The following is a 72089-nucleotide window of genomic DNA, read 5'->3' on the forward strand; positions in this document are numbered from 1 at the left end:
CTTGAGCTAACGTCACTCGGCGCCTGGGCAGGCGAGACAGGGAGGCGCCTGGGCTGGCGGGAGAGTTGGGGGCTGGGTGCAAAGCCATTTCTTCTGGTTCCGGACCCAGAGAACGTAGCCTGCTTCCGCATTCCCCTAGGGCTTGGGGGGAAGGGCGTCAAGCCCCCCGTCAAGTCTAAAGGCCGGATCCCAACAGTACACATATGCATATATGTACTTTTGTATGAAAATAGCATAATATCATCCAATAAAAGCAGGAAGAAGTAGAGAGAGGGGTTAAGAAAGAGTAATATCCAGATTGAATGAACTTGATTAAAAAATACTATATGCATATTGTATAAATAAATAAATAAGCTGGGCACTGAGGCTGAGGCTGAGATCTGAGGATCTCAGTTCAAAGCCAGCCCAGGCAGGATAGTCTATGAGATTCTCATCTCCAATTAACCACCAGAAAACCTGAAGTGGCTCTGTGCCTCAAAGTGATAGGGCACTAGCCTTGAGCAAAAGAGCTCAGTGACAGCACCCACTCCTTGAGTTCAAGCCCCATAACCAACAAAAGAAAACAAATAAATGGGTATTGTTGGTTCATGCCTGTAACCGTATCTACTCAGAAGGCTGAGATACACGTAATAACATACAGTTTATGATGGATAACACACAAAAATAAGGGTTATGAAGAACATTTAAGAAAGAGGATGGTAGCCTGAGTCCCCTTTGCATTCCATCATTAGAACCTCCATTCCCCTGTAGCACCTTGAGCCAAACTCCATTATGTTTGTTTGCCTTTTGTCATCAGCCATGTGATTTTGTAAAAAGGTCATGTTTTCCTTTTGGTCCTAGACATCTTAGCACAATGCTGACTACAGCTCAATAATCTTCCTTACAGCTAGGAAATGTTCAATGTGTCAGGCCTTATACCAGATATTCCTATGGTCCTCACTTGGAGTTATACTTCAACAACTTTAAGAGGATTAATGTCTTACTTTTATGGAGAGATTGCTTACCAGACAAGGGGACTCATGTAATCTGGGCAAAGCCAGGATTTGAACACAGATCTTATTGACCCATGAAGTTCTGCTTTTATAGCCATTGTACTATTCTGCTCCACCATTAGAAAGAATTTGATTTTAGTGAATATTAAATAAGCATCACTGATTTGTAATTATTTAACAGAGAAACTAGGAAGGAGGAAACAGGAAATGTAATAACAAAGGTGATTTATTGGACTAGAGTAAAAAGACATTATTAAAGTCAATCATAAGTTTAAAAAATGACTGACAGAAAATTTAGCCACACAAGAAGAAAATTAAGATTTGAAAAAAAAAAAAAACCTGACTACACACAATCCTTTCACACAGGTGCTTTATATCTAGGCACACATTATATTTTTATATATATTTAGCTATATATGAATTTTAAATATAAACAACTGTTAGTATATGAAAAAAACACAAATATAAATATACACACATATATTTAGATATGTTTACATAGATATATATGAATTTCCCATATTAAACAACTGCTAGTGTATGAAAAGCACAAATCTCTATATACATATATGTATGTATACATGTGTATATGTGTATGTATATATTATAATATATATACATATATATATAATAAGGGTGTTTTAAAGGTGGCTGAGTCCTATGGGTTATTTTGTCTTCTTGTGATAACAAATTGGTAGCTAGCATCTACCAAGACAGAGAAGGAAAGCGTCATGATATGCTATTAATATATTTTCTTTTCTGACAGAGAATCACCCAGCCCAGACCTGAAAGTCAACACCTCAGGGGCCTTTCTGCCTCTAACCAAGCCAGCTCTATGACCTTGGGCACATCCGGAAGCCCAGGCTGGCCATCTGTGAAGGTGGGATAAATTGAAAGGTGCAGGGGACTTTGTCCGTAGCCACATGCTTCCTTTCTCATGTGCATCTCCACTGGCCCTATCACGGGAACCAAGACCGCAGCAGTCCCCAGGAAAGCCACCCAGCTCTCATGGCCACAGCTCATCTGCATGAAAGATAGGCAATATAATTGAGTTTCTCCAGAATAGGACATTGGCTGGTTGGTTGGCTGGTTGGATGACCAGCTGGCTGGTGTATTTGCTTAAATGCAAAATACCGTGCATGGTGTGAGCAAGCAAAAGGGAAGCATTTCTAAAACAAAGATCACACACTGCATGAACTTTTCCCATTTGCTAACTATATGGAACATATAATATTATACACAATGTCCCCTCTGTTATACTCAAAATGTGCAGTTTGTTGGATTTCATACTTGGTGCTTGAGTAAATTGGAAAAACAGAAAATATGCAAAAGTAAATTCTGGCCAGGCACTGGTGGCTTGCATCTATAATCCTAGCTACTGAGGAGGTTGAGATCTAAGAATCAAGGTTCAAAGCCGGCCCGAACAGGAAAGTCAGTGAGACTCTTATCTCCAATTAACCAGAAGACCCCAAGTGGGAATGTGGTAGAGTGCCAGCTTTAGCAAAAATGCTGGAGGCAGAACACAAGGCACTGATTCAGACCCCAGTACATGCACCCCTCCCTTCCCCCACCCCTCAAAGTAGCTTCTAGATCTCCTGGAAAGACATGAGAGATTTATTCTAGCCCAGGGAAATGACTGGAATATAGAGGTCTGCTGAGGGAGCAGCTGGAAGAGGGGAGGAAATATGAGATCTGTGCTCAGTGCAACACTGCAGCTGCAGTTTGAGGGGTCTCCTTGCCCCTTTCTAACCTGCAGCCTCTGCCTCTTTGACTACTGGACTCCTTCTCAACATTACAGGAAGAGGCTAAAGAGAAACTGAAAACCACATCAAGCAGTGCTGCTACTTGTTCACAGGAAACATGTAAGGGGCGGGGGTCGGGGGGCAGGGGAAGGAAGTTGAAGTTCAGCAAAATGCTAGAGATAAAGGTATGGCTCAAGTGGTAGAGTGCTGTCCTTGAGCAAAAACTCTAAGCCAAAGCACAAGACCATGAGTCTAAGACTCAAGACCAGCAGAGAGAGACAGAGAGAGAGAGAGAGAGAGAGAGAGAGAGAGAGAGAGAGAGAGAGAGAGAGAGAGAGGTGGACAGACAGAGCCAGACAGACAATAGATAGAAAGAACATCCTCCCAATGTTCTCTTGCTAAATAACTAAACTCATCTCCAGATATGAGGACTTGTAGGCATTCAGATACTCAAGCCTATTATTTTTTCTCTCCAGTAAGTGTACTGTGCCAAACAGTGAGCCACTGCCACTCCAAAGTGGCTTCTATACCGATCTGCTCAGAAACACATCTGTGTCTCCCTGTGCACGGGAAGCCAGTAAGTTCCTATGCCGACACTAGAAATGGGAAATGAGCTCACCTGAGAACACCATTTCACAGTCATCATCTTTCAAAGCAAGGTCGGGGTTGCTCCTTTAGCTTCTTCATCTGTAAACTCAAAGGACTTTTTAAATATATACTTTATTTTTACTGAATATTTACCTAGCACAGACTAAGAACAAAGTGTTCTGTTTGTTGGTGACAGAAATGTTAGGAAATGTATGTGAAGGCGCTCTGAGAAGTGTAAAAAGGTACTATTGCTACAGTTAAATATTTTGACAGTTACTGTTTCCAGAACATTTTGTGCATTCTAAAGACATAAAGAATAGTCTGTAGGTGGCAGTGGGGGAAGTATCATCATAGCAGAGATGTAGTGAAAACCATGTGGAATTTTACTGCCGATGACCACAGGAGACACTGACTAAGTTGTCTCAGTTCAGGCACGGAGAGCAGGACAAGACAGGAAAGAGAATCAGGCGAAAGGCTACCTAGCCTCCCAATGGAATCGCATTGTCTTTCCACCAAAGAGCCCAAGGTCATTCAACATGGCCCTGCAACTTTGTGGCGAACTGTGAAAACTTACTTATCAAATAGTCTGAGGAAGGAAGCGCAGATGAAGATGAAGTGGCTAGCCTGAAGGACTGGGGGCTGAACTAAGCCTAGAATTCCGCCACACCTCACCCTACCACACAGGCATTCTCTGTCCAGCTTGCTATGCCCTGAGATAACTGATTATCATTTTACTCTGCTTCATTTTTAAGCTAGCCATCCTCGACAGAGAAGACTATGATATTCTTTGGTTTTTTAACTTTTATTTTTATTGTAAAGGTGATGTACAGAGGTTCGCAGTTATAAACGTCAGGTAATGAGTACATTTTATTTTTGAACAATGTCACCTCTTTCCTCATTTCTTCCCAGGTTTTTTTCCTCCCACCGCCCCCCCACTTCTCCACAAGTTATATAGTTTATTTCCAACGTAGTGTCTAGTGAGTATCACTGCTGCCTTAGTTTACCTTTGTCCCACCATTTCTGTGCTTCCCCTTACCCTCCCCCAAATCAGATAAACATAAAAGACAAGAGGTACAGAAATCAAAAACAGTGACAAAAGGAGGGAAACACACATACAGAGAGAGAGAGTGAGAGAGGGAGAAATTTTTAAAAACCTCATTTCTGGGGCTGGGAATATGGCCTAGTGGCAAGAGTGCTTGCCTCATATACATGAGGCCCTGAGTTCGATTCCCCAGCACCACGTATACAGAAAATGGCCAGAAGCGGCACTGTGGCTCAAGTGGCAGAGTGCTAGCCTTGAGCTGGAAGAAGCCAGGGACAGTGCTCAGGCCCTGAGTTCACGGCCCAGGACTGGCCAAAAAAAAAAAAAAATCTCATTTCTTGGAGTTTATTTTGAGACTCTTGTTTCCAATTGACCACCAAAAAGCGGTAAGTAGAGTTGTGGCTTAAGGGGTAGAGAGCTAGCCTAGACTGAAAAAAACAAGTGAGTTTTCCAGGCCCTGAGTTTAAGCCCCAGTATAGGAACAAATCATCATCGTCATCATCATTATCGTCATTATTGTCATCAGCATCAACAATTGCTAAGTCAGAATTATTTCCTGGCCCAGTTGAGCAATTATCTTCAAAAAGCAAGAGATAGCAAGTTGTAATAACCATTTCTACAAGCACACAAACTATCCAGATAACTTTAAAACATTTTAAATCACTGAGACCTCTTTAAAAAAAATCACTCAGATGAAAAGCAGAAGGTTTATAGGCATTTTTTGGCAGTAAGAAGAAAACTTGATCCTCTACTATAAATGTCACTGCTGTAATTTTTTTTTAAGTCAGAAAACAAATTTGGAGGTTCAAAGGCTGAAATTTGGACTTTGTAGCCTACCATCAATCACTTGTGACATACATTGAAGAAATGGTGGTAATGAAAATGGACACTGGAGAAAGAGAAGAGTTGTGTAGAGAGAGCATGAGGGGAAAGAGCAAGAACCCACCAGTCTCCGCCACAGACAACTCCACCTGCAGCCTTGGGAGTAGGAAGAGAGCAGGCACTTCTAGCTTTCTTTCTATACCAAGGGCTCACTGTCAACGCACAGAGCCCTTTGGATTGAGGAAGTTCCAACAGCCCATCCTCAGATCTTCCACTTCTCCGGTGGACTTTAAGCACCCTTCCTGCTTCCTCAACCGTGAGATTGAAGATAACAATACCACCGAATGCCTATAGGTACAGTGAGTCTTCGTAGTTAATATGAGTAAAGCACTAGAACAGGTGGGTATTGACATATAAAAAAAAATATTCAATTCATGGTAGTTACTAGGATTGTCTATTGTCATCTGAATGTTTCTGCTCCAAACTACAACCAGTCACATTTTGTAAATCTGATCTTAATTAACATGCGCAATAAAGACATGAACACAACTATATTGTCCTTACCAATGAAACTGAACATAGACAATAAATCGATAGGTTTTCTCTCTTAACCTATATTCTTATGAGTTGAATTGGAGTCGTGATTCCCCTTGCAAAGGTGAGATGCCCATCCCACACCATTGCTTTCCGTGTGTATGGATGGTCTCAACTTGCTCTTATCCAGGGAACTGCTAAAGATGCCTTTATACTGAGGCTCTGCGCTTGGGGAGGAACTTCGATAAAACTCTCCACTGCCAACTCCAGCGGGGATCATTGCCTTTCTTATACCTGTGTATGCATTTGCTCTCTGCCTTCTGCTATCACACTCCTCCCTTGTGCTGCTGCTACAGAGAATCCCACAACCACTGCAGGAAAAAGTGGATTGTTTCTAAGCATCTTAGTTCCCCACCCAAAAGAAAAGAATCTGGGGAGGGAGGAAGGGAGGGAAGAAGCTTATCCCAGCTTCCTCCAGGACTATAAAACTCTGTGGGATTAGGGAGGGGAAGAATCCCTCCACACAATGCTCTGAGCAGAACCCCCAAGAGAAATGTCTTCCTGGCATACCCCAGGGAAAGAAGGGCCAAGCTCCTAGACCATCTAAACTCCTAGACCAGGCTCAGCAAGGAAGTCTAGTGAAGCTTCCTCCCCTCGTGGCATCAGGAGATGGCCTCTCCTTGTCCTCTTGTTAACACTGCATACTACTAAATGCCTGGGATCATGCAATGGCAATTGGCCAAGATTGTGACACCAACAAGGCAGGTACAGCTCTTGCCTCCCTGGCAAGCCTAGTTTACAAGGCAGAACAGACAAGTAAGCAGGCAATTCCAAGTCCCAACGACCACAGTGAGCTGGGGCAGACTTGACTCAAGGAAGGCTTCCACAAGGAAATGATCACGAAGCTCAGATTAAAAAGGAGTAGAGTTAGCCAGCCCACCAGTCTATATCCTCCTCTTTTAGTATAATGTATAGTCTTGCCTCTCTCGTGTTATTTGGACAGATGAGAGGTGGCTGAAGGCAGAACCATGCAGAGAACATTTCAGAAAGGAAGGAGACCTCCCTGTGCCTCCACTGTTCAATGGTGCTTCTCATCTCCCTTGCCCCCCCAAGCAAAGAACCTAAATCTCACAGGCTGAGACCATACCTCAGGCCTAAAACTCATTTCTCGCTCAAGACAGCTCTCTGCGTGGACAGAGAAGCAGGGGAATTTGACAAAAGGCAAACCAGCCTCGTGTGCAACCCAGGCTGAAGAGGCTCACTTCCCTCTGCAGCCACATGTGGTTAACAGTGTCTCTTGAAGCCCGGTGGCCCGCTTGTGGTCCCCCTCACCCAAATCCCACATTCCCCACAGAAGGATCCAGATGTTGCTCTTCTCTTTTTTGACTGGTATGAGAAAGTGGAGGGGGACAGATAGGGCTCACCCTCTTAGAACAGTACGTTAGCTGCTTCACTGCCCCTTGTCTCAGAGTTGGGAGCTGAGTCTTGAAACACTTAATAGTACTTAAGTTTACCCTTGCAAATGAAAAAGTCAAAGGCTTTAGGACCATGAAGTGAGTTGTCAAAGATCACATGGCTGGCAAGAGACAATCATCAGAACTCGAAGTCGGTCCTCTCTCTCTCTTTGGTCTACTGTAGGAAAATCCCATGTCCACTGAGCTAGACTGTCAGTACTTTACTGGTCCCTGGTAGAGGGAAAAAGTTTCAAAGATTGTGGCTTCTAAATCAAAAGACAGGCCAAATGCCAGCAGTGCATGCCTATAATTCTAACTACTCTCGCTGAGGTCTGAGGATGTAGGTTCAAGGCCAGGATAGGCAAGGCAGTCAGTGATACCCTTCTGCCCAGTTAGCCCCCAAAAAGCCAGAAGTAGAGCTGTGGCTCTGGTGGTAGAGCACTACCTTTGAGTAATAAAGCTCAAGGATAGTACCCAGGCTCCGAGTTTAAACCCTCGTACTGGCAACAAATAAATAAATAATAAACAAATAAGATACATGTATGTGTCTACACATTCAATCATTATTTTCAAATCCTTAGGAGATTGAGGGACACACACACACACACACACACACACACACACCCCTAACAGAATGGTGGTGGGAAAAAAGAAAATTGGAACATTTGTTTGAAACTTAGTAAGAGTTATACCTACTCCCTGTACTTGGCACATAATGGACAGTCAGTCAATTTTATTCAAAATGAATACATCTGTTAAACATATGCCACACACAGAAGTAGAACTAGTCTAGAGACATTCTGGCTGAGGTTTATCAGGTAATGATAACAACACAAGTTTAGAGAAAAAGGGAAACTGTTAAGTAGATAGGGATTAAAAATGATGGATGTAACAATTGGCAAATGACATGTCCCATCATGGAGCTTCTTGTTCTAATAGTGCCTCAGGTGCTTGTTCAAATGCTTCTCCCCATAATGCCCTGGGTGCCTGTTCAACCAATGAATGAGCCATGGAGTAATCAGTGCCAAGCCCAGGAGAGGAGATATGGAAGGGGCTCGTATTACAATAATGGTTCTCCCAGAGGACTCCATTGAACTCCTTTTTGGCCCCTCTCTGAATGAAGAGCTACTTTCTCTCATGGCTTTCTTTTCAAATAAATGTACTGAGTTTACATTAAATACTTGCTTACATTTTACTTCTTTAATGGGCAGGGGAAAAACTCACAAGCAAACTCATGAACCAACATGTACTTCTTTCTCCTTGTATAGGTCAGCTCTCAAGCAGGCCATTTAGATTTCGCTCTGTTCTTTCCTCTAGTGTAATTACAAATTAAACAGGAATGCCTACTTAAAATACATGACACAGTTGGGCACAGAAGGCTCATGCCTGTAATCCTAGCTATGTGGGAGGCTGATATCTGAATATCCTAATTCAAAGCCAGCCCCTGCAGAAAAGCCCTTGAGAGCCTCATTTCCAATTAGCCACCAAAAAGCCAAAACTGAAGCTGTGGCTCAAGTGGTAGAGCATTAGCCTTAGCAAAAACAAAAACAAAAAACTCAGGGACATTGCCAGGCCCTGAGTTCAATCCCCAGGACCAGCACCAGAAATATATAGCCCCCCCCCCAATCAAATATCATTACTAATTACAAGTGTTTTATACAAGAAATAGTCAGTTTGGATGTATGATCAATGAAGAACTTATTTTTTAAATATCTTTCTGCAGCAGTGGTACCCATTAGACACTATGTTGAAAATGAACTATACAACTTGTGGGAGGGGGTGAAAAGGAAAAACTAGTAGAGGGCAGAGGAAGGGGTAACATTATCAGAAAAGAAATGTACTCATTACCTGACTTATGAAACTATAATCCCATTGTGTATCAACTTTATAATAATAATTTAAAAATTGAAAAAAAATCTTTTCTTTCTTAGTTTTTTTTCTTGATACTGGTGGTTCACACCTGTAATCTTAGCTACTCAGGAGGCTGAGAACTGAGAATCTCTGTGATAAATCAGTGAGACTCCAATCTCCAATTATCCAGCAAAAAGCCAAAAGTAGAGGTGTGACTCAAGTGGTAGCGTAACAGCCAGGAACAAATCAAAGCCAACCAAGAATGAGAAGCCCCGAGTTCAAGCTCTAGTACTGACACACACACAGACACACACACACACACACACACACACACACACACACACAAATCTCCTTTTTTGAGGTGTGTTATCCAACAAATGTATTATTTATTCTCTATTGCTCATATTGGATCTTTAGCTCTATTATCTGTGTGTGTGCATGTGCGTGTGTGTGTGTGTGTGTGTGTGTGACGCATACCGACGAAGCTGATGGAGCCATTGCAGAGATACATGAAAAGCAGAGAGCCTATTTTTGAATTCTGGGATTCGCTTAGTGCTGTATCCTTACACAGCTATTGAGATGAAGCACACAGCAAAATTTGCGCTGCTTCTCAGTGGGGGAAAGCTCCAGAAGCAGCGTGAAAAGTCACGCCAGCTGCTGCTGAGGAGGCTGCCTGGGCCTGGCAGCGCGCGACTGGGCTAATGTCTCCTGACACGATGCTATTAATAAAAACCTCTCGTCCCAACCTTTCACATGCGAAGCTCATTTTGGAAATGTGCTTTTCATTCTTGTCCTCAGACTATTCTGTATCTTCCAAGGTGTGTTTAATTCTGAGTGGAGACAAGAAATGACCCCCACTTTACACACACACACACACACACACACACACACACACCTCACAGAGCCTATCTCCAAGCCCTGGAACTCTGAGCCATTTTGTCTGGTTAAGAATGCAGGCGTTAGTTAGAGTTACCTGAGGAAAAGCCTGGTATGTTCCAGATCATGCCACATGATAATGCTTTACAGGCTAGAAAAAAGATACAAAGAAACAGGAAACTAAAAGAAAAAAAAAACCTCATCAGACTAGATTTTCATGTGTGCAGTTTACTTTTCTTTTATTGGCAGCTAAAACTCATCATGTACTTTGGAACATTTTGAAATCTGTCCCTGTAATGTTTTCAATTAGCTTTCTTGCATGTGATGCACCAAGGGGGAAAACAACACTTAGCTTTAGAAGGAAGGTAGTCCCAGAGACAAGTATGATGAATGGGATGGTCTTGTAGATTACACTGGTTAGAGACACTTCCTTCCATCCCCCACTCTCCAAGGGCTGGGACTATTCGCGCCCATACAAACAGCTGCACATTCCTCAATACCATTATTAGCCAATGCAAGGCCTCGTTCAGCATGTTAAAATTCCTATAATACCCACATTTGGCAATTTCCTATTGTGCAACTTGTTTCAAAAGTTAAAGCTTCAAGTTCCATGTGATTACTTGATAGAGTTTACAAGCGGAATTGATTTTCTAAAGCACCATTAAAGGTTGCTCTGTGAGAAACCAAACAATGAGTGCCCCAACAAGCAAAACAGCTTTTCTGTGGCCCATTGAAAGCATAAAGGGCAGTCTTGTCATCTGCCAGTCAGGCCCCCAGACTCCCCCCAGGGGCAGGTGGATGTTTTTATTCCTGGTTTATGGGGAAGCAACAGCCAACAGAGAAGTGAGGAGACTGGCCCAGAGCTTGGCTGAATGAATACTGGAGTCAGAATTAAGCAGGTCAGGTTCCTGGCCTCTCAGGCTCTGGCACATGTTTGGCCTGCCAGGCAAGACCAAAATCCCCCTGCCCCTCCCCATTGCCAAAGGTGAGGCAGACTATAATAATGTTATTGCTGTAAATTTGATTTTTACCCTTTTTAAATATACTTTTTATAATCAAGTCAAAGAAAGCCTTAGGAGTCTGGGTGTGGTGGCAGATACCTGTAATATCCATAAGCCTGGCACGTGGGAAGAAGTAGGTGGACCAGGAGTGCCAGTTTGAGCTACATAAGGAGAATCTGTTTGATGGTACGGGTTTGTAATCCTAGGTACTCCAGGGAGGCTGAGGTCAGTTGGTGGCTGTAGATTAGCCTGAGGAAAATGAGAAGCTTCCTCTGGAAAAACAAGCAAAAAGCAGAAAGACTGGGGTATGTATGGCTTAAGTGGCAGAGAGTACTAGCCTGATAAATGTTAGGCAAAAGAAAGGAAGTGGGAGAAGAGGGAGGGAAGGAAGGAAGGAAGGAAGGAAGGAAGGAAGGAAGGAAGGAAGGAAGGAAGGAAGGAAGGAAGGAAGGAAGGAAGGAAGGAGGGAGGGAGGGAGGGAGGGAGGGAGGGAGGGAGGGAGGGAGGGAGGGAGGGAGGGAGGGAGGGAGGGGGAGAGAGAGAGACAGAGAGAGAGACAGAGAGAGAGAGAGAGAGAAGAAATCCTTAATAAACTTCCAGACTTTTCTATGCATTCTACTCCACTTCCTATTTTAAAGTATTTCCTTTGCTGTTGATATTTTGGGTATTTACTTTTTTATTTTGACTAATCTGCATTTTTATCTCTAAGCAAGAATGTTCCTTTTGTTTGATCCTTTCAAACTTTTGCAAAGGTTTACAAAAAGTTGGCCCAATGTTTTTAGCCTTTTGACATTACTCTGTAAATTGTCTCCAATGACCTTCACACCAAGTTTGCTCTAAACATCATAATGGAAAAGCAATGATTGCACAGTGCTGGCTCCTGTCTGGTTGTACCATATTCCTCTCAAAAGCTGGAGAGATCCCCACAGACTTGAAGGCTGATATCTTTAATCTATGTGTTTAGTGAAGCCAGGAAGAATATTAAACTGTTCATACTAAGCTATGAACAACCAATGACAGCTAAGATCCAAAGCTTTAAACTCTGGAGAAGACGATGTATGAGGAAAGTTCAGGTGTGTAACCAGCGGAGAGAGAAGGAAATGGTGTGAGGGATGAGATGGGGGTGTTCCCTAGGACCCTGAAATCTGCCTTGTCAGTGGTTCCTAAACTTTAGATGGTAGGACATCACCTGGAGGGCTTGTTAAAATATGTGAGGTACATATTTAACAAGCTCCCAATTGATGCTACTGGATACTTAACCTTGCTTCAGCATTATGTGGTCTATAGACATGAAAAGAGAGTTCCCAACAAAGAATAGCCATTATGTCCAGAATCTAAGTGTGTGGGGTGTGTGTGTGTGTGTGTGTGTGTGTGTGTGTGTGTGTGTGTGTGTGTGGTGTTCAGTATTGGAGCTTTGAACTCAAAGCCTCAGGCTCTTCCTTACCTTTGTTGCTCAAGGATAGTCCTCTACCACTTGGGCCATACCTCCATTCCTGGCTTTTTGCTTAGTTAATTGGAGATAAGAGTCTCTTAAATTGGTCTGCTCAGGCTGGCTTTGAACCTTGATCCTCAGATCTCAGTCTCCTGAGTAGCTAGGGTGATGGGCATTAAGTCACCAGCACCCAGATTACCAAATTAAACTTTTAAAGAAAGCTTTAGCCCTTCAACCTGACATGGTTGACTCTGGGTAGGTAAGATGGAGATTTTGGCAAAGTTGTCTGGTTTTGTGATTCTCTCTGGACTTCACCAACTGAAGGCAGTTTATAAAAGACATTGTTCTAGTGTTTAGATTGGAGGATTGTTAGCCAGCCGTCTAATTGACCTCAGCTGTCACAATGGTACACAAAGAGATGTCACTTGGTACCCGGGGACCAGCCATTGTGAGGTTTACCAATCAATATCCACACCTTGAACTGCACTTGAAAGCAAATTAAAAGCCAGTGCAAACCACACAGCACACAAGCCAAACGTCTAAGCAATGATTTGCAAAAAAATTCTTTAATTAGAGTCAATAGGAGATGACTCTTGTTTTTTGGTTTTCTTCCATCCTACCTAGCATGCTAGTGGTTTTCTTTTCCTTCCAGACATTCCAGCTGTTTGTTTGGGGGAGGGGAGAGGGACTGGTACAATACTGATCAATGGGAATCTACTTTGGTCGCATAACCCACTATTTCTCCCATGGCTTGGACCACTCACTACCCTTCCCCCAGGGGGAATCTTCCCAAACTTCTCCAGCTCAGAATCTTAATCTAAATGTGAAATTCCACTTCCTCACCCCACCCAGTCCAGAGGCATGTGAATTCCTAGAAACAGACTGGGCAGGGGACTTAAACAATAGGTTCCTGGACCTGCCAGTCCTGTACCATAAACTCAGGAAATTCTCTGAACCCTCTAGCTACTTGGGACTCTGCTCCAGGTCACCATGGCAACCCTCTTCAATTTTCCATTCAAGTTGATCTGGACTGCTGAGGTCATTTTCTGCTCTTTATTCTAATAGTCTCCTGACTCAGTTTCCTAACACTGATTACAAACCTGAACTTTTAGAAGCCTATATAAACAAGAACTTATTGCCACATGGAAAAAATATATGAAAATTGTGGCCCCACCTAAAAAGAGAAAATAGTCTCTACATTCCAACTTGCTTTCAGCATCAATGTTCACTTAAATTAATATTGTGTGTACATGTGTGTGTGTATGTGTAAGAGAAAACAGGAAAAAGGAAGACAGAAGGTAGGCACCAGTGGCTCATACCTATAATGCTAACTACTCAGGAAGCTGAGATCTAAGGATCAAGGCTCAAATCCATCCTCAGCAGGAAATGCTGTAAAACTTTTATCTCCAATAAAAATTAAAAAGCTGGATATAGAGCTGTGGCACAAGTGGGGAGCACCAGCATTGAGCAAAAAGTGTTAAGTGACAGCACCCATGCCCTGAGTTCAAGCCTTACTACCAGCACGAAGAAGAAAGAGGAGGAGGAGAGGCAGGTTGGAAATGGGGTCGAGGGAGAGGAGAACACGGAGAGAGAGGGGAGGAAGAAGAGAGGGAATGGAACAAGGAAGGCAAGACAAGGGGAAAGGGAGGAGAGGGAAAAGGAAGGGAAAGTGGGTGGGGAGGTGGCTTCCTTTGTGAACACAGAAAAGGCGAAGTGCTGTGCGATTGGCTTCCTGTGCCTCCAGTGTTGGTATGAAATACAGTGCATCTGGATATTTGGGGTTTTTTTTTTTTTTTTTTTTTGGCCAGTCCTGGGGCTTGGACTCAGGGCCTGAGCACTGTCCCTGGCTTCTTCTTGCTCAAGGCTAGCACTCTGCCACTTGAGCCACAGCGCCACTTCTGGCCATTTTCTGTATATGTGGTGCTGGGGAATCGAACCCAGGGCCTCATGTATACGAGGCAAGCACTCTTGCCACTAGGCCATATCCCCAGCCCCTGGATATTTGGTTTTCTCTGGAGTTGGAATGCCTACCACAGGCCTTTCAGATCTGGAAGACAGCTTTTCCCTGCCTCTCACCCTTCAAAAGAACGCTTCCTAAGGATCTTACAAGTCAGGCTTGGCTACTTCTTCCATTGAAGTACACTTGTAGATTTTTGGTGACTATAAACATCTTTATTTCTGTTTATTTTCCTCTTTTCTTTTAGCTAATTCAGCTGTAGTTTCATCCTTCTTGATGCCAAGTTGTGGGAAATTGTTCTCAGTCAGTTACAAGGCCTTTAGGTTAAGCAGTAATTTAGACTATAAGCAGTTGGTGATGGCTTCCTATTGCAATCATAGAGACTATATAACCATAGAGAAGGGGGGAAAAAAACACACCACTTTTCTAAAAGTTGGCTTCTCTGTTTCTTTTTCTCTCTCTCTTCTTTCTTTCTTTCCTTTTTTATTTCCTTCCTTCCTTCCTCTGTCCCTCCCTCCCTTCCTCCCTCCCTTCCTGTCGTTCGTGCCAGTACTAGAGCTTGAACACAGGGCCTCATGTTCTGCTTGGCTTTTATGTGGTTACACTCAAGGCCTGGCACTCTACCACTTGAGCAAAACTTCCAGTTCCAGTCCTTTGCTGGTTAACTGAAGGCTTACTTTCAACCTTTTTCTGCCTGACTGCCTGAGCTGGCTTCAAAACAAGATCCTCAGATCTCAGCCTCCTAAGTAGCTAGGATTGTAACTATGAACCACCAGTGCCCAGCCAGCTTCTCTGAAAAGCACGTGTGAATTTTGGATGTTATGACCATGCATACCCCAGAATTACATAATCAAGTAGAAAAATAAGATCAATTCTTTTTTATATATCACCTACATTTTGGAAAGTGAATAGCTTTCCTTTTCTAAGCCAGAAAGTATGCAAACATGCATTGATGACAATGCATTTTGAGTTAAGTATATAGTGTCCCGAATCTCTATACATGTATAAATAATACTCCAAATCACCACCACCGACACATTCTTATAAAAATCCTTACATGGGACCTCCTCTTCCTCACCAACTTCCTAGTCTAATATTCATTTTCTTCGGAAGGGTGGGGGCAGGATTTGATAGGACAAAAGTTTAGACTTCCAGAAATAGTCATATAGCCATTTAACAGCCTTCAGGAACTGAACTCGTTGAACTAATTAATGGAGGCCCACCGCATACCCAAAAGGATATTAGGCACTCTGGCAAATTCAAAGCTGCTTACAAAAAGAAAGAGGAACCTGAATGCACAGGTGGTGAAAGGTACCCTTTGGTTATTCTACATGGCAAAATGCTTATTGCAAGGAAGGCAATGAGAGTTTGACCTTACAAAAATTCTAGATTTTGGTCAGGCACCAGTACCTTGCACCTGTAATCCTACTATTCTAGAAGCTGAAACCTAGAGGATCAAGATTTGAGGCAGACCAAGGCAGAAATGCCCTTGAGATTCCATCTTCAATGAACCAGGAAAAAAAATCTGAATTTGACATATTGCTCAAGTGGTAGAACACCAGCCAAAAAATGAGAGGCTCAGAATTCAAGTTCTAGTAACAGAAAAGGAAAAAAAAGTTCAGATTCTTTTTTTGGGGGGGAGGGGGAACGGACAAAGTCTTATGTACCCTAGTCTGGCCTAGAATGCATTATGACCTCTATTTTGCAAATCTTCTGGCCTTGACCTTCCCACTTTGGGATTATAGGCATGCTCCACCACACCTGGCTCCAAAGATTTCAGATGTTTACATCAAGCCTTCTGATTCAGAATTTCCCCCTGTTCCTTGGCTAGGAAAGAATGGAAACTACTTTCACAGGGTAGGAAGGAACCGATGTTTGGCACTCTACGAGCTAAAATATGTGAACTTGGCCAGATTTCCCTTCCTCTTCTTAAGCTTCAGTATTTTGACCTACAAAATAAAGATGAAACTATCTACATGCTCGTGTACAAAGACTTCAATCATCTAGCTAAAAGCCACAGTATGGAGCTGACAAGGGGAAGTCTTGGAAGTGGTAGCCATTGTTATTATATAAGGATTCCAGCCCTTCTCAACACTTGGCCTCTAGCTTTGGGTAAAGCCACTGTGGTGGTTATCCCGTAAGTGTGGGTAAGGACTCAACTTTCAACATCCTCTTCTTCTAGATTATCTCTGTTTGGGGTTTTCTGTGAGTGTTTCATACTTCTGTTCCCTCGCTCTTTCCCCCCTCTCCCACCCAGCCACTAAATTCAGAACCTTCCTTCCTATTCAGCCTTCCTCTTCTGAATAATCATTTCATCTGCACAGGGAAAGCTACTTCTGACATTTGAATAGAATTTCTAACTTGCCCAAGTGCTTTTGTGTCTCTTCGTGCTTTTATTCTTCTAAAAGCTCTAAGAACGGTTAAAAGACCAGGAGTCGTTTTTCTCATGCTGTACAGTAGGAAGAAAGCACAGGGAGGTTTCCACCATTTGCTAAAGGCAGCAACAACCAGACTTCCCCAAAACTCTCAGGATGTCCCAGGTCTCCTCCGCACCTTCTTCTACATGACTTCCATCTGTGTGATTTCCACCGAAATGCTGCACCTAGCTAGAGCTGATCTCATTATTTCACTGCTTTACCAAGGAACCTTTAGCAGCATGCCATTGTGAGAATGGTAAGATAGTTTGCATTCTTGTATTCATTTCTTCTGGAAGTATGTATCGAGTGCTATTTGCCAAACACCCTTCCAGGCACTGCACACAGTGGTAAAGAGATGATTTCTATCCTCATGAAGTTCATTTGCTGCTGAGACAAGCCACCCAATTAAAAAAAAAATAAGTAAGATATTTGTACTCTTAGGTATTGGTGAGGAGACATATCAAGCCGGGAAGAGGGATGGAAAGTAGTGGTGGATGAGGTCGGTAAACCTGAGGTGGGAAGAGAGGGGATGCGATTTGAGATGAGTTGGCCAGGAAAAGGACACTGCAAAGGTGGCATCGGAGTGAAGGCTGAAGGACAAAAGGGAGCTAGAGGTTGGGACATCTGGAAGAAGAAAGTTCTGAGCAGCCGCAGCCAGCTTTATAAAGGCCAGAACTGGATGTGTTCCTGAATGGATTGAGAAACAGCAAAACTGGCCGGGGAGGCTCAGCCCAGGGAGCCAAATGAGCTGAAAACAGGAACAGGAGACAAAGCCAGAGAAGTCAGAGCCAGAGCAGGTGGGGGCCTTGGGAATCATTGTAAAGGATTTGCTTTTGCTGGGAGTCAAAGGCAAAGCCACTGCAGGGGTTGGAGTGGTAGAGTGTTAAATGACTTTCACAGCTGTTCTGTTGAGCAGAAACTCAAGAGAAATGGGGCGGGAGGGAAGCAGTGAGCATTCTTGGGGGAGCCATTACTATCCTCTAGGTACTTGAGGTTAGTTGATAGCTGCCCTCACCTCACACCTACCCCCAGATGAGCCATGGGAACCTCGTACATTGTCATTAAGGACATCAAGGCCTGGAGACTTCCTTAGTGTCCTTTGGTCCAATAAACTATAGGCCACTCTGAGCTTGCAGACTTCTGTAAAGCATTAGCTGATGTTTTTACTTCAATGGGTGTTGGGGGGGGGGGGGGTCACACCAGTACTGGGGCTTGAATGCAAGACTTCATGCTCTTACTTGACATTTTGGTCAACGTTGGTGCTCTACCATTTGGGTGACACCTCCATTTCAGGCTTTTTTTTTCTTTTTGCTGTCTATTTGAAAATAGACAGGCTGGCCCCAAACAGCAATCCTCAGTTCTCAGCCTCCCGAGTAGCATGAGTCACTGGCACCCGGTTTTCAATATTTTTATGCACACCGTTTGGACTCAGGGCAGCTCTGTCCCAGGCTTCCTTTTTGCTCAAGGCTAGCACTCTGCCACTTGAGCCACAGCGCCACTTCTGGCCGTTTTCTGTATATGTGGTTCTGGGGAATCGAACCCAGGGCCTCATGTATACGAGGCAAGCTCTCTTGCCACTAGGCCATATCCCCAGCCCCTCCAATAACTTTTTAAAGGAGGAAAATGGATGGCTACTTTGCAAATGGAGTTTCCTTTTTGGACTTAGTGTTTTCAGACCATGGACCCATTGTGAGAGGCAGTCAACTGTACAGTCCTGGGTAGGAAAATAAGAAGCAGCACTGACAGGTAATGGAAGTAGCCTCATCTCCATTCTTACCCAGGCAGCTCATTCTTGATTCAGGGAGCAACACAAACCTATCCCTGTGCTTCAAGCCCAACCCTAAGGGAAGGAGACAGTGTGGTGGAGGGACAAAGAGCTGTTTGCTCATCACGAAGAACCCATTCTACCCCTCAGTTTCCTCATCTGTAAAATTAAAAAGAGATTGGTTCTAATGAATCATGTGTTCTATCATGGGGAAGTCTCAAAAATAGTATGGATGGTCTTTGTCAAAGGAGAATGGGAGAGAAGGATTTCCTTTCACCGTTGGTCATGCATTTAGGTAACAACGTAGCACTTAACACCTGCACATCTAGAAAGCTTTTCATCCTTGACATCAGAGTGACATATTAAATCTATCTTCACAGTTAATTGTATTTTCCTAAACTCTGGGTGTAGACAAATATTATAAAACCTGGCTTTTACTGACTGCATTTAGATATGCCTTTTAAAATCATTGTCCCCTCAAGGCCTTGAGTGGGTGTAAGGCATATCTTAGCTGCAGTTTCTTTATAACAGTACAAAGAATGTGGAAATACTTGTTTTGTTTTTTTAATCAGTCTCTGGAGTTCACGTGATGTAGTTGGAGAGCCAGCCATACTCTGGGGCTTATCATCTTGGCAGAAAAGGCAACTGTTAGAAGGTCAAACAAGGGCCCATTTCCTCTCTGCTGGCCAGCTGGGATCTTCCATTCCCAGAGAGTTTCCTTCAGTTTGGCCTTAAGGCATTGTCCTCTAATAAAAAGCAACCCACTAAGAAGATTTTCACTTAAGTTGCTCTTAGATTTACTGCTTAAGGTTTGAGTCGAGGTCGGCTTTTGATTAACAGAGGGAGGGCAAGTAGACATGGCCCCTTGGGAGTGAAGAGTTGGGTCCTTGTGGTGGAGAACGTTTCAGAACCTGGGCACATGGGGCCGGGCACCAAAGCCACGCTGTCTCTTCTGTTTCCCAGGCATCCATGAACCAGTACAATTTCCCTGGTGGCTTCTACAAGACCCTTATCTTCCTTGGCTTACACAAGCTCAAAACACTTTATTTTTTTTTTTAATTTACCAATGCACATATTCTCAACTGTGCCTTTGTGGGCACAGTCATCATCACAGAGTGTAGCATTTTGGATGTGACAATCTTAGAGGTCACTTAATCCCATATTTCTGGTCTACTGGAGGCCACTGGGGGCCACATCCCTGTTGGTATTCCAGCCTTCCAAGTAACAAAGACCTCATCTATAAGGTGTTGTGTTCAATGATCAACTAGTTCCTTTTAGGATGTTCTTCCTTGTATGGAATCAAATGTTTCTCTCTAAGCTGTGACCAGTCACATCTGTGCTCCTTGAATGACTAGTGGTTCCGTACCTGATCATCAGAGCCCTCCGTCCTTTCTGCTATTTCTTTTACTGGTCTGGTTTTTATGTAAACTCCCTCCTATGAAGTCTTAGTAACCACACATCTGACATGGTCACACATATTTCAGAAGAAAAGGAAGGCTAATGTTTCCAGAACAGACCCTGGTCTTGTTCTGATGTTCTCCCAAGAGAGAATTCCAAGCTTAGAAGGACCGGTTCATTTGCAAATTATAGGCTCATTTCCAGCATTTGATGTCTGATAACATTTTCTAATAGTTTCTAATATCTCACTGAAGGTTAATCCAGAGTGGATATTTTGACACGAAACCCCAAAAGAATTAGCTTTTCTATCCAAATTAACTATAAAATCAGGAAAAACTTTGTTTCTGCAACAGACTGTGTACAAGCTTGCTTACTGTATTTAACTGGGCTCTTCGTGACATCTAGTGGTGAAACGTGAGAGAGTTTCCCTTCCTTCGAAAACGGCTGACAACACAGGGAGAGCACCACAATCCTGGGTTTTTCACCCTTGGGTATTGCATTTTGTGAAATTAGAAATCGCATTCATTTCTAATCCATTATTAATCAGATATCCATCTTTATTTTAATCTTCTTTGTTGTTTTATATCTTCTATATTTGGACTTCATTTCAGATCAGTCACACCAATTTTTTTCCATACAAATGAGAAATACCACCATTTTTTTTAAGATGAGGAAAGAAAAGCATGTTGGATAAGCATAAATAACAACATTTTGACTTACAAACAGCCTTCATTTTTTTTTCTGCATAAATGTGTCTGTCTTCGAATGTGATTTTAAGATTTTTTGATTGCTGGGAAAGCTGTCATATATAGCTAACCTTGAATGCATTGTTATTCACAATTAGAAGTAGATAAATTTCACAGGCAGAGAAGCTGACAAGTCTTTAAGACTTCACACTTAGTTTTGCAGGAAGAGCTGAAGTTAATTAGAAGTGATTATACATTGCATGTGTGTGCGTATTTGTGTTGCTGCACACAGACACCACAAAGGCCCTGGGAAGGTTGTTGTTGTTTTTTTTTTAAGGTTTTAAAAATAAACATAATCTCCTTCCCATGTGTTGCTATAAGCCCAGTAAATCTAGGAAGCTCAGCAGGGTTGAACAAGGTCATTTCTTGTCAGGACTCCAAGGGGGAGCAGGAAGCAACCCTGGGCATCAGATACTGGCATCCTAATCCCTGCTCAGCATGAGCTTCCCAGGCATGTGGGACGGTCGTGCCAGCGACGACACACTGGCAGACTGAGGCTTTGACGCCAGCTATGATCAGTCTCAGCACCTTGGCTCTCTACCTACCGTGCCCCTGCACGACGGAAATGCAGTCTCTGCGAGGCAGAATTCCAACTGAGCATGTATCTTGTTACTCATAAACAAGAAAGTAGTCTTCAAAACATACTGAATTATACTTTCATTTATTCTGGATTTATTCTGGGTTTTGTTGAACTACATGTATGCATATGTTCATTATATATGTGTGCATATAATATATATACATAAGTTTTGTATATTCCTCTGGGCCTTTGTTGAATTTTTATATATACATATATTTGTATACACACACACACACACACACACACACACACACACACACACACACACACACACCTGGGGTCCGGTCCCTGAGCTCTTTTGTTTAAGGCTAGCACTCTCCCTACTACTTTGAGCCATAGCTCCACTTCAGGCTTTTTGGTAGTTACTTGGAGATAAGACTCTCATGGACTTCACTGCCTGAGCTGCCTTTCAATACCAATCCTCAGATCTCAGCCTACTGAGTAGCCGAGATTACAGGCATAAGCCAGAGGCTACCAAAAAAATACATTTTTAACATTTGCGTAAAATAAGTGGATAAATATATGCCTGTATTTAAATTCAACAAAATCCCAAACAAATGGAGATTTTATATTTGTGCATATTTGTGTGTATCCATAGATGAGAATAAACAAAACAAATAGTAAAAGACATTACACATGAATGTGGACAATTATCTCCAGTAGGCTCCATGTAGGAGACACCTGGAGACTAGGGGGTAGGGTAGAAAATGACAGTAAGGAAACTGCTTCTCTCCCTATCCTAAAATTCCCCCCCCCCCCCCACCAGTCCTGGGGCTTCAACTCAGGGCCTGGGTACTGTCCCTGAGCTTCACTGAGCAAGGCTAGTACTCTACCACTTGAGCCACAGCACCAATTCTGGCCTTTTCTGTTTATGTGATACTAAGGAATCGAACCCAGGGCTTCATACATGCTAGGCAAGCACTCTACCACTAAGCCATATTCCCAGCCCCTAATATTGTCTTTGGTTTCATTAAGTTTTAGCAAGGATTTATTTTAGTGTAGAAGGATAGAGAGAAGAGAAACATTACTTCTCCCAGTGTAGAAAATGGAAGTCAAAGACTCAAAATGGTAGTTCTTATAAGTACCTTCCATACTTCTTGAGCTGGGCAAATAATACCTGGTCTAGCAATGCTTAATCTTTTAACACTGATTTTGAAGAGATAATATGGGTGAAGTCTAACTTCTGTCTGCCTTGTCCATCTCCACCCATTTATAAAGAAGTCCCAGATTTTCAAAGACAATAGAACATGCAAAAACAAATGGATATAGAATGTGCAAAAACAAATGGATACAAAACATAGACTCTATGGTTTCCCTCATAATTAGTAATAATTAGTACATGTCTAGGATAGTCCTAGCAGAAGATCACAATAGCTTAATAGCTACATACATATGAACACATAAGATGATGCTAAGTGAACTTAACTCCAAGTTATGGAAATAAGAGGTTTTTCATTGTTGTTGTTATTTTGAATGTACCATGTGAAATTATGCCGGGAATGTGTGCTTGCCTAGCATGCATGAAGCCCTGAATTCCATTCCTCAGTACCACATAAACAAAAAGCTAGAAGTGGTGCTGTGGCTTAAGTAGTAGAGTGCTAGCCTTAAGCAAAAGAAGCTCAGGGACACTACCAATGCCCTGAGTTCTAGTCCTAGGACTGACAAAAATAAATAGAACTACAACAGATAAAAAGACATTTTAGAATGAAAGAGGACAAAATGTATGACTGCAAACAAAATACAGGGGAAAAAAATTCTGATTCTAAGACAAAGTCCTTTAATGATACCTTCAGAGTAGTGTTTTCTCTTATAAAATGTTGCCAACAACTCCCAAGCCTTCCATTGTCATGTGAAATTTCTGTTACCAAAGGGGCTCATAACCATTCAATCTTCTAACACTTCCTTCAACCAAAAGGTTATTAGTATTACCATGTTCTTATAATTAAGCACTAGAAAATTGTTTCCAATTTAATGGGCTAACAATTGAATATCTCTGACCACTTCAGTGTTTCAATCATGTGTAATGACTACTCCTTTATTACCTTACTACCTGCCTTTTCTTCCTGTGCCTGTATTTACTACGCTTCCTAATCACCTCTTCTAATTCCTTGACATTTTTGTATTCCCTAGCCTTTTGCTCCATTTCATCCTTTTTCTTTTTTTTCTCTTGTAGCTCCCATTCCTACGTTTACTTCAACTTCCACCTTCTAAATAACTCATGGTTCCACATTTCAACTTTCACTCTCTAAATAATTTCTAGTTCATTACTTCTAGTCCCAAACTCCATACTCTCCTTCTTGCCTGTGTGCTTCTCAAATGCTACAACTGTGTCTAGGTACATTGTTCAAAATATCCAAAACCACCTTCATCTTCCCTTCTGAACTTGCGGCTTCCCCAAACACGTTTCTCCACCTATGCGTAAGAGTCAAACACCTGCGAACCATCCTGCCCTCCTTTGCCTACTGCCCTACATTCTCCTCTGGCAAATGAAGGATGAAGTGTGATTCTTTCACTTGGCAAGAAGAGCCCTTGATTCTACTTATTTCTACTCTCTTATTCAGCTTCATCCCTCCTTCATTTCCAAAAGAAATACTTACATTCTATACACCCATCATGTACTTACTTGTTCCTTTATTGTGCTAAATTTTCTTCCTTATCTCAAGCATCTCTTCACAGAACGTGGTTATTTGTTCAACATTGTGTTTCATAAGAGACCCAAGGAACTGGCTTAGTATGACTAGGGACAAAATTATTGATTTACTGCTTATAACCTAGTAGGGCTAGTAAGACAAAATTAACAAGTAGCCTAATAGATATTGGGTTGGGATGAATACAGGGTCTACACCAGCATTAGAGGAATAGACAATTGCTTGCTATATCAATTTTGCATGGACTGGAAAATTGCAGATAAATAAGAATGTGTCAGCTAGACACATTAAGGCAGGAGAAAACGTATCAGGATACACTCTGGTAACTGCTAGGCTGATGATGCAGACTGGAGGGGCCATTGACTGCAGGGAGAGGCTGGTGGAGAACCCGTTTCTGTTCATCTCTCCTTTTGGAGCTTGTCAGAAGAAACCATGCAGCCTTGCAGAGGACAGATCGGAGGCTGGAGGAAGGCAATCAAGAGGCTCCTGCTTTAGGCTCAGCAAGAAATGATGCCCTAAAGGGGCTGGGGATATGGCCTAGTGGCAAGAGTGCCTGCCTCGGATCCACGAGGCCCTAGGTTCGATTCCCCAGCACCACATATACAGAAAAACGGCCAGAAGTGGCGCTGTGGCTCAAGTGGCAGAGTGCTAGCCTTGAGCGGGAAGAAGCCAGGGACAGTGCTCAGGCCCTGAGTCTAAGGCCCAGGACTGGCCAAAAAAAAAAAAAGAAATGATGCCTAAAATGCAGTGATGGCGAGATGAGAGCTGAATGCAGAAGAAAGATGAATACTTCTCTTTGGTCCAGATACAGCCAAGTAAGGTGCATTTAATCTTCATTACAAGCCGAAGAGGTAGACAGATGTTTCTATTTTAGGTAAGTGGAAACCGGTTCTCCAAAGGTTACTTGCTCAAAATGACAACTGGAGGAGCAGAGTTCAAATCTCAAAGATCTTCCTCCTAACTAGCACAGTGACCAAGTATGTCCAAGTATAAACCAACAAATCATGTTTTCACTTTAATTTGGGCCTGTTTACCTTCTCAGTATAACTCCATAGTGAATGAACTTCTTCCCAGAGAAAAGTTCAACTATAGGAGAGGAGGCGAAATCTAGCTGTCTGAAGGTTATATATCTTGACTTGAATATTATCTGCGCTTTATGCAATTTTAACAGTGTATCTAAATGCAATTGTCTTCATTTCGTAAAGTTAGTAACACTTTCTTTAATTAATAATTTCACACAGGCCATGAGCTTAAACATGACCTTAGCTTAATAAAATTATACATCTGTCCATTTTTTATTCCTCTGGTGCAAGGCATATATTGTGGTCTGAAAACAAGCCAACTTTAATTTTAAAGCGATCTTTAAATGACATCAATAAGTTTTAAAAAATTGATTACCTACTAAACATGTCACCATAATCATGTATAATAAAGCACGTTAAAAAACTAAAGCATATGTAATGTTTAAAGCATACATACATATTATTTATGTAAAGCATGTCAAAAAAAATTGGCGTTTCAGTACTGAGACTCGAACCCAGGGCCTCGAGCTATTGCCAGCTTTGTTGCTCACACATGGGACTCCCTACTTGATGCATGCCTCCACTGTTTGCTTTTTTGTTTGTTTTACTGGTTAATTGGAAATAAGCAGCTCACAGATTTGTGTGCCTAAACTGCCTTCAAATCTTGACCCTCAGCCTGTTAAGTAACCTATAGATGAGCCATAGATGCCTGGCTTGTTTCAAAATTTTTGTAGAATAGATGAAACCTGATGAGGTACAAAAGCTAAAGTTTCTTTTAGTGGTTGGTTGAATGGACTCTTTTTTTTCCCCCCTCTCTCTATAAATTACTTAAGATTAAAAAAAAATGCCTACACAAGAATTAATCTAACCTACCCACCTACTCTATATATCGTATCAGTAGAAGCAACATTGGTAAGCCCTACTTTGTTTGGGAGGAGGTGGTGCGCGCGCGCGCACACACACACACACTGGTTCTGAGGCCACCTGTTCAAGTACAGCTCTGCATCCAAGTTTTTGCTGGTTAATTGAACATAAGGGTCTCATATTTATTTGGGCTGGCTTTGAACTCCAAGCTGTATTCCTAGTTTAGGACTACAAGTTGGGTGTGACACGCCAGTGATTTTACTTTTACCGAGAGGCATAACTAAGCTACTTACCTCCAGCACTTTACATTTATGACAGTATTAAGGATTGTAAGCTGAACACAGTGACTCATGCATATCATACTAACTACTTAGAACATGGACATCAGGAGGATCATGGCTTGAGGTTTGCTTGGACAAAGTTAGTGAGAACCCTTCTCAACCAACTGGGCACGCTGGTAAACATCTGTAGTATCTACTACATGGGAGAAACGGGCAGGGTTGTGGTTCCAGAACAGTCTAGGGACTGAAAAATAACTAAACATTTTAAAAAAGAATAATCAAAGAGGTTACAAGTGTGGCTAAAGTGGTAGAGTACTTGCCTAGCACCTATGAGACCCTGAAATCGACCCCAGTACAATGAGGGAGAGAAGGGGAGAGGGGAGAAGAGTGGGCATGAAGGGGAGTAGAGGAAAGGTTAGAAGAGAAAAGAAGGGGAGGAATCCGTGTGACATTAAGGACAAACATGGAAAGATCTAGATTGCTTAGGATTTGAATTGAGGGCCTCTTGCTTGCTCACTTGAGCCATACCTCCAATCTGGCATTTTGTTAGTTAATTGGAGATGGAAGTCTTCCAGGCTTTCCTGCCTGGGTAGCTTCAAACCTCAATCCTCTGCTCAGATTTCTGACTAACTAGAATCACAGGCATGGGCCACCTGCACCCAGTTCCATTTGGGATTTTTACCCCTCTCTCCCCGCCCCATAAACAGTGCTAGGTGAAGCAAAGAATGCTGAGAACAAATGCACACTAACAGCATACCCATAAGCTACAAAACACAATGTATACTTGCTTATTGAATCAAGATAAAGCAAGGCAGGTCTTAACTCACATGTCGATGCTAAACAGAATGCTATGTGGCTAAGTACTGAAATAGGGAACGATTTGGGATTTGGCAGAGGATCGACCACAGATACACAAGTGGTAGTCTGTGCTATTCTTCAGGCTTTTAGTTGACAAATCTGTACAATACTCCGTGAACAGAATATTTCACTGCTGGGTCTTACTGGGCAATATCCTGATGTAAAGTTAACAAGAAAATGTAATAGGATTCTTTTTGCTATTTAAACAAGATAAAAGTTACTGAGTTTTCTAGAAAGTTTTACTACGGAGTGGCACTTGTTAAAATAACTATGGTTGTCTTTTTATTTTTTAAATACTCTTCATTCAGTGTTTACAAATAGATGTATTTAGTAGAAAATGTCATTTCCACCTGGTATTTTAAATAACGTTAATTACCCATGTTTTATTTGTAGTAGTAAAACTTCGTATAAGTGAAACATGTTATTGTTACCTATAAACATCAGTTTTCATTATTTACAATTTGAGTAATTATGGAATGTCTTGCAATCAACTGAGTTATAGGAAAGTCACATGAACAATATAAATCTAATGCTCAATTCTTTACAAAGATTACTTTTACTGGGTTGTAAATTGTCTGATATATAAATAGGCAGACTTCATCAGTAACTGAGATGAGGCACTTTATAACAATTACCCCAAAAGGTTAAGTGTACAAAAGAATTAACTAAAACCCTTGATATTAATCTAATCTTATCCTTAATTTCAGGCATAATTAATCTGGCATGGTCTATATTAGGAGTATTATAAGCTTTTATTTTTTTGCCCTTCTGTCACCAACTTGACCCAAGGCAACGAAGTTGTGAAATACATACAATATAGATATCACCACAGACAAGTTACTGTGTTCACATACAAATGAACTAACATTACCTAATGACACCTGGGTTTTGGAAAGTGACTAATTAAACAGTGAAATTTCCACATAATTTCTGCATAATCACGTATAAATACATTGGTTTCCAAAGGGCAAACAGTATTTACCATATCTCTAGACAAGAATGCTCTTAGATGTATTAACCAAATCACAATTCTCTTAAAATACTGAATTTAACAAACACTCAAATTTAAAAATTATACTTGCCAACACCTACTAAATTACAACTTTAAGATTAAAATAATAAACAGATATTTTGACAATAGTTGTCAATTAGTAAAGATAATGACTGACTCAAAACAGTTTATACAGGATTAAAATTTTGGCATGAGAATTTGCAAACCCATTAACCTAACAGCTTTAGGTAAGAGTAGTAAATTCTGAGAGTTTTATTTATTCCTGGCAGTTTATAATTTGAGTAATTTCTATAATATCATCTAGATAACCAAATGTCTTTTTAATAAAAATTCAGTACTTACTTAAGCATGGTTAGTTAGGTATTCTAAGTGCATTTACCAAAATCATTCACTCTGTATGTTTATGTATGTGTGTATACAAATGTACTCCTTAATTCAGTACAACAATTTTGTTCCTCTAATAGAGAAACTAGCTTTCAAACAATATGCTACCAAACATTTAGGTCTCCTCTAAAATAAGAAGCTGGAAAATATTCAAATAAATGAAATTGAAAATATTTATGTGGAATGACAAGATTTTAGCTTGGCAAAAGTAGTGACTTTTATTTACAACTGCATGTATCAAGATTACAATAGAAACACTAGTAATAGCATCTGAACAAAAGCAATGATTTATTGGTAATGGCAATGAACGAAACATTGACAATTTCTGGAGAGAATCAAGCAATTATCCAGGAGCTGCAAATCTGACTGCAACAGATCTTCCAGTGTCTTTTGTACCTTAGTGGCTTTCTCCTTTTTTGCCAACTACCTGGAAAAACAAAAATAAAAGTTTTATGTACAATTTATTCCTTTGAACTTTTTTTCCAAAATACTAATGTGGTACCTATTTTAGCCTTTACCATAGCATTAATTTTTAATCCCTGAATCTTTTTAAGCATGCAATGCCCTTATTGTAAAAGCAAATATGCCACCCTAGCCACAGGAATTAAAAATGAAACACATGCATGCTATTTTTGGTTTCCCACCCTGTTTTAAGAAAAAGTAATGTATTTTTCCAAACAAGTTTGACAGTTTAGAGATGTTAATAAAGAAGACGATGCTGTATGAGTAAAACATATTTAGTTTACTATTTTTAGGCAATTAGAAATTAAATGTCAATCACAAAATAATCTAGAATTAAGAGTACGCTCCCCTCATGTCTTCAGGCACAAAATGACAAGTTTCTAGACTTTTCCTTCAATATGTCAACATGCAACAGAAGCAGATTAAAAATGACAAAAATTTCCAAGGTTTTTTAAAGCCCTGGCTTCTACAAATGTACTATGTGAAAGTAATGAATACACCTTGTGTCAAAAATTCACTACTGGAGGTGGCTTTCAAAAACATACATACATATCCTGGTTGCTATAAACATGTCAACATAAAAATTATTTTCTACTAAAAATTTGAAAAAAATTCTGAGGGAGGGTTCTATACTCTAACAGAGTAATTTATATCAAGTATATAGTTTGGTCATTAGTATATTCTTATAGCAGAAATGCCCCTGAAGAAATGCAACCCTCTTGCAAAATTCTTCAAGAATATATATTTGTATAGAAAAATAACGTGTACTTATGCATGTTTTCATTATTTTAAATTGGTTATGCTCTAAATTATAGTATCTGTATGAAGCAAAACTCTTCATGGCCCTTAGATAAAACATAGCTAGTTCAATGTCATTTGTAAAAAGATTTAAAAGCTCCATTCAATTCCCAATCATACAAAGCTAACAACGCCTTTCCCCCCAGTCTAAGGTAAGTCATTCTTATTTCTCCAATGAAATGTAAAAAAGCTCAAAAGAAAGATGGTAGTGTCACAAAAGTGAATGTGGAGAAGAATAAGAAAGTCAGGTTTAAAAGCACTAAAAGGAAAGGAAGGTGGTACTATTTGTATCACAAACAAATTTATGCTGATAAGCAGTGAAAGCATTACTGGTCACTAAATTACTTGGAAAATACAAAACACAAGCTATTAGATTAAGGTAAAACAAAACCAACTAATATTAAAAATTAAAATTTTAGCAGATGTGATACAGAAGACACGAATCTGCATACTGTTTCACAGGTTGATAACTTTCAACTTGCCAATATGTATTCTCTGTAAAAAAGAAGAAATTCAGCATTCCAATGTAGATTCTGAGCTCAAACATCAGCTCTTTTATTTTTGTCCTAAGTATTTTACACCTTAGACAATGAAAGTCTAGGTACATCAAAATTAGGTATCAAAAATAGTTGTTCAGTAAAGAGTTCACTGACCATTCAGTCCACAAGTCCTTCAACTGGCCTTGAGCTCAGGTAGGCAGGTAAAAGCAGATGATACAATCACAGAAACATTGGGCTAACAGTTCAATGAGAGAAGAAAATCTATATATCCTTCAGTTATAATCCAATACTAATATAATTTATTTTTTAATTTATGTATTTAATTTCCAAAATGATTCTCTAGCTCCTAAAAATAAGCTAATTAAACTTTAGAATGAATGAAAACATTATTCAACTAATTAATTTTGCAAGCATTGGTAATGTTTTATTTTAATATTACTACTTACTACTCCATACAAAATGTGAAACAAAAAAGAATATGAAATAGCTGGGGGGGGAGGGGAACAAACAAAAAAAGTCCAGTGAGCAACACAGTAAGGTAATAAAACTAAAGCATCTAGTTGCAAGCCCAAAACAAATAAAAGGCCAACTGAGAATCATGAGTAGGATGGAATCTGAAGGAAGAGATGGCGGAGGAAATCTAGGTAACAAGGATGATCCAGAGGCTGGAAGCTGAAGAAGTCTTGCAGCAGCACTGGAGAAAACATGGGAAGGGTGAGAGCAGACAGGTGCTAGATGAGCAGAGAAGCAAGGAGGGGAGTAGAGTGAGACAAAGTCAATCTGTATATTACTTCATTTAAAAAAATCTTCTGAGTTTAGTTCATTTGAGTTGGATTAAAAAAGCTGAAAAATAAACAGATAGAAATGTTACAAAACTAGCTGACATGGTGAATGGCCAGTGTAGAAAAGTCTATTTTTATTACAGTGATAAAAATCTGCTTTTCACATGCGCCTCAATCCCTATGAAGCAGAAGCCCCTAAAATTTTATTGCTCTTGTACTTGTATTTTAATACTAAAATAAGCAGTTTGTATAAAAAGCTATTTTAGCGACAAAAATATCTACTTCCAAGTAAGACAGTGAGCTTTTCATGCTGCAATACAAAGAATACATCTACAACAACAAATAGCCAAAAGTGTATGTTATAATCTGTGCCTTTAAAAGCCAAAAACAGACAGGTAAAGCTATATTCTAGTCTATCAAATCATAAAACCACAGCCTTATGGAATAAAATGGCCTAAGATTTCCAAGATTTATAGATATTACCTTAGCTTCTGTCAACTTAGTGACAAAAGGGAAAGGACAGTAACATTCCAAAAATGAAAACTATCTACTAACAACTCAAGCAACATACCCATCACTTATGTTTTCCTTTATCCAAATTCTATTTTCAAAACTTAGTTCAAAGCCCTCTTTCTCCAAAAAAATCTTCTTATACTTGTCAGACATTGTTGGGAAGGGGTGTCAGTGAACATGATTTTTATGAACTTCCATATTTTGTACATTATCCTACTGTATGTACACATCTCCCCTGTGAATGGGTTCATCACTGTACTAGCATGGTACTACAGACAAAAAGTACTAGACAAAAAAGCAGTAGAAACCAACTCACAGCTTAATAAGCAATTCTATACAAGAACCAAATGGACTAATTTCATATAAACTCTCTTAATTTTTCACTACATTTAAGTTGTTCTCTCATATGACAGAAAAACAGTGAAAGCTTACTTTTTAGGAGTAATCCTACAAGATAATAAATGACTATAAGAAAATTAAAGGATTCAAACTGTTCTCAAAGCAGTTCAAAGGTTGGTCCCACTAGGGTCCTTCATACCATTTAAGGAAGTCTGCAAAGTCAAACCCATTTTAGAATAATGCTACACAGCTCTCTGCTTTTAAAACTCTTCAGTCTTCTCCAAGTGTACTGTGGAGTTTTATAGAGATTACATGACATATTTCATAATAAAAGACAACTGCAGGAGTAGGTCTGAGAACAAGACTACTCTATTTACCTAGCAAAGAAATTCATAAAAGTTATAAAATAATGCTCTCCTTCAGATTGGTTCTTTTTTAAAAATGAGCTCAGTTTAATTAGAAATATTGTGACTATGTATCATAATCATTAGTTATAAATTTTTAATTTTCTAGTTTTAAATTCAATTGGTAAATACATAAACAACTAATTTTCAATCACATGTCATAGTTTAGTGGGTACTTAATATTTAAAAATTTGAAAACTGCTACTCTACAGTAATTTAAATAAAGTGAAAAAGTCAAGTGAAAAAACATACTTTCAGGCAAGAACAAATCCCTGAAAAGGAAGTTTTTGCAATTAAATAAGAGAAAAATGTAAGGCTGGAAGGAAGCTTCCCAAAACAATGAGGTGGAGACAAGTACTTAGGCAATTATTAATGCAATTTTTTTTTTTTTTTTTTTTTTTTGCCAGTCCTGGGCCTTGGACTCAGGGCCTGAGCACTGTCTCTGGTTTCTTTTTGCTCAAGGCTAGCACTCTGCCACTTGAGCCACAGCACCACTTCTGCCCATTTTCTGTATATGTGGTGCTGGGGAATCGAACCCAGGGCCTCATGTATACAAGGCAAGCACTCTTGCCACTAGGCCATATCCCCAGCCCCTATTAATGCAAATTTAAAAAGGAACTGAATGGCAGGCTGGCAAGAAGATGGATAAGACAGAGTAAGAATTATTTGTAGAAAAAACTAGAACTCAAAACAGTATAAGCTGAGCTTAAAAAAAATAGAAAGGTAAAACTATAGTAATTGAAATAGTAAGACTTACAATTAGTAGGTCATATAAAAAGAACTAAGCTAATAACAAACAATGCAAGGCAAACTTAAAACCAAGACCAATGGCATTAATTTAAAATCTGTAAAGCACTAAAGCAGGAGGCCAAAATGTCTTTGTTGTTCACACATTTTCCCAGGAAAGTGTACATATCTTGTATCATAAAAATGTAGGTATTTAAGCTATGCTTCTTCTGACCTGGCATTTATAACATGCGGATAGGACAGATATCAGTACACAATTATTCCTACCACTCCCCAAACTTAATTATACTATAATACAGGAGAATACATTTGAAAAATGACAAGATAAATGATCTATTGTCGAGTTTTTCAGTTCTATAAAAACAGTATATAATTTTGTAGGCCCACCATCATTAATTATTTTTCCTAGTGGAATTAAGATTAGATCTGCAGAAACCATAAAAAAAAAAGAATTCTTGGAATAATCTAATTTTCTAATCCCTCCAAATAACTCTCTCCAAAAGGTCTATTGGTAATCTCTTTCTGCACAGGCCCTACAGTGCATGTCAAATGCAGCCATCAGAAACAGAATGACACATTTAAGCTGTGTACCGCACCTGCAGTGTGTTAAAAAAAAAAAGCTCTCTGGCACTTCTATGATTTGGGTTTGTATAACTACTAGTTGTTCCAGAAATATATAAAAGGGTGATCCTTATCAAAGTTTCATGTACCTTATGAATTTTTTGCAACCTTTAAGACTATGTCTTTCAGAAAAATACATACAAAAATTCATAAAATTCTAAGAAAATCTGTATGTTTACTGTAAACTTATTTTCTAACATGTACTCTTTCAGGACCCAGTTTGGAAAGTCAGTATGTCATTGTATTAAACCTTAGTTAATTCTTTCACAATAAAATTATTCAATTCATTTTAAATCTCCTTAGAAATAGAAATGTTGTGATAATCAAAAGCTTATATTAGCAAGATCTTAAAATCTCATTATACCTTTCAAATAATTTAACTTCTACTTTTTAATTATTCCTATTTTCTCTACGCTTACTTTTACTACTCTTATTAGATATGACTCATTGGTATGTATCAATCAGTTAAGATTTGGCATATTTATTAAAGACTCCCCTTTTCAAAATTGATTAAGAGAAATTGTTGTAGTTTAACCTTTTAAAATTTTAAGACAGAAGAATTTAGATCCTCATATTTAAAACAGTACTACTATTGAAACACCTGAAGTTCTTCCTCAAACACTGCATTTTTATTTCCCCTTATTATCATTTGAACAAACTTACTCGTTTGAAGTCATTCATATTAGTTGCTTGGACTGGAGTACCAATAAAAGTAAAATACGAAATTCTTGTTGTTTCTTCTTCACCTTGATTAGACTGAACAAATATCTACAAAAAAAAAAGTATTTATTATTATGATCCTTTCTTTCATGAGTCTGTTTTAGGTTTAATCGACAGTCAGAGACTATTAATAAAAAGTACCCTGCATTCTGTGTAAGAATTAATCTAAGTTATATAACATTTAGACTACTGCTCCTAAAAGACTATCACTCCATCGTTTGCCTTGCTAGTCTCACCTTCTCCAAGGATGTCATGACACCCACATACACAAGCTCATGGGAATTTAGTGTGCTGGTATGAAGGAGTCAGATTAAATTGTTCTTTATAGAGAATGTTGAAAGAGTATGAAATTCATGGTTATAATGGAACAGATGGATGTTGATAATTTTATTAAATTCATAGTTTTTCACTGAGGAAAATCTCTGCAGTTATATTCTTTCTGACATTCATGAATCCATCCTATATCCTAGAATATTAAAAGAAAAAATAATATTGGAAATCAGCTCCTAAAACTATACTATGGTACTCCGTACTTTTTATAGCAGTCTTTACTTTCTACTTAAAAATTTCTGTCAGCATTTTAAGAGATAGCTTTACTTATAGAACTTTTCCCAGTGTATTGGATTTTAAAATTTGATCCATTTAGATGACATGTTTTTTATTATTCCAAGGTCTTGGTCTTGTTGTTTTCAAAGGCAACCACAGATTAATTTCAAACTGAGTTGATCAATTTAAGGTTTATAATCAGTAGACTAATAAGCCAGGTCTCAGCTTAATATAGTTACAACGTACTTGCTCTTTGAATCTCAACACAACTGTTTTCTGCATTTTGATTAGACTGATCAAAACTTTAGTTCTCAAGTGATTGGCGCCGGTGGCTCATGCCTATAATACTAGCTACTGAGGAGGCTGGGATCTGAGGATCATGGTTTGAAGTCCGCCTGAGCAGGAAAGTCTGCAAGACTCTTAGACTCCAATTAATTTGTGGAAAACTGGAAGTGCCACTGTGGCTCAAAGTGGTAGAGTACTAGCTTTGAGCGTAAAAGCTCAGGGACAGGGCCCAGGCCCTGAGTTCAAGTCCCACAGCCAACTAAAAAAAAGGGGTGTGGGGGGGTGCTTTCTGTACCTTCACTTATATCACTGACCTCCTACAAGATAACTATCTTTGGTGATTCTCAATGACAAAGGAGATTAATTCAGAAACTCTGAGTTAAAGGTTGTTTTCCAATAAGCCTTCTCCTATCCCAAGTAAAACAAAAGGTGTTAACTCATTTGTAAATTTGTCTGTTTTTTATCTGGTGATAAAGAGGGTTTGTATTCACAGCCTAGCACTTACTAGGCTGGCACTACTGTTGCACCACCAGCTCCTCCTTTACCAGTTATCTTACAATAAAAAAGCCTTGCTTTCCACCTGGGATGCACCTGAGCTATGATATACCTATTCTTGGGCCTCTTCCAGCTTCCCTTTAGTGAGAGGGAGTCTCCAAGTCTTTTCCACCCAGGATGGTCTCCCATATAGCTTGGGATGATAGACATACAACATTGTGTTCAGCTATGGGTTGAGAAAGGGGTCTTACAAATTTTTCTGTTTGTGCTGGCCCATCAAATCACAACTCTTCCATTCTCAATGCCTCTCAGGTAGCTAGAATTATAGGTGTGAACCACCAGAACCCAGTTAAAAGACATGATTAACTGGGTATATTAATAGAATGATTTTCTTCCATTTTCAAACACTTAGAGCCTCAACTTGATTATATCTGTTCATATTATAGTATATACTGTAAAACTCCCCTTCAAACCTCTTAAAAAGAATCCATGCTAATTGCAATTTTCTAGTTTACAAAAATAGAATTCTTCCATTAAAGCAAAAGCCATTTTACCAGTTTGGTATAACTTGTTCTCAATAATTCTCTGCTGGCTTCTACTTTTTTTTTTCTCTAGATACTGTACGTTTCATTCTTGTCTACCTGTCTTAACCGTCTCCCAAGAAAGGACAGGAAGAAAGAAGTGCAGAGAAGGATTCTGGGTTTCCATTACACATCCTCCAGCACAACTACTAATTGCTAAAAAGCAGCTGACTTCTTTAACTGGTATTTTTATATCACTTAAAATCAGCTCAGATACTATTTATTATTTAGATATACCTCGACTCATTTTGTAAAATGTAAAAAAAATCCTTTTTTTAAAAAGTGAGTTTTGCTGGGCACCGCTGGCTCATGCCTGCAATTCTAGCTACTCAGAAAGTTGAGATCTTGAGTATTGCAATTCAAAACCAATCCAAGGAGGAGGAAAGTCTGTAAAAACTCTTATCTCCAATTAACCACTGAAAAGCCAGAACTAGAGCTGTGGTTCAAGTGGTAGAGTTCTAGCTCAGAATAAAAAAAGCTCAAGGACAATGCCCAGGCTCTGAGTTCAAGCGCCAGGACTGGCACAAAAAAATAAATAAATTCTATGTTCTCAAAAAGAAAGTAAACTGATGTGTATGTTTTGTCAGTTTAAACTGGAGATATACATCACTAATCACGAGGTATAAAATATAAAGCAAAAATAACTCCAATTTAAGTACAAATAGTCTAGAATAAATTGACAAAGCCTGCAAATATTTAAAATCAACCTGTCATTCTTCTTTAGGACGCATGGCTAAATTATAAAGAAAATTCATTAGCCCATAATACATTTTTATTCATTTGAAATTGTTAAACATTAAAGGACTATTCAGAATCATCTAGGATACTAAAGACAGTATTGTTATTCACAAACCTGATAAGCTACTTCTTAATGAAATACTACTTACAGTTACACTGTTAACATTCTGAAACTTAACGTATCGAAGTGGAACAATGCCATCTTCTTTAATATCATCTTCTGTCAGTTCCAAAGCTTGAGTTGGTTCACTTCTTTCTGCCTCTTCAAAATCCATAGATCGGGGTAAGTTGATAAAAATTTTTACATATTTAGGCCCCTGACCTATAAAATGATAGAATAAAATGAAATGATAAAAACTGCAAATGTACTGTACTTCTTGCCTTTATCATTTTTTGATACTATACGCAAAGATATACATGCACACACGTATATACTTACATATATAAATTGTTACAGACTTCTACCATTAAGACACACACTAGGGATTGGCAGTCAATTGCCTTCCCAATATTCATTCACTGGTACTTTTTGGACTTAACACTAAATATGAGAAATAAGATGAAAACACATACACATGCACGTGTGTGCATACACATTGCTCTCATCTGCTACCAAAGACATACTATGATAAATTTGACACCATTAGCAAAGCATAAAAAAGATGACAATGGATTCTGGCATTACATGCAAATGAACATATTTTCATAAAAGAAACAGGATTGAGCTAAAACTTGTAGATTCCAACAACTAGTCCATTTTGTTATTTGGAAGAAAAGTATTACCAATGAAAGCATTTAGGCAAAACAGCATCATAAGGTGGCCAAATTTCACCTTAGACATTAGATAAGAAATAAACTGGGCTAGGAATATGGCCTAGTGGCAAGAGTGCTTGCCTTGTACACATGAAGCCCTGGGTTCGATTCCCCAGCACCACATATACAGAAAATGGCCAGAAGTGGTGCTGTGGCTCAAGTGGCAAAGTGCTAGCCTTGAGCAAAAAGAAGCCAGGGACAGTGATCAGGCCCAGAGTCCAAGGCCCTGGACTAGAAAAAAAAAAAGCCCACAGTAAGACTAGATGTTACATGTACAAGATGTCTTAATCCTTCAAACATCAAGGTATTTAGATATAAGACCCATATTTTGTGGCTGTGCCTAAGGAGCATTCAGATTCATTTTGAAAGCTGGTCATAGTGGTTTATGGTTTGATATTGGGAGGCAGTATTGAATTTGAGGCAAAAGTTAGTAAGAACTTATCTCCAAGCCCTAGCTAACCCTAAACTCAATCAAGAGACAGAGGCAGGAGGATAAAAGTCTGAGGCAAATCCAAACAACAAAACCCTACCTGAAAAGCAAACTAATAGCAAAAGAAACGGGAAATGCCTCAAGCCAGCAGAATGCTTGCTAATACCTGGGTAAAATTATAATTTTTAATGAAAAATTATAACATGAAAATTCAGAATAATAAGTGATATGGAAATACTCTCTGTAAATTAGGCATTGGCTATGTTGTCTAATCAAAAATAAACCCTCAAACCCTTAGTCTCCATTCCCTTAACCCCCTCAAAAAAATTCAACAATAATGGAAACAAAAGGAAGGTAGGTAAGGAAAATGTTTGATTTCACTAAAGACAAACCCTACTCTATGAAACCACTTTGATATGCCTGTAGTTAGAGGCCAACACTGTTAACAGAATGCAGAGTAAAGCCTGAAGTCTCAGTTGTATTATTTACAATAGGACGAATTTGAAAACAATGTCTCCTAGTGTTAATTCTAAAAAAAAAAAAAAAAAAAAAAATGGCTGCTAAGAATTGAAAGCTAAGGGCTGGGAATATGGCCTAGTGGTAGAATGCTTGCCTAGCATGCATGAAGCCTTGGGTTCAATTCCTCAGCACCACATATACAGAAAAAGCCGGAAGTGGTGCTCTGGCTAAAGTGGTAGAGTGCTAGTCTTGAACAGAAGAAGCCAGGGACAGTGCTCAGGCCCTGAGTTCAAGCTCCAAGACTCCCCCCCCTCAAAAGAATTGAAAGCTGAAATAAAGGACTCCGAAGTTTGTACATTAAGGAAAAACAAATTTTTCAGAAATTTAGGAATAAAAACAATTATATTATTTCCTTACTTTTATCCCTACTATTTTTATACTAGTTGCCCATTCATTTATTTTCTTCCACAATTTCACTCTTTCTCTAAACAAAGAACACCTAACCCTATATAATAGTGTCAAATGTATTCTAACACAGCTAACAAACCAGCAAGATAGGTAATAAAAAGCTGTCTTTTACTTACCATTATCTGGCCCTTGAAATTTCATGGAATAAAGCTTAACAGGTTGATTGAATGCCACAGTAATAAGTAGCTGCAGGAAAAAACAGTTTCATTATGAAAGGGCTCTCGAGCACCTTGAATACACAAGATGCCTAAGGAGAATTAAAATAACAGAGGCAGAGAAAAAAATACTTAATTTAACAAAACTAATGTAATATGGGAAATCAGTAAGTTGAAGGTAACTGATTAGACTGACATTTGAGAAATACCACCATCAATTACTTATGTAAAAGAATGGCAAAAAAATTAGGAATAAATCTGCTAAAATAATGTATAAGAGCCTAAGACCTTATAAATTATAAACTGGCAAGAACCTGTTTTTAAAAAAAAATCCCTTAATTTACATAAATTTCAAACTACAAATTTCAGCATGCTACTTTTTTACGTTGGTCTGTCAAGTAACACAGAAGTTATTAAGAGACTAGCCCTCATATGAGTCCAAACTGAAAAGAATATGACTCTTGGGCCCAGAAAATAGTGTGTACAGGTTCCAGGTCTGATACCCAGCATCCTCCCCACAATCACCCTACAGGAATGTATGGCTCAAGTGGTAAGGCTCCAGCCTTTACTGAAAATTTAACCAAGAGCTCATGTTCCTGAGTTCAAGCCCTGGTACTGACAATCAATCAATCTTTAAACTTATCACTAATATGGATGCCTATCTCTGAGTCAAGTTTCCAGCCAAAATTGTGACTGCTTCTAAGCTGAAACATTTTCTCATAACAGGAAGATTTCAGGGAGGCTGTAAATAGGTCTGATGATGACAGATCCCATCACATTATTTTAAGAACACTGTTCAGGAGGAACACAATGTAAATGATACTCTCTGATAGCTCTGGGAAGAAGACAGATAATATTTAAATACATAATTTCAGAATCATATTATGGTCTAAGGAATTAACCTAAGCTATTATCTTTGTCTATAGCACTACATTTTATACCTGATCAGTAATAGTGTCAGAAATTTGTAATTATGACAAGTATAAGCAAATAGACTATAGACAAACCGTCTTGAAACCAGCAAAGAATCAATTAACTGCCATAAGAGAAACATAAAGGTATATGCTTTTGGTAATTTTTGTGATAATGTACAAGATGAACTAGAATAGGAACAAAGCAGAAACAGAATAGACAGCAAGTTAAGGCAATCTTGGAAACATAGAAAAAGCAGTACAGGATTATATGTAGAACGAAGAGCTAGGCACAGAAGGGAATGCTCATAAAATTAGTCTCAGTTCCTCAGACACAAACTTATCTGGGTATGAAAAAGGTACCAGGCAGGTCCACCCTCCTGTGCCCACCAGGGCCATGCTTAAGCAATAGAAGGAAGATGGCAGCTGGTGGACAGCCAAGGCTTTGACAACTACATGAAGGAAACAGGAATGGGACTAGCTCTGTAAAAAATAGGTACAATGGCCAAGCAAGACTGTGTCATCACTTGCAATGGCAATAAGATCGACATAAAAACCAAGAGCACTTTGAAGAAACCATAGCTGATGGCAGGAAAACTCAAGACGGTCTGTAACTTCACCAAGGGTGCATTGGTTCAGCTCCAGGCATGGGGTAGGAAGGAAAGCACAAGACCAAGAAAACTGAAACATGGACAGTTGGTGGTGGAGTGTGGCATGAACCATGTCACCTGTAATCGAGTCTATGAGAAAGTAGAATAAAAATTCCATCATCACTTTGGACAGGAATTAGCTGCAAGAATGAAAAGGCTCAATTCAACAGTTCCATGAGAAAATCTACATACAACTACTTTTTTTCACTGTGCTCAATAATCCATATCACAAGCATCTTACATGCAACAGTCACAAAACGATGGTTTAACTGGCCTCATCTTTTTGGCTAGCAAATAAATGTGGTTGGGCTAAAGAAGAAAAAAAAAATGGTTCAGGAGACAGGTCAGGGATAGAAACAAAAAAAAAAGGAGCAAATACTACTGAGGATCCGACTCAGCAGGGAGGAATTCAAAGAGTTCTGTAATTTCCCTTTCTGTACCCAGCAGCTCAGTTGGAACAGAGAACTCAAGGACAGAAAGAAGTGGTTATTTAGGAGAACACAACATGTCATGAGACGGGAACATGGTAAGGAAACAAGAGCCTAAACTTAATCATTCAATTACCTGTTCATCACAGTCAGATTCCAAGAAAGTCATGTCTTTTCGTAAACAGTTGTCAAATCCATGCTCATCACTTTCATTAAGACATTCACAACCAGCTTTGTTAATAAAAGGCATTAAGTCCATCTGAAAAAAATTAAGTGAAGACATTTGGACTTGGCATAAACTTGTTTAAAATTTAAATCTGTGGTACTCTCTAAGCAATTTACAGAAAATGTTTAAAAATAGTTACTACAAGCTTAATAATGATCTCTTCATTTGACTTTCTCACTGAGACTTACTCTAAAGCTAAATCTAGACTTACGCCACAGAGTAAGACTTGCAACAAAGTTAAGGGACAGCACCTAGATGTCAAATTCAGTTACTAGTTCCAGTACACACACACACACACACACACACACACACACACACACACACACACACACACACACACACACACACACACACACACACACACACACACACAGAGAGAGAGAGAGAATATTTGGTTAGGCATTGGTGGTTCACTCAGAAGGCTGTGATCTGAGGTCTGTGGTTCAAAGCCAGCCCAGGTAGGAAAGTATGTGAGGCTCTTATCTCTAATTAGCCACAAAAAGCTGGAAGTGGAGCTGTGGTTCCAGTAGTACAACACTAGCCTTAAACACAAAAAGCTCAGGGACAGTGCCCACGTCCTAAGTTCAAGCCCCAGGACCAGGAAACACACAATTAGCATGTTTTCTTATAGTCACTGTTTTACAATGGGAATGGGAATAATGCAAATTCAAATGTAAAAGCCAAAGAAATCCTATCTTCCTTACTTTATGGCCATGCAAACAAGTTAAATTTAAGTAAGATAAGGACTTATGGGGAGGGGGGCAGTACCTGGGACCTCACATTCACTTAGCTGTCTTGGCACACCTTAGGTACTCTACCACTTGAGCTTTCAACTTTTTGTTGGTTAATTAGAAATAAAGAGTCTCATAGATTTGTCTGCCTGGGATGGCAAACCAGTATCCTCAGATTACAGCATGAGCCAGTGATGTGGGCAAGGACTTAATATTTATTACACAAAAAATATAAATTTCAAATATTTACATATATAATTACACACAAAAACTTCAATATTTATATGCTTAATTTCCATAATTTACAAGTTATAAATTGTTATTCTACACAAGTAGAGCAACAGAATACTCCATGGAGCCACCAGCTCCAGCTATGATCAGCAATTCATGGCCTCTCATTTTACCTCTATCCCATCCCTACATCTTAAGAGTTTCTTTCAATTATTTTATGCCAAGTATTAGTGTATTTCTAAGCAATAAGTATTCATAGAAAACATATACATCCTTAATATCATTTTTACAATTAAACTAATACTTTGGTATCATGTTAGTGTACAAATTTGTCTCAAATGCTTTACTGTTTAGTTATTAGACAAGTATATAATTCTAAGGGAAGGAAAAGTCTAGCATTTATTTAAATCCCTTTTAGCTTGTAGTCTTTTAGCCTAGAGTACTTTCAAATCTGGATTTCTATGATTGCTTCCTTAGATTCAAATCAGCAAATACATTTCTCTCATCTTTCTAATTGTTGACCCATACTTCCAACTACATGGCAAAGAATTGTGGTAGCAGTGTCATTTATCTTTGCTCTGACTGTGGTGAGGATGCCTCCAGTTGTTCTCTATGAAGATTTTATTCAGTACTTTGGGAACACATGGGTTATTGAGTTTTGAGTGCCTATTCCACATCTAGATTTTTCTCCTTAGTTCTACTAATATGATAGATTATAAAAACAATTGTTGCATGCTTGAAATAAAGACCAGTCTTGTTCAAGATGGTATTTTTAATTCCACTACTGAGTTATTAGGTTTTATTTATTAACATTTAAGATTTGCACATAATATAGCTAGGGAGGGGCTGGGAGTATGGCCTAGTGGCAAGAGTGCTTGCCTCCTATACATGAGGCCCTGGGTTCGATTCCTCAGCACCACATATACAGAAAATGGCCAGAAGTGGCGCTGTGGCTCAAGTGGCAGAGTGCTAGCCTTGAGCAAAAAAGAAGCCAGGGACAGTGCTCAGGCCCTGAGTTCATGGCCTAGGACTGGCCAAAAAAACAAAACAAACAAACAAATAATATAGCTAGGGACATGGTTCAAGTGGTATAGGACTGCCTAGCAAATGTAAGGCCTCAAGTTCAAACCCAGTATTGCAAAAGAAAAAAAGCAAAGAAATTTTCTCTATAGTCTTTAGTTGTAGCATTGCCCGATTTTTGAAAATTTAGCACTATTTACCTAAGAAGTCACACAACCTTTAGGAAAGAGTGTTTTGGGCTGGGGATATAGCCTAGTGGCAAGAGTGCCTGCCTCGGATACACGAGGCCCTAGGTTCGATTCCCCAGCACCACCACATATACAGAAAACGGCCAGAAGCGGCGCTGTGGCTCAAGTGGCAGAGTGCTAGCCTTGAGCGGGAAGAAGCCAGGGACAGTGCTCAGGCCCTGAGTCCAAGGCCCAGGACTGGCCAAAAAAAAAAAAAAACGAGTAGGAAAGAGTGTTTTGCTATTTCTTCCTCTGTATCTTTTTAGAAAAGTAGTTATTTCACATACTAAACAAAGATTGGTTTGTTTCTCTGTTTGGGCTTTTTTTGTGTGTGCCACTACTTGGGCTTGAAGTATGGGACTTGCTTTCTTCATATGTATCTGTGCATGCCTTTGCATGCACACGTGCATGTATGCATGCATGCATGCATGCATGCACGCACACGCACACGCACACTAGTACTGAGGCTTGAACTCAGGGCCTCACATTTTTCCTTGGCTTTCTTGCTCAAGATTGGTGCTCTACCACTTGAGCCACATCTCCATTTCTGGGTTTTGGCTAGTTAATTGGAAATAAGAGTCTCTCGGTGTGTTTACATGGGCTGGCTTCAAACTAGGATCTTCAGATCTCAGCCTGTGAATAGCTAGGACTGCAGGTATGAGAATCAGTTCCAGCAAAGAACAGTTTTAAAGTTTACTGGTTATCAGTTGCTTGTTCCTTCTTTAACATAAGACCCAGGTTTTCTTTTTAACCATAGCATACTAATATTATGTTTATAGAAGAAAGTAAACTTTTTAGAGTGCTAAATAAATACCAACAACGGCAATAATTTATTAGGTACTTATATCAGGTATTTAATTAAGTTCTTTAAAAGCCAAATGCTATATTAAATCCTTTCACTGGAGTGGGACACTATAGTCAATTAGAGGGGAAGGGGTAATGAGAGATATAGAACAAAATTCTACTATAGTAGAATTGTTCTGAACTTCATTAATACTTATCTTAAAAGGCTAATCTGGGGCTGGGAATATGGCTTAGTGGTGGAGTGCTTGCCTTGCATGCATGAAGCCCTGGGTTCAATTCCTCAGCACCACATAAACAGGAAAGGCCAGAAGTGGTTTTGTGGCTCAAGTGGTAGAGTGATAGCCTTGAGCAATAAGAAGCCAGGGACAGTGCTCAGGCCCTGAGTCCAAGCCCCAGGACTGTCCAAAAAAAAAAAAAAAATTCTAAATATCAGAAAACCCCGACACCGGCAATTCACAATCCTTAATTTTAACCCTAGATTGGAGTTAAAAAAAATTATAAAAGACATTTTAGGGCCAATTGGGGAAATTTGTATATGAGATTAAAAAGATGCTATAATTGTATTAATATCTTAGGAGTGATAATGGTATCATAGTTATGCAGACTGTTGTTATCCTTGGGAACTGTATGTTAAAATGTTGATTAACCATCAATTTATATAACTGACTTGTAAATTACTCTACAAAAAACAAAAGTGGATAGTGAAGTAAAGCAAAAATGGCAAAATAAATATAAATGACAAATAGGTGAAAGGCAAATGTGGTCTGTTGTACTGTTCTAAAGATTTCAACAAGTTAAAACCTTTATTAATAGAACGGAAAAAATTCAACAGACACATCGGAAAGCTACAAAAATGTTTCTATATCTTTAATTGAGGAAAAATCTACTTCTAATTTAAGTTAGAGCTGTATAATAATTTGACTTCAGGGCTAGGAATGTGGATTAGTGGTAGTGCTTGCCTAGCATGCATGAAGCCCTGGGTTTGATTTCTCAGTACCACATAAGAAAAAGCTGGAAGTGGCACTGTGGCTCAAGTGGTAGAATGCTGGCCCTGAGCAAAAGAAGGTCAGGGACAGTGCCCAGGCCCTGGTTCAAGCCCCAGGACTGGCAAAAAGAAATAAATAAGTAAAAAATAAAAAAATTTGACTTCATTCTGAGGAATGTGATATTTATATGTCCAAATCTATAGATCAAGAGATCCAAGAACAATAAAATACACTAATAAACATAAAGAGTTAGAAGACATGACAACGCACATTGGATTCAAGAGTGCCTTGCAATTCTAATTCTGGAGAGGAAAATTTAGTTGAAAAGTTGAGAATGGAAGGAAGTTGAGAATGGAGCTATCTGAGACCACATTACTTGTGAATGACTCTCGCAAACATAGAAGTAAATTTTAAGATTTTCTAAGCTTTAAAAACTTTTTTTTTTCTTTTTTTGGCCAGTCCTGGGCCTTGGACTCAGGGCCTGAGCACTGTCCCTGGCTTCTTCCCGCTCAAGGCTAGCACTCTGCCACTTGAGCCACAGCGCCGCTTCTGGCCATTTTCTGTATATGTGGTGCTGGGGAATCGAACCTAGGGCCTCATGTATCCGAGGCAGGCACTCTTGCCACTAGGCTATATCCCCAGCCCCTTTAAAAACTTTTTTAAGGGGCTGGGAATATGGCCTAGTGGCAAGAGTGCTTGCCTCCTACACATGAAGCTCTCAGTTCGATTCTCCAGCACCACATATATGGAAAATGGCCAGAAGGGGCGCTGTGGCTCAGGTGGCAGAATGCTGGCCTTGAGCGGGAAGAAGCCAGGGATGGTGCTCAGGCCCTGAGTCCAAGGCCCAGGACTGACAAAAAAAAAAAAAAAAAAAACATTTTAAGGGGGAGTGGGGGGGGGGGCATTACTGGTAATTGAACTTAAGGCCCAGTTCTTTTGCTTTTAGGTTTTCAGATACAATCTCAATCTCTTTGTCCCAAATGATTCCCAAGCAGCTATGTTTAGTCATACATCATTATGTCCAACTTGTTAACTTATCATTAGGCTGGCCTTGAACCATGAGCTACTTCATGGTAGCTTGGATTACAGGAATGTGCAGGATTATAAATAAGTCCCTCAAAAAACTTTTTAAAATCTAAAACTTCTTACATTCACTTAAAAAATTTCTATATCTGATTAATAATCTATTAGGATTCTTAACCACTGACTACTGTATACAGATCTTTTGTGATACCTCAATGACTCCAAAGAGACACAGGTGTTTCTTTTTTAAATAAAAGCAAATTAAAATTGTTGACTCCAAGAGATGTTTTAAAACTCCCTATACCGTTTTATTCTGGTTCCTATCATATAAAAGGCTTCAAAACAACAGGATTTGTTAATCAATAATTATGAGTGTAAACATAATGATGGAAATTATTCCAAGAAACCTAAAATTCTTCAATTTATTTTTATTTTTTTCTGGCAGAAGAGAGAACTTCATTAGGCCGAACTGCTGGTCTGCTGCTAAATCCAAGACTCGTGTTAACAGGCCTTCAATTTAGTTTTACAACACGTACTTACATTTACTTAATATACAGGTTTTCTGCCAGGCACCAACAGCTCACCACTGCAATCCTAGCTACTAAGGAAGCTGAGATCTGAGGATGGTAGTCCAAAGCCAGTTTAGGCAGGAAAATCTGTTGTCTCCAATTAACCACCAAATAGCCAAAAGTGGGGCTGGGGCTTAAGTGGTAGAGGCTAACCTTGAGCAAAAGAGCTAAAGGAATGTTCAGGCCTCAAGCACAAGCCCCAGGTTTGGCACCCAAAACAGAGGTTTTCAGTTACTCTTATACTCCCATTAAATTGCTATTTGTGCTGTCAGAACAATAATATACTTGGGATCACATTACCAGTTTTAAACAACTGATAACATTCTAACTTCCAAATAATCAAGTTCTAGAAAAAAGGAAATATGTTTTTAAAAAATTAAATATATAGGTGACAACAAAGAGAACACAGAGTATACTGTAGTTACACATTGAAATTCATAGGTCATGCTGGATACATCCATCCTTCCAGTAATTCAGGAAGCAGGAAGGAAGTGGTTTCAGGAGAGCATGAGCAGAAGTGAGATACCATCCCCCTCCCATCTTAACAAGTAAGTTTGGTCATGAGGGGCTGGGGATATGGCCTAGTGGCAAGAGTGCCTGCCTCATATACATGAGGCCCTGGGTTCGATTCCCCAGCACCACATATACAGAAAATGGGCAGAAGTGGCGCTGTGGCTCAAGTGGCAGAGTGCTAGCCTTGAGCAAAAAGAAGCCAGGGACAGTGCTCAGGTCCTGAGTCCAAGCCCCAGGACTGGCCAAAAAAAAAAGTTTGGTCATGATAGTTTGTGCCTGTAGTACACAGGAGACATCTTGGTCTAGGGATGGTTCTGGACAAAAATATGTGAGATTCTATCTGAAAAAGAATAAAAAGGGTTAGCAGCTTGACTTGAGTTGTATAGCATCTACCCACTAGCATGAAACACTAAGGTTAAATACCAATATGTCCCAAAAAAAAAAAGGTACATAAGTTGCTATAACTGTCCAAAAAGAGGACATTTTACAACACACGTTTCCTCCTCTTTGGGAAAAAAAGCATTAGAATTTGGCTATTTAAATAGTTCAGAAAATGGGCTGGGAATGTAGCTTAGTGGTAGATTGCTTGCCTACCATGCATAAAGCTTTGAGTTCGATTCTTTAGTACCACATAAACAGAAAAAGCCAGAAGTGGCCCTGTGGCTTAAGTGGTGAAATGCTAGCCTTGAGCAAGCCCTGAGTTCAAGCCCCAGGACTGGCAAAAATAAAACAGACAAACAACAACAACAACAAAAAACCCATATAGTCCAGAAAACAGATTTTAAAACAAGTGACAAATTTTAGCAAGAAAAATTTAGGAAGAAAATGGGTCATCACATGTTTAGGTTAGGATTATAGTATACATACACCTAAACCTCAATAGTCAACTTTAATTTCAAAGTTCTTATTGGAAAGTATTCTAAATTAGTAAAAGATAAAACAATAAATAACTTCTTTCCAACCAAATAATAATACATGTAAGCCACTTTAATATGATTTTTGTTTTGTCTACATACGTAGCCTTTTGGAATATCTGCGTCCTCATTGCTCCCAGGGTCATTTTCTAAGTGCTGCTTGATTTTTTCTTCTAATCCCACAGCATCTGCTCCTTGATATTGATCAATTCTCACTTTGTTTCGAAAAAACAAAAACGTAGGTGTTGCTGATATATTGTTGGTGGCAGCTGTTCCCTAGAATTGCAAATCAGTGTTAGGAATTCAAACAAATTTTAGACTACTTTGAATATTCACTTTACATCTTTATGGGAGTTATGTATCACAGTATAAACTAAAAATGTCAATATAATGTATTCCTGATTATTATTTAGGAGAAAGTAGACTCATTCCCATGAGTGACAATTGGGATACAACTATATTACCCTTACACTCAGAATGTAGAACAAGTTCTACTTGTGTATTTTTTTCCAATCATTTTTACTGTTAATACTTTACTCAACAGGAAATTAGCTTGCAATACAGAAATTATGCTTACAGGTATCTTTCTCTAATTACATATTATGTATTGCTCAAAAGGGGTATACAAGAAAGGTTAAGTCAATACAAATCACTAATGCCAGAAAAAAAGTACACATATAAAACACAAGTCAACCTACACATGAAAAAGAGGCAATGATTTCAACACTGCAACCCTCATCCTATTTCTACTCTTACAGAAAAAAAACGCTGGTTGGCCACCAAACACAATGTTGAAAAGCTATTTTTTAAAGTTCTGACTTAGCATGTCTATTTTACACTGAATGGAATGGAACTTAGAATAGACAGTGAGTGAAATAGTTCAAACTTTTCATGACAAGCATTTTAAAAAGAACCAGAAAAAGAATTCTGTCAACTGAAGAAAAAGGGGTTGCTATGTGAATTGCAGAAAAAAGTGTAAAGATAACCTAAAGATGCCTTCTCTAAGCTTCATAATTAAAATAACTGACCTATTCAAATAGTGCTGACCAAAAAAATCTAGCACAAAATGCAAATGAGTTATATATAAATGAACTAAAGTTTTCTAGAGCCCATAAAAAAGAAGCAAATATAGATAAAAAAATCAATACTAACAATACATTTTAGTGAGCCTGGGAAAAGTATTTATAACATAGTCAAAGAGATAACATGTTTTGTATTATTTCATAAATCTAAATATCTAGTGAACAATCAGATTCTTTAAGCATGTCGATCTGGATTTGCTACATTTAAAGTGCTCAAAAACTACATGTAAGCCAGTTGCCAAAAGCTTACGCTAGGCACCAGCGGCTCATGCCTGTAATCCTAGCTACTCAGTAGACTGAGACATGATTGCAGTTCAAAGCCAGGCAGGGAGGGAAAGTCCATGAGACTCTTCTCTAGAAAACTTGAAGTGGCACTGTGGCTCAGTGGTGGAGTGCTAACCTTCAGTGAAAAAACTCACAGACAGCACCTGGGCCCTGAGTTCAAGATGCACAACTAACAAACAACAAGAAAACAACTACAACAACAAAAGTCATACTGTAATCCCAGCTAATCAAGAAGCTGAGATCTAAAAATTATATTAAGCAAACCAGAAGCAGAGAAACAAATCTATTATATGTGATAGATTGTATCTAATAAATCTCTAAGTAAATTCACTGGGTGGTACAAAAGAGGTTATAAATGAGTTAACTGAAGTATAATAGACTCCAGTTAACCAGCAAAAGTCAGATGTTGAAGGTATGGCTCACATGATAGAATACCAGCCTTACGAGAAAAAAACAAAGGAGAGCACAAGGCTGTAAGTTCAGATCACAGCAGTGGTGTGCACAAAAATACACATTCACACACATGCCCACAGAAAAACAAAAACCCTGTTACATGGCTAGTCTATTAAGTTACTAGGGTGAGTGCTTTACCTGCAAACATCACCAGGGTAACTTATCCACAACACTGGTTCAATCAACATTTTAAAGTTTTTGCTGAGTATGTTACACTGACAGACTACAAACTAATCAATTCATATTAAACTATCTCAAGAATTTCCTGTCATGACTTTAAAAACAGCCAGCCTAACAAACAAACGATTCTAGATTACTAAAAGAAAACAAAATATAGAACTGAAAATGACCAACACTTTAACATTACAGGTATTTTACATCAAAGAAGCATTTATATAAACTTGAAACAATGTGCTACCTTTCCTAACATAACCAAAATGACAATTACCACATTTTCCTGTCTTCTACGGAATGGATACTATGTATATACACATAGGAACTTAAATTGGTCTTCAAACTGCTTTCTACAAATGAAAGGATGCCTCTGACTTACCTGACACTGATGTACATCTACTTCCAAGAAAACTGCCTGTGGATACTTATTGCTCATGGAACTGAATGCTGGGGCAATCCTCAAACATGGTCCACACCTGTAAGAAAGGGAAAAGATACTTAGAAAAATAAGACCAAAGACTCAGTTATTAAATTATATTCTAAAAGCAGTTGTCAACTGCAGCATAAAACAAAATGATAATTCTCTTCAATTGAGTTGGTACATTTGTCTGAATACCAAATTGCCACACAGCACAACATTATCAATGCACACTGAACTGTACACTTTAAGAGTGCTAAAATGACAACGGTGTGGTGGGGCACACTTGAAATCCCAGTTCTCAGAAGGGTGACAGAGGAGGATTAGGAATGAGTTCAAGGACAGCCTGGGAAGATCCTGTCCCAAAAATGATCATGTAGGTTGTGTATCTCATAGTATTTTTTTTTAAAGCCAATTACTGCTAAGCCCGCGGTAGATCCTTGAAGATAACAATATATACAGTTTTAGTAAAGTTAATTTAAAGGCAGATAAAATATGTAAGCTGAGAATAAGGCTTGAAATAAGGTTGTCAAGGAAGTGAAATTAAGTGCTGCAGAAAAGTATGCCCTGAGCCTAAAATGAGATGAGGACGTTAATGCTGATCTAAGGTTTCGGACAGGATTTTACTGAACACAGTTGTCTAGGCATCTAATAGAGCACTAGGCATCTAAAAGAGCACTATTCAGAAATGTAGGTTACACTGTCGATGAGTTCAAACAGGAATCCATTAACTGTCAACATGTGAAAGGAAGTTTAAAGGTAAATACAACCTTGTTAGATTTATAAATGTAACCTAAACATGTTTTAAACTAAAAGTGTTCTCTATAAATTCATACATTTATTTGCCTTCAGTTTTTACTCAAAAATAGAATTGACTCCATTAAAACAGTTCTTTACCAATCACTGTCTACAATTACACATAAATGACATACACTAATACAAGGTTTCCTTTAGCAGTTTTGTCCACTATTCACTTCAATGGGTAGTTATTGCTTATGGAAACAGTGCTTCTCTTTTTCCTGTGTGACTTAGACATCCAACAAATGTGTTGGTATTTTCCTATTAGTAAGATTATTAACATTACAAAGTGCTAAAGCAAAGACACATTTATAGAACTCTGGTATTCCTTTTAGACATGCCTTGATGTAAATGAACTCCACACATCAAATGGGCACTCTATTCCACCCTCTTAAATCCAATGTATTGAATTCCATTCTGGTCCCAATCTATAGCCCAATTTGTCATCATCTTTGCCTTTATCTCTTCAACCCCTACGTAATTATAACTTATCTACTCATAATGTTACCACTTACACACTCAACATGTTCTGTACCATGTGCTTTTTAGAACTTTTTTTTTGCTGACACTAAAAAAAAAACCCATTACCTTATGTTAATACAACTATCTGGACATCAGACTATATTACATCAACAGTGATAAACTGGAGCAGATTGGTCCCAGTTAGTTTGCGTGTAAAAACTGCCAGATTATCCAAGGAGGGCCTCAGAAACCTCTCCCTGGGAACTGACATTCACAAGGGAAACCTGTAAGTAAGCACCGGCTGAATCTTTGTTCTCAATGCCTAATTCCAACACGTCACCCCCCCCACCCCACCCCACCCCGCCCCGCCAAAAGCCACACATTAATACAAGCCAGTGTAAGATAGCCACCAGCTCCGTGACTTGGAAATTTCTTCTGTGCTTAAACAAAAAACATTTTCCAAGAACCCTGTCCATGCAATCTGGCCAAACTCTGACATCTGGCCCACCTGTCTACCTGTGAAACAACACAGTAACTTGTACAAGCAATCGCACACATACACCCTATGGCACAACTAAACTAAAGTAAAAATTTCAAAAAATACACCATCTTCACTCAACATTAACTTAATCCAAAATGCACTAGCCGGGCTTCTGAACTACCCCCTCCTCAGGTAAGTCGAATAGACCTATCTGAGTGTTCTAAAGGCTTATACAGAAACGCAGGCGGTGAAGAGTATCGAAGTGTCTGGAAATTCAAGCTTACAGAGTTGCTAACACGCAAGTGACAGCTAGGGACTGGCGCCATGGTGCGGGCTGTGGGTGAAGCTGGGACGCGTGGCCAGCTGCTCCCCCGCCCCCGAACAGGAATCCAGGAATGGGGATCCCCTGCGGAGGGGTACGGGTCCAGCCTGGTTCCCGGGGCACCCCCGGTGCAAAACAGGAGGCTCCTACCCCACACCCGAGGCCTACTCCCGGCCGCGGCCCGGGGCTCGGCCACCACCGGACATTCCGCAGAGGGCGGTGGGGGAGCCGGGGACCGCTCTCCCCCTTGCTCCCCGCCCCCCCAACCCCAGCAGCATCGAGGAAGAGCCCGGGATGACAGCAAGGCCCGCCCGGCCGGGGCCCGACGGCCTCACCCTCTCATGGTGAACTTGACCACCGCGAGTCTGGAGCCCGCGCCGCTCAGCTCCGGCTGGAAATCCGGATCGCTGCCGACCGGCTTCACTCCCACCATCCTCACAGAGAGCCCGGTAGGGCGGCCGCGGTGCCTCCGACTTCGAAACTGAAGAGGAAGGAAGCTCGGAAGAGGAAAGGGAGAGGCTCAGGAAGGCCGAGGCCTGGGCCGGAGACGCGGCGACCACGGCGCCAGTTCCCGGGGATCGCAGTGCCGAGTCACGCCAGGGAGCGGAGCGGCCGAGGGGGCGGGGACTGGAGGGGGAGGGGCGCGGCGCGGCGCGGCGCGGGAAGGAGTGCGGCGCGCACCCAGCAGCCACCGCGCCGCGGGGCGGCCGGCGCTACGCCTTTTGACGTCATTTCCGCGTTGTCCGTTTCGAAGCCCGCGGCCCAATCAAAAAGATGCAAAATGTGGCCGCACCCCCTACTGGGAGGGCCTTACGCAGTCCGTGTGGCGCAGGCGCAGATTGCGACTTCGCAATTGATGCAGTCTTGCTTTTCAAGACCGAAGGTTCTTACTGCGGATTGACAGCGAAAGGGGTGCCTTTGAGTTTCCGGACACTGCCTAAGGTCCAGTTTTCGGGACAGGTCCCTCCGCACGACCGAAAATAGATGAATGTCTATATGTTGTGGATCTCGTTTTCATATGGTTATCGCTGTGCATGTTAAGTTGTGCCCAAAGGACTCCTTAGCCTGGAGTCTAGTGACAGGTGCCAAACGACAGTTACAGAAATAAATCTGAACAGGAAACGGTAGGGACAAGTTAGATGGGAGGGTGGTACTAGATGAACACTAGGGGAGATGCAACCCCAGAATTCAATCTTGAAAGATACCAGACTGTTTAGATGGCAAGAGATAGTCGGAAATTTCCAGGCAAACGGATTAGGAGTTGTAATTAAGTGAGTTGAGGGAGCAGGTGATGTTTACTTAACACATTATGTCCAAGATGTAAGCTCTTTATTATTAGCTCATTTTAACTTTCATGTGATATTACCACAATGTACTGGCAAGATTTTACATGAATAATCTTTGCAATTTTGTTTGTGGCCCTGGATGAGCCATTAACCTCTGAATTTAGACTTACGTGTGAGGATTATATTAACACCTAGTTATTAGGATTGTGAGGGCTGAAGTTTATAGTGAATGATATATGTGGAGAAGCAAACACAAGATGCTCAATAAACATTTATAGGTATGCCAGTACTGGGGCTTGCATTCAGGGCTTGAACACAGTCCCTTAGCTTTGTCACTTAAGGCTAGCATTCTACCACTTGAGCTAAACCTACACTTCTGGCTTTTTGTTTTTGGTGCTTACTTGGAGATGAGAGTCTCATGGACTTCCTACGTGAGCTGGCTCCAAACCAAGATCCTCAGATCTCAGTCATCTGACTAGTTTATAGTCGTGAGCCACCAGCACTTGGAGAACATTAAGTGCAAGAATAAACATGGATTGTTTTAGTCAGAACTGTCATAACAAAATTCTACAAAATGGATGACTTAAGTTTATTATGGTTCAGAGACTTGAGATCCAAAATGAATGGTTTTTCCTGAGGTTTCTGCTTCTTTGTCTTTTTACTCCATCTTCACATAGGCCTTGTTGGTATATGCATGTTCCCTTACAAGGACACTAGTCCTATTCAATTAGGACCCTATTGATAACTTAGCTTGACCTTAATGCCCTCCTCAAAAACTTATCTCCAAATCATTGTGTAAGGTTTGCAGGAAAGGAAAGCTGCCACATGGTTCAGGCAGAGGAGTTTATCGGGGGTGAGCAAACTGCCAGCCCGCACAAGATGGAGACATGGGGAGACAGAGGGGAAGGAAGAAGAGAAAAAAAGAGAAAGAGCAAGAGAGAAAAGGAAAGAGAGCGGGGCCTCATGTTGAGCCAGATCATATAGGAAAAGGCAGGAAGTATGATCAGATGGATTGGATGTGACATCAGAGAAGGAGGAGTTAACTGCCTCCAGGTGTGCCTGTTACCTAGGTAACACAGGTATTGGGTGCAGTCTTAAACAGGTGGGGGGCATCTGAATGGAGCCCTGCCAGGGGTAGACGTTACATTCTGGCCTTTCAATAATTATGAAAAAGGGCACCAACTCTCTGGCTACTTCCTGCTGGCAAGGGGCATTGACATTAGGGGTAAAAGGCAGAGATGTGGCCCCTCTGGAAGAAGGCAAGCAGCAGCCCTTGGTGGCAGATGCCAGTCCTTGAATGAGGCCTGGAAGAAGTCTCAAGAGGCAGGGGCTGTAACTTATTAAGAATTGACCACAAGTACATGTCAGTTACTTCTCTAAAACTGCCCACTTTTCCTTTTGGCTTGTGGAGTAGGACAAACCCAGAATGGCTAGCCTTTGAGGGGGAACCTAGAAGAGGGTCCCTAGTACCCAGCCTGTGTTGCACTCTAGAGGGCACAAACCAAAAGGTTGGGCCATTGAGACTGATTTTTCTAGCCTATGAGGCACTTTGATTTATGGAGTCCAATGACGATGTAAAGGTGGGTTCATAAGGAGGTAGAGTCAAAATCTCGATTCAGGCGTCCCTGAAATGAGAACAGACTGGCTGAAAAGGCATTCTGGGGTCTGTCTGGCATGGTCAGACAGACAATCTGTCACTCACCAGATGTAGAGAGGAGAGGAGATGGATGCATAGCCAGCACTGGTAACGGTGAGAAGTCTGAAGTAAGCTTCCTCTGGCTTTTGGCAGTCCGGTCCAAGGAGGGGCAGTCAAGGAGGTGGATTAACCCTTAGAAGAGAAGAGGGAGGAGGGGATCCAGCCATTCCTGACCCTGTCCCCACCCTAGTCACAGCACCAGATGTAAGGTTCATGGAATGAAAACCGGCCATATGGTTCAGGCAGAGGAGTTTACTTGGAGGAGAGCAAATTGACAGCTCACACAAGATGGAGGCACGGGGAAAGAGAGGGGAAGGAAGAAGAGCGTAAGAGAAAAGGAAAGAAAGCTGGGACTTCTCTTGAGCTTCATTATATAGAGAAAGGTGGGAGGTATGGCCATGTGGATTGGATGTGACTTCAGAAGAGGAGTTAACTGCCTCCAGGTGTGTCAGTTACCTAGGTTACTCATGTACAGGGTGCAGACTTAAACAGGTGGGGGGCATCTGCATGAAGCCCTCCTGGGGGTGGACCTTACACAGAAATTCAACCTAAGAATTTTCAGGGATCAGTTTAGTCCTGAACAGGTGGGGGGCATCTGAATGGAGCCCTGGGTTATCATCATCTTTATTGTTACTACTACAATAACTGAGATAGAAAAGAGGAAAGGAAATTTAGAGCAGCTTGGTCATTATGTCTGGCAAAAGAATTCAGGCAAGACTTGAACATGAGTAAAGGGGATAACAAAGTTAATTAGGCATGAAATAAGGTAAAGAGAGCATGTGGCATAAGCAAGCTATGGAAAGAGAGCATTCAGCCCATGATAGCCACCTTGCTGGTTACAGAGATTGTTCTTGGATTAAACAATGATAATTGCAGCCTTTAAAGACAGCTTTCTGATGAGTGAGTCTGCATTCTGTTCCATAAAATGTTTTGGTGCCAAAGATCTAGTGCTCTACCCTTCTTTCCTCATTCTTTTGTACTTCTTACTCATTCTTTTTCAGCCCTATGCCCTCATTTCATTTTTGGCTTATAAACTTATCCTGCCATCTGCAAGTTGTATAGGCTGAAATTCCCTGAGATTGTTTTTCTACTATCAAAAGCAAGCTTTAAAAATGTACACATTCCTGATAAGATGAAAAAAGACATTTATAAAATTTAAATCTAACAGAGGCATTTAATTTGCCTTGTGTCCTTATCAGATGTACTCTCCGCCTTTCTCCACCCACTACTCTTGCCCTAGGAAGCTGACTGATAGGGACTTTATCAGCAGGATCCCTTGGTGGAGCTTCTTGTTGGAGACTTAATAATGGAAAAGAATGAGATCTTGTTACAGTCATTCTCTCAGTCCCCTTTCTGCTGTATTACTGTAAGGTGGCTTTATCAGCTCCTATCAGTATCATTACTCTCTTTGGATTCCTCTAATACTGTTTGTCTCTTTAGGCCAGCATGTAGGAATTGCTGTTGGCTGTTGGTAATGCCAGGGTACTCATTGAGAAAACTTGGTTTGGCTACTCAGTCTGCTGACACTAGTGCAGACTTGAGTGACAAAGTTATCATGAAATGGAAACCTCACATAAACATAAGAGACTGCCTGTATAATTCCATAGTAGTTACCAAGTGGCCAAAGTGCCTGGCAGCTATGATTTCTAGATAAACTTTCATGCTTAGAGCATGAACCACCATTAGCCATCTAGCACTAACATAACTGGTAAGCGGATACTATCTACCAGCTAACCAGCCGTGCTTACTGTTAGGTTTTTAAAGTAGGCAGCCGGTAAAGGAGAACACCACGCGATATTCAGGCAGGAAAGAAAGTTTATTACGCACTGCTGGCCTGTGGCCAAGATGATCCATGGCTGGAGAGAAGGGAGAGAGAGAGAGAGAGTGACCCCCACCCAGCTCTGCCTTATATCTAGGGCAGGGGCAAGGGGTGTGGCCAGGTGGATTAGGATGTGACCTCAGGGAAAGGGGAGGTAACTGCCTCCAGGTCTGCAGGTTACCCAGGTAACTGGGTGGACACTTAATGAGGTGGGGGCATCTGCTTGTAGCCCTCAGGGAGAGGACCTAACACAGCCTTCATTCTTTTTTTTTTTCTTCTTTTTTGCCAGTCCTGGGGCTTGAACTCAGGGCCTCAGCACTGTCCCTGGCTTCTTTTTGCTCAAGGTTAGCACTCTACCACTTGAGCCACAGTGCCACTTCTTGCGTTTTCTCTGTACGTGCTGAGGAATCGAACCCAGGGCTTCATGTATACAAGGCAAGCACTTTATCACTAGGCCATATTCCCAGCCAGGGCCTTCATTCTTTTAATATCAAAAGAGGTCATTTAGTTTATAAGAACTACTATTGTTTTCTTTTCCCTTATTCTCACTTCCCAGAAAATTGTCATGTGATTAATCCAGTCCCTTTCTTTACAGATTTATGCTTCTTATTAAATTATCCACAATTGCCCATTTTGAGTAGAGTACTTTTTTTTTTTGTCACTGGGCGCTTTCCCTGAGCTCTTTTGCTCAAGGGTAGCACTCTATCACTATGAGCCACAGAGCTTCTTCCAGTTTTTTGGTGGCTAATTGGAGACAGGAGTCTCACAGACTTCCCTGACCAGGTTGGCTTTGAACCACAATCCTCAGATCTCAGCCTCCTGAGTAGCTAGGATTACAGGCATGAGAAAACAGCACCCTGCAACTTTTTTCTTTTATAACTCTTCCTTATATAAAAAAAACTTTAAAATGTCAAACTCCATTTGGAGACTGGAAGATCAAATAATAATCTGCAGATAAAATGAGTTGCTAGCATCAGAGTCACAGTTGATTCTGTTAAAGTAGAAGTCAGGAAATACACAGAAAAGCAAAATGTTACAACGTAACTTTAAGAATGACTACAAACCATTATGAAAATGACAAGACTCATCAGATAAAGAGCAGAATCAAAATAGTCAAAGGTCAAAACCCCAAAAGAATGACTACTTAAGAAAAACTTGATGTTAGCAAAGGAGAAATTGGTTATTATCCAAACAACAAGTACAGTGGGATTAAGAGGAGTTAATTTTTAACCTAGTGAATTAAAGATAGAATCAGCTCAACAACTACTGTAACAAATTCCTTAAGGACTGAATCTTCAGAAATTAAGAATAATTAGCATTATTTTATGTGTTTTAAATTTTAATTATTTAAAATAATTAGCATAACACTTTTGAAAGAACAATCCAGAAATGCAGAGTTGCAAGCAGGTGTGTGTGTGTGTGTGTGTGTGTGTGTGTGTGTGTGTACACTTGTACTGGGGCTTGAACTCAGGATTTCTTTTCTTTTTTATTTTTTTATTAATTGAACATAAATTTTTTTACAAGGTGTTGTGCAAAGAGGGTGCAGTTACATAGTAGGGCAGTGTGTACATTTCTTGTGATATCTTACAACCTGTTTTTCCATCCCTTGTCTAGGTCAGGTAGACACATATGCAATATACAATGTATCAAGAACATATACAGTGTTCACAGACTTGGTCTCTACTGTCTCTCCGTCTCCCTTTGTTAACAGTCATATATCAGGGAGATCATGCCCCTTTGTTTTCTGTGTTCTAGGCTTGTCTCACTCAACATTATTTGTTCGAGTTCTGACCATTTCCCTGCGAATAACAATATTTCACCATTCCTAATCGCTATGTAGTATTCCATTGTGTATAAGTACCATATTTTTTGGATCCATTTGTCTGTGGAGGGGCATCTGGGTTGTTTCCATATTTTGGCTATTGTGAATTGTGCCGCGATAAACATGGAAGTACAAATGTCTTTTTGATATCTTGGGTTTTGCTGTTTAGGATAGATGCCTAGGAGTGGTATGGCTGGGTCATAGGGTAGGTCTATATTGAGCTTTTTGAGAAACCTCCATACTGTTCTCCAAAGTGGTTGTACTAATTTGCACTTCCACCAACAATGGAGAAGGGTTCCTCTTTCCCCACAGCCCCTCCAGTATTTGTTGTTTCCTGGAACTCAGGATTTTTTTTATCTTGTTTGGCTTTTTTCCTCAAGGCTGGGGCTCTACCATTTGAGCCACATCCCCACTGTAAACTTTTTGCTGGTTAGTTGGAGATAAGAGTCTCATGGACATTCCTGCCCAGGCTGGCTTCAAACTGTGATCCTCAGATCTCAGCCACCTGTGCAGCTAGGATTACAGGTGTGAGCAACCACTGTCCTACCTATATCAACTTTGTTGTTAAATTCTTTAAACTTTGTAAAGAAGGATTGAGGTGTTAGCAGTTGGAGTGCTTCTCATAAATCTTTCCACGAACCTCATTTTCCAGAAGGTATTTGAAACTATAAATTATCCAACTAGTGTTTGTTGAATAATAGATTATTTATCTAGGAAAGGTATCCTGTAGGAGTCTTTAACAAACTAAGCAAGTTTTCACATAGTCTAAGAATATCTTATGGCCATCACTATGTTTCTTACATTTCCAAAAAGCTCCTATATAATGTAGAGGAAATTATGAATTCAGTGGTGTAACAACAGAGAGAGTGAATATATTAAAGTCAGCTGGATAAGGAATCATTTTGTTAAACATCTTTTGGTTTTTCCTTCACTAATGTGATTACAAGGCAATTATTTAAAAATAAAGAAAATAATAGAATTACAATTTGCAGTACCAGACAATTTCAGAATTATAGATTTTTCAAGTGTTTCACCGACATCCCCGGTCAACGTTGTGGTCCACCTTTTCTCATCATGATGGCTGGAGAGCTGGTGTCTACAAATAAACTGAAACTGCAAAGAAGAATCAACACTCAAGACCTAAGGGACAGTGCCTTGGCTGTATGCTAAACAGCCTAAGGAAGAAATTTGGAGTATACTTCCCAGGACACTGGTTTGACATGTGTTTCTAGGAAGAATATTCTAAACTGAGGAGAAAAGGAAGGCTTTCCATTAAAAAAAAAAATTGTAACAAACTTGACAGGAAGGGGCAATTCACCAACCCCAGAACTAGTTTTCCTCTTCTCTGCCACTGAATGAATTCCACATTCTAGATGGACAAGCCGTAAGCCATTAACACTTACTGAGCTCATTTAATCTCATAGACATTTCGAGGTCATCATCCCTATCTTATAAACCGTGTCAAAGAAGAGGGAAGAAAGAGAAGCAATAAATGTCATCTGAGGATGACACCAACCGTGTGGCCTAGGCAAGGAGAGATCTGAACGCAGAGCTCATGTTCCACCTTTCCTTTGCTGCCCAAGAGGGAAAAACGTATGATTCATTTCTTCCCTCCAGGAGCGTTGCACTAGGTCAGGCTTCCCTGAGTCACGTAGCCCAGTTCCTCCTCTCATCCTCTTGAGTCAGGGGTAACAGCTAAGTTCGGAGGTCAGAAGGAAACACTAACGCGTCCCAGCCTCTTGAAACACACCCGCAGAGGCAGAAGTATGAATTTCGAACATCCGGGTTCCAGAGAACATCTAGGCTGCCCATTTCATCCTCCCCTCCTTCTTGATCATCCCTACAAGGGAACGGGAGGCAAGAGGAAAGCCTTACCCCCAGACTTCCCACAACCACAATGGCGGCCGTGCACTCCTCGCCCACAGCGGATTCCTTTGCGGTCGCCCGGTTTCCATGGTAACACGGCCGGTCCGCCAGTACCTGCGCAGGCGTGGCGTGGCGCTCGGGGAAGCGCCGAGCACGTCCCTCCCACCCCCTCGCTTTTGCGACAGTTGCGGCGAAAGTCGCGGCAGTTGAGGCTGGTGTCAGCTGATTTACTGCGGGCGGCGGCGGCGGCGGCGGCGCGGGCAACAGCACTCTGCAGCCTCCCGTGAGGAGCGGGCGGCTGGCCGGCCGAGCGGGACCGGACCGGCGGTCCCCGAGCTTTGCCCACGCACGGACTCGCGTGCCCGACACCCTCCCGAGAAGCGCCCTCGTCTCGCGCTCGTTTCCCCGGGGGGCGCGCCCACAGGCCGGCTGCTGACAGCATCGCTGCGCGAGATGAAGCCGTGACAGACAGGTAAGGGAGCTCTCCAGCCTCCGCGTCCTCCCCGGCGCGGCGCGCGGCGCCCCTGCGCGGTGGAATGCGGGGGTCGGAGGTCGAGGGTCACACACGCCGACCCGACGGGGGCCCGCGCCGGCTGTCAGATCCCCCTGCTGGTGGGAGCTGCGTTCAGAGCTGTTTGCCCTTAGGGTGTGTGTGTGTTGGCGGGCGGGGGGGGGGGGCGGTCAGGCCCATCCCCTGACGCCCGGGTCCGGTGCGCGGGGTCTCGCTCAGGGGATCTTGGCGGGGGGAGAGTGGGGGGGGGGCGGCTTTGAGCTGATGAGTGACGTCGGTGCCCGAAGCCGTGGCCCGTGACGCCGCTCTGCCACCGGGGACCACGTAAACGAGGTGAGGTGATCGGCGGGGGTCGTGAGTGGTTGTTGACAGTGCTTTGGGGGTGCGGTGGGGGGGGGGCGACGTGGTCATTCGGGAGGGCGAGGCGCTGAGTTCTGCCCTTCCCTGTCGCTCCTGCGCTTCCTTTGGCTCCCTGCCTAAGGCCCTGGCCACCTGCTTGGGGGCTCATCCTTGAATTGCCACTTGTCCGTGCCCATCGCCATCCCGTTGTAGCCCCTTCGACTTCGTCTGCAAGTCCACCTGCTCCCTGGTTCGCCCCTGCCACCACCCCCCCCCCCCGGCGTCCCCGAAGCTGTGTTTGGAGCGAGAACTACCCTGCCTTCGGTGCAAACGGGACAGCGTGTGGTTTTTTGATCCACTTGCTGTGTCTCTTTCTCAGGTCCTGTGCAGAATTCACCCGTTCTGACATCCCGAAACGATGGCAACTAGGGTTACATCACAGCGTGTGTTTGACTTTGGATGCTGCTGATTTGAGGGTGTAAGCCCTGGCAGCTAGAGATTTCTTTCCTTGCAACATTTACCACGACATAAAAAGGGCAGACGGTTAACGCTTTCTGATGACTGTTGCTTCAGATTTTGTGGACAAGAGTGCAAGGATCGCCTGTTACGGAAGGCTGAAGTTTTGGTGTTATAAAAATTGTAGTTTACATCTGCTGCTTGTTTGATAAGCAAACTGTGACGACGTGGAGGTGAATGGCGGCTCAAAAAATGAAAATGTGTTGAAAAGTCTTTATTACTATGAGGAATAAAAAAAAAACTGCCTAATTTCATCCAAAATAGTGAATCTTCATTACCTTAAATTGAACACGAACCAGTATAAATAGGTAGGAAAGGCCTCATTGTCCACATCAGTTAGATTATTGTAGAGAAATTCGTTCATTTAAATGTCTTTAAAATTCTCCAGAATCCCTACGTCACAGGAAATCTAGAGCAGACAATTAGGTTTCTTTTCTTATTATCTATACCTTACTTTGCAAAGACTTGGTAGATTAGATGAGTCACAGAGGCACGTTTATACCAGAATACTACATGGGAACTTAAATTTTGAAGTAGTGAGCCTTGGATATAACAGTTTTCCTTTTATCTTGGAAACATAACCTCTATTTTGAAATTGAAGGAAGTGGAGTCGGGTTTCTCCATGTAAGTTTAAACAATGAGAACTTAAAAAGTAGTAAAATGCTTTTAACATTTAACTTTGATGGCTATGTTATAAATGAATCTTTACAGTTTGTTTTAGTCTTCAGGTACAGAGGATTGAGTTAATCTTACTTAGTTTAGTAATTATCATTTGTTTGTTCAAGCCTCCCCTACCCCCATTCATTGCCTTTTGTTTCCAAATCCCATTTGCTCATCAGCTCAGTGACAAGCATTCCATTATGTGTGCTGTGCTCCCCTTTGGTTGTGTTGTTAAACAGGTATTCTGTTTGGTACATACATTTTTAATTCATAGAAATATCATGCTATATATTGCATTGGGGTTTTTTTTGTATTGCATTTTGGAGATCTGCTTGCTTCTAATGTCACAGTATTTCAGAATGGATGTCTACTTTAGTTCATCTACTGTTCATGGCTAGCCATATGATTTTCATTTTCCTAGCATTATAGGCAATATGAAATAAATATACCTTTTAGATGTGTTCAGGAATGATTGTTGAGCATATAATAGTCACACATTTTATTGAAACTGCCAGATTATGTTCCAGAACAAGCTGCAATGGGTCCACCTTTTCGAACACTTGTCCCCACCAGTGCTTGGGGTTGTTTGCTGCCTTAATTCTTACAGACTAACAAATAAAAGATAAAATCTCATCTTAAATTACGTCTTACTAGTACAGACCAATTTGTTTCCACAAAAACATTTTATATTTTGTAGTTTTTCCTTTTACAAAGTTTGCCTCTTCAACCCTTGAGTCATTTTTATTTTATCATTTCAGTCTTAGTCTGTTTTTTGTTGCTGGTAACATATTGCCACAGATTTAATCATTTTTAATGTAAAGTGGCTTATTTTTGGCTCATGGTGTGGGAGGTCCAAGTTTCAGAGGCCACGTAACCTTGCAGGCTTTGAACTGAGGCAGGCAAGGCTTCACACGATCAGGGACAAGGTGGATGTGCGCACGTGCGCGGGAGTGCATGTGTGTGTGCTGTGTATCTTTTGGTTTCTCTTTCTCCTTTTATGGAACTGCTAGTATTCAATTCTGATTACCTTATCTAATCCTAATCACTTCCAAAAGATCTCATCTCTAAATGGTACAGTCAAGTTAAATTTCCACTCCCTTAATACCTCACCATGGGATTAAATGTTAACACAAGTCCTCCTGGTGGCTCACAGTCCAGCCATAGCCAAATCACACCACAGATTTTTCCTGTGGGTTTTAGTAAGTATTTTTGTTTTTGGTTTTAGTATTTCCTAGTGATTATTTTTTATTTTAATCATTTAAATATTTTTTTTTGCCAGTCCTGGGGCTTGAACTCAGGGCCTGAGCACTGTCCCTGGCTTCCTTTTGCTCTAGGCTAGCACTCTACCACTCTAGCCACATTGCCACTTCCAGCTTTTTCTACATATATGGTGCTGAGGAATCGAACTCGGGGCTTCATGTACACGAGGTGAGCACTCTATACCACTACGCCATATTCCCAGCCCCTCGTTATTTATTTTTTAATTGTCCTTAAGTTTAGTTACTTGCTTTTTTTTTTTTTTTGCCAGTCCTAAGGCTTGAACTCTGGACCTGCGTGCTCTCCCTGAGCTTCTCTTACCACTTGACCCACCGCACCATTCTAGCCTTTTCTGAGTAGTTTCTTAGAGGTAAGAGTCTCATGGACTTTCCTTTAAATGATCCTCAGATCTCACCCTCCTGAGTAGCTAGGCCTGAGCCACCCCTGCCTGGCTGTCACTAACATTTTTATCATAGCCTTCTTTGAACAGACATCTTTAATTTTGATACAGTAGATTTTTTTCCCTTATGGTTTGTATTTTGGAGGTTTTGTTTCAGAAGTCTTTCCTTGATTTTATGTCACAAAGTTACTCCTCCTGTGTTATATATTACTGATTTCACAGTTTTTTTTAAACTCATAGGCTTTTCATAATCCAGAGTTTGCTTTTTTTTTGAATTGGTTTTTTATACATCACAAGTTGGTGATCCAATTTCTTTCTTTCTTTTTTTTTTTTTTTTTTTTTTGGCCAGTCCTGGGCCTTGAACTCAGGGCCTGAGCACTGTCCCTGGCTTCTTTTTGCTCAAGGCTAGCACTTGGCCACTTGAGCCACAGCACCACTTCTGGCCGTTTTCTATATATGTGGTGCTAGGGAATCGAACCTAGGGCTTCATTATATACAAGGCAAGCACTCTTTCCACCAGGCCATATTCCCAGCCCGTGTGATCCAATTTCTTTTCTGTATGATGTGCCAATTTTTTTAGCATTATTCTTTCCTTAAGTAGGCGGATCACGGCTCAGGCAAGTGCCTGAGTAGGAAGGGAGCCCTAACTCGGAATTAGCCAGTGGGAGAAACAAAGCTGTTTGCATGACTCAGTAATATCAAGGCAGCCTAGAAGTGCAAGGCCCAAAGTTCCACCCTCATTATCACTTTTTTTTTTTAAAGATGGAACAATAAAATGTTAGGGTCCTACATATAGGACATAGAAAAATTTTGAGGTGTTAAGGGTTGTTGGAAGCTGGGTGTTGGTGGCTCACACCTGTAATCCTACCTACTCCGGAGGCTAAGATCTGAGGATAGTGGTTCAAAGCCAGCCTGGGCAGTCCATGAGACTCTGATCTCCAATTAACCACCAGAAAAACCAGAAGTGGTGCTGTGGCTCAAGTGGTAGAGTGCTAGCCTTGAATTGAAGAGCTCAGGGACAGTGCCTGGGCCCAGAGTTCAAGCCCTACTACTGACCAAAAACAAAACAACAACAGAGTTGTTGGTTTTTTTTTTTTAATAGAAAACTGCTAGCACTTGTAATTTATGACCCTTCATACTTCTTAAAGACAGTTTCCTGGTGTATTATATATATATTTCTCTCTGGATGTTGTTACTGTATGTCAGTGGTAACAGCCTGGTTGAGCTTGGGTTCAATTTTATATATTTGGCTGCCTTTCTTACAGGCTTTTTTTTTGGGGGGGGTGTAATTTTGGGGCTTGAACTCAGGGCCTGAGCACTGTCCCTGGATTCTTTTGCTCAAGCTTAGCACTCTACCACCACTTGAACCACAGCACCACTTCCAGCGTTTTCTGTTTATGTGGTGCTGAGGAATTGAACCCAGGGCTTCATGCATGCTAGGCAAGCATTCTACCGCTACGCCACATTCCCAGCCCCATAGGCTCTTTATTCTAACCATTTCAAATATGAACAAGTAGTACAAACCACTGATAGTGGAGTAAAAGGGTCACATTGATGAGTTTCACTTTATTTGAACAAACAGCTTTTTCATTTATTGATAGGGATTAGTTAGTACAATAGTGATTCTGTCAGCTAACTTGCTTCATAGGTCTTAAGGCATTTTGTGTGTGCGTGTGTGTGTGTATGTGTCACCTAGGGAATAAAAGAAGTAAAACTTGCAGCTGAGAAAAAGTAAATAGTATGTTAATGACTATTTGATTAAGAAGATGTATTAATTGATGATATTATTGTAGAAAATTTATAAAACTCATTGGCAAAATTAGTGCATGTAAAATTAGGACATGATTCACTTGATCAAGGCTTTAATTAATTTTTTGAAGGATACAACTTTATAAATCCAAAGCAAACATACTTTATTAATTTTTTCCTTTTTTCCTTTTTTTCCCCTTTTTTTCCTGCTATGTGCCAGGAATCCTAAGCACTAGGAATATAATACAAAATAAAATAAAAACAATTTTCATTTTCATGGCATTTACATTATAGCAGGAAACACAGATGACAAACACATAAACGTAGTATGTTAAATGATGGCAAGAGCTTGTTTTGTGTAGTGGATTTTGCAGTTTGTCATGATCAGGGAAGGTCTCACCAAGAAGATGGTATTTAACTGGCCATTTAACCTATCTACCCTTTAGGCTGAGATTGGAACAATTGTATTTGAAAGCTAGCTTGAGTAAAAAATTCACCCCTCCTGCCTTGATCAGTAAAGCACTATTTACAGGGCTGCTTACAGTTTTGATGGAAATTTGAGGTAAAAGAAACTAGAAACTATTGGAGCTGCCTATGAGATGGGGGGCAGTCTAGGAGGAAGGTGAAGTTGATTCCATTCAGTGGAATCCGTGTCCTCCAAAAAGTGAGGGCTTGGTAGGCATAGTACTTTTAGCTTAATCAGTAACTGTTGAAATTAGTGAAAGAAAGCAGACATCTTAATGACAACAGCAGAAATTTAAAGAATAATTTATATGCCTCAGAATCTGTGAATCACTTTAAAATTTGTGATTTATTTTTAAACTGACAGTTGTGCAGCTCTTCAAAACCTGTAAGTATGTGCCCAGAGCTGTTTCAGCTATAAGAAATGTGTCATCTCCTCGTACCATCTGCTCATTCCACATGTTCTTTTGAAACCAACTACGAGAACTTCCTTTAACAAAGTAGTCCTAAAGTACCAGGTGCATTGAGATTATGTCTTGTAAGCCAAATAAAGTATGCTATTGTCAGTTGCTTAAGTGCTAACAAAGTTGTATCCCACAGAAGTCTTTTCTTTTTTTGGGGGGGGGGCGCCTCAAGACTTGAATTCAGGGCCTGTAGTCTTCTTGGTAGTTAACTGGAGATAAGAGTCTCAGATACATGTCTGACTGGGTGGCTTTGAGTCATGATCCTTAGGCCTCAGCCTTCTGAGTAGCTAAGATTACAGATGTGAGCCACCTGTTTGTCCCCAGCCACTGCAGCTCTGAAACTCCAGCAGTGGACTGTTGTAAGTGAGCAACTGAGAACTGTTTTAGAATGTAGTGATTTTTGCCAAATTGTCTTCATTACCTGCTACAGTTTTTTTTTCCAAGACTTCAATAAATTTGGGGCAAAAGTACAAACCAAAAGAAATTAATTAGTTCCTTTATGTTGTCATACTGTGAACTTGATTTGGATACTTTTTTATTTGGATAAATGAGGGAGGAATACTCTCAGAGAATTGGAATAGGTCCTCAGAAACATTTCTTCTTTCATTGTTGCTGTAGCAAGAATGTTTAGCTAGTTATGTTTGCAGTCACTGCTTATCATATTCCCCCTTGGTACTTAGGTAGCTAAGGCCTATTCTAGCTCATGTATGCCTATTCTCATGAGGGAGAATTTGAGTTTGTTTTCGTCTGCAGGTTACAAGGAGTAGCTTGGTACATAGAACAAGAAAATGACCATGATTGTAGGATAGAAACATGTTTTGTTTCTGCACTTGACAGGAAAACTAATATGGAGAAAGTAGGATTGATCTGATGCTTGAGTTTTAAAAATATTTAATTTGTATAGCTTTTAGGAATTACCCAAGATACCAGTATTACTTGGGATATTGTGGGGCATGATAATCTTATCTGAGCATCACTTCATGACTTATGCATAGATTCAAAGGAGAAAACAGCTACAGTTACAGTGCAAATGTCTGGTAACCAGGATCCTGACTGAATGAGCAAAGTAGTGTCACCAATGGTAGGACAGTGTCGTCACATTTTATGGTACTGCAATGTGAGTTACATCACCTATGGAATGTTCTTGCCAAGAGTGACTCGAGCCTAATGATGCTTTTAATTCATCTTCCAGCTATATTATAGAAAGAACAGATGCCAGAGAAAAAGTCAAATCCTAAGAACACTATCACAAAAAATAAAAATTTCAGAATATTAGACAACCATTGGCATTGTGTTGTTCTTTTTTTCTTTCTTTCTTTTTTTTTTTTTTTTGCCAGTCCTGGGGTTTGAACTCAGGGCCTGGGCACTGTCCCTGAGCTTCTTTGCCCAAGGCTAGTACTTTACCACTTGAGCCACAGGGCCACTTGCAGCATTTTCTGTTTATGTGATACTGAGGAATGGAATCCAGGGCTTCATGCATACTAGTCAAGCACTCTACCACTAAGCCATATTCCCAGCCCATTGTATTGTTTTCTTAAAAGGTAGTATGAGAAAGAAAATAAAATGATTGTTGTTTTGGAACTAGACTAAAGAGGCATAACAACCATTTTAATCTGTTTGGGCTTCTATAACAAACAGAAATTTATCATTTCATAGTTCTGGAGGCTAAAATTTCAAATCAAGGCTTGCCAGGATTTGTTTCTGGCAAAGCTCTTCCCTTTGCCTGCAAGTGGAAGGGGGAGTATACCTTCTTTGTTATATAAGGACACTAGCTCCAAGTTGGTGGTTTAGGCATGTAATCCCAGACACTCTGGAGGAGATATGGAAGAACTGCATTTTGAGGCCAGCCTAGACAAAAAATTAGCAAAACTTTACCTAAAAAAAAACAAGCTGTGTATAGTGGTATACCTCTGTAATACTAATTGCACGAGAGGAATAGTTAAGAGATTGTAGTCTGAGGCTGGCCCTGGGAAAAAAACTCAGGACTCTATCTGAAAAATAATTAAAACCAAAAAGGGCAGTGGATGTGGCTCATGTGATAGAGTACCTGCCTAAGCAAGTATGAGGCCCTGAGTACAAACCCCAATACTGAACACCAGTCCTGACATATTAGACCCACTAGCTTAGTATCTTCCTCACTCACAGACCCAGTTTCCAAGTACAATCACATTAGGGATTAGCTCAACATATAAATTACAGGAGGACCATTTAGCTCCCACCAAGTAAGTGAGGGCTTAAATAAAACCTGAAAATTTTAATTTATAGGTTTGGAAAAATACCGCAAAAACCATTTTGTAGACAATTGAAGTAATTTGAATTACGATGCTATTGATAATGGTGACAGTGATAATGGTATTATATATGAAACAGAATACTTTTATTTTTTAAGTTTTGCACTTAAAAGTATTTAGACCTGATTTTTATGATTTATGTAGTCTGTCTTCAAAATATTATGTCTGAGTATATTTGTGTTTATGCACACATGCATGTCAATAAGTGTATATGTAGATATATACATTGACAAGGGAAGTATGAAGGGATATTTGATGAAGAACTTCAGACTATTCTTGGAACACTTTATACATTTGAATTGTTTCTTAATAAAAATCTGAGGGGAAGTCAAAAAGGAAAAAATAAATTTTGTCTTCTTTTAATTTGTTTTGTTTTTGTTTTTTGTTGCCAGTCCTGGGGCTTGGACTCAGGGCCTGAGCACTGTCTCTGGCTTCTTTTTGCTCAAGGCTAGTACTCTGCCACTTGAGCCACAGCGCCACTTCTGGCCATTTTCTATATATATGGTGCTGGGGAATCGAACCCAGGGCTTCATGTATATGAGGCGAGCACTTTACCACTAGGCCATATCCCCAGCCCCAATTTTGTCTTCTTTTTAAAAGGCAGAACCAATTTAAAGAAAAACAAAAAGAAAAACAAAAACTTCAAAAATCATACTTAAGGTAGAACATCTTAGAGACAAGGGAAAGTAAAAGATTTTCCTTTGTCCTTTGAATTTTTTAGGGCTTCCTAGGCCTCTGTGTATCTGGGTAGAAGACAAGAGGGAATGTAGAAAGGATAATTGAGAAAGTAGACTACCCAAGAAATAATGAACTGTTATACCACCAACCTTGCCCTTAACCTTGATCCCATCCCATCCTATCTCAATGATTCTTTATTAAACTCTTTTTTTGAAAAGACAAAAAAACAAACCCTGTTAAGTAGTAATAAATAATAATCAGCAATGTCAAACCAGCACTTTACACTCTGTATCTAGTTACTAGGTATAGGGAAAATAGCTAACTACTTTTGTAGGGTATTAGAAAGTTCTGGCATGGAGTAGCAATTAAAAAGATGGTTGACCTCTGGGTTTCAGGGTATGTTTCATCCTTACATAATGTTTGTTTGAGGATAAAAGCTGAAGTACAAGGAACCTTTTATAGTAGAGAAATGGAAGCACCAAGCTAAAGACCACAGGTGTCTACGTTTTTAGGTACCTGAATCTGGAAATAGATATGATAAATTAGTCATTTTTTGTTTGGGAATGACAAGGTTTTAAGTGGTTAAAATGTACTCCTAGAAAAATAGGCTTATTTTCAAATTGCATATGTTGTCTTCATAATAATGATATACAAATTGCTTTAGAAGGAAATGTGATGTCTGACATTATTGTCCCGAAAGTTTCAGGTTTGAAAACACAATGGCAGGAAACAGCCTTGTTCTACCCATTGTTCTTTGGGGTCGAAAAGCACCAACACATTGCATCTCAACAGTGCTTTTAACTGATGATGGGACCACAATTGTAACAGGATGCCATGATGGACAAATATGTCTTTGGGACCTTTCAGTAGAACTATTAGAAGTGAGTATTTGAAATGTTTGCTGTACATCTTAAATATAAGTAGCTATTTAATAGAAAAGTAAATAGTCCTGGAATAATACTTCAGCGCCTATCTTCTGCAAAACATGTTTTAGTTAAAATTGATAGTACACACATTGGCTATCTTATTCATTAGAATTATTGATGTCTGATGGTTTTGGCAATTTTACTTTTAATATCCCAGGTAACATGTAAATATTTCAAAATATTATGACTCATACTGAAAATGTCTCCAAAGAAATATTAAAAACATTTTAAAGTAGTTATACTTTTTAGAGTAAATGTTTTAAGGATAGCAAAACTTTTTATAAAGTATAAGTTTTGCTATACTGATTACTGTGTTTTATATATCAATTGTATTCTTAATGTGTTTTCCCAGAATACTAAAGAGCTAGTGCTCAGGAATATAATAGTGAATACTGGCACTGTCTTCTCTGTGATATTGGTACTGTCATTTCTTCTTGTTTCAATTTCAACATCAGGACTAGATGGTAGGGTGTTTGTGAACATTAAATGGGTCAGAGTTCATTGTCTGCTCTTAGTT

General features: G+C 40.2%; 2 protein-coding genes and 1 pseudogene across 6 annotated transcripts in view; 2 read left to right on the plus strand and 1 right to left on the minus strand.

The window, feature by feature from the left end:
• Positions 1-28133: 28133 nt before the first annotated feature.
• On the minus strand, positions 28134-53452 carry Txnl1 (thioredoxin like 1). The gene is made up of 8 exons (XM_048363809.1): positions 53166-53452; positions 50729-50825; positions 48458-48631; positions 41248-41370; positions 39084-39153; positions 36947-37119; positions 34096-34200; positions 28134-28693 (listed from the first exon to the last, which is right to left on the minus strand). Exons 1-8 carry the CDS (start codon positions 53261-53263, stop codon positions 28664-28666), a joined length of 870 nt encoding a protein of 289 aa, XP_048219766.1. The 5' UTR covers positions 53264-53452; the 3' UTR covers positions 28134-28663.
• Positions 39493-40792, plus strand: LOC125364243 (annotated as a pseudogene).
• An 8137-nt stretch (positions 53453-61589) lies between the features above and the next one.
• Positions 61590-72089, plus strand: part of Wdr7 (WD repeat domain 7) — a 252259-nt gene continuing 241759 nt past the window's right edge. The window contains exons 1-3 of one of the 5 annotated variants that reach the window (XM_048363805.1): positions 61592-61791; positions 68589-68758; positions 71347-71527. In XM_048363805.1, the coding sequence (XP_048219762.1) occupies positions 71366-71527 (162 nt within the window). In that variant the 5' untranslated portion in view covers positions 61592-61791; positions 68589-68758; positions 71347-71365. Of the gene's footprint in view, positions 61792-68588; positions 68759-70574; positions 70629-71346; positions 71528-72089 lie in introns of those variants that run through there. The other 4 variants (XM_048363808.1, XM_048363804.1, XM_048363806.1 and 1 more) reach the window with 4 other exon arrangements.

Source organism: Perognathus longimembris, chromosome 15 (genome assembly GCF_023159225.1).
Source record: "Perognathus longimembris pacificus isolate PPM17 chromosome 15, ASM2315922v1, whole genome shotgun sequence".
In the NCBI taxonomy this organism is placed as follows: domain Eukaryota; kingdom Metazoa; phylum Chordata; class Mammalia; order Rodentia; family Heteromyidae; genus Perognathus; species Perognathus longimembris.

Coding starts and splice junctions, on each gene's coding strand:
- Txnl1 (XM_048363809.1), bottom strand. CDS start 53,263: ATGGTGGGAGTGAAGCCGGTCGGCAGCGATCCGGATTTCCAGCCGGAG. Junction 34,201..36,946: donor AGAATGTTAACAGTGTAACT/GTAAGTAGTATT, acceptor TTTTTTTTGTAG/ATATTTGTTCAGTCTAATCA. Junction 28,694..34,095: donor ATATGAATGACTTCAAACGA/GTAAGTTTGTTC, acceptor TTGTTTTTCCAG/GTAGTTGGCAAAAAAGGAGA.